Raw genomic sequence first — 70,356 nt, 5'->3', positions numbered from 1 at the left:
GGGTGGGGCCCAGAGCAGGGTGGAAGGTGGAGTCTCAAGTGGGGACACATACAGGTCACATAAATTCCATCAGGCAGAGTCAGGAGAATCTTCTGTGCTCGACTGGGCCAGTGATCCCAGATGCAAGGAGGGGTTTGGGGGGGGGGGGAAGGCTGAGTCAGGGACCCTGATGACAGCTGGGAGAGGGCAATGTTTGGAGACCCTGTTAAGGACGGATAGTGGTGACTTGGAGAAATAGGAAACCAGAAATAACCACGAGGTTGTGAAAACAGGGATGGGAATGGGGTTGGGGGTCGAGCACCAGTCTTATTGCTGAAGGAGCTAAGTGAACTTGAGCTGTGGTGAGGGTCAAGCGTCAAGGGTGGAGCTGAGGAAGGGTCTGGGGGAGACTGGGTCACTGGGGAAGACAGTGATGTTAGGCGCGGGGGGGGGGGGGGGGGGGGGATGGGGAGGACAAAGGCGAAGAGGGAAACCCTAGGTCCCTGCAGATGGACGTTCAGCAGGTGAGAGTGTCAGAGGCCGGAGAGTTCACGCCTATCCTCAAAACAGAAGTTTGGGGAGCAGAGGGTCATGGCAGAGGCGGGTGGGATGTGGTCATGCGGAGAGGTCAGGAACTCCTGACGTCCTCCGTGGGTGGGAGGCTGCCTGCTTGGCCTTGCCTGCAGGAGGGCTGGCTCTTGTCACTGCTGCATCACCAGCTGAGCACACTGACGCGGTGACCCTGTTTCACACAGGCCTGTCCCAATCCAAGCAACGTCGGGAGAGTAGTTTTAGATCTGCGGTGTAAAACGTTCTGTTCCGACCAGACAGAGCACAGGCCCCCGGGGAGGCACACGGCCGCGCTCTCCGCCCGCGGCGGTTATCCGGTTGGCGGCCCCCCTCCCTGCCGGCAGCCCGGGCCAAGAGGGCGCCCAGTCTCCGCCCCGTCGGCGGCGGCCGAACCGGCTGCGCGAGATCCACGCAGAGGCGGCCGGCACGTTCCCGCCGGCTCAGCGCCAGGGGGCGGTGCTGCGAGCGAAAGGAGCCGAGACCTTGACCCCAGCCCGGCCCGTGGGGAGAGAGCGGTGGGCCCTGCGGCGCGTCCTTTCGCACTCCCCCGGCTCGCTGGCTGCGGAGTCCGGGTGGCCGAGGGCCACAGTGAGGACAGCTCGAGGGGAACACAGGGTCCTGTCACCTGCCCGAGCTGTGGGCCTCTGTGGCCAGCTCCCGGGGAAGGCGTGGGCGAGATTCACAGCGGGGCGCGACAGCTGAGAGGCGGCTCGGGGCTCCCTGCGCGGCGCCGGTGACCGGCACGAAGCCAGAGTGGAGCGTGAGAGGGAATCATTGGCGCCCCAGACAGGGAGGTTTTGCTGGCCCACGGGTGAGGCCAACTGGAGCTCACCTCAGCCACGTCCCCACCCCACGCGCCCACTCCGGGGCGCAAAGACGCTGCTGTTGTCATAGAAACACTTGCTTCGGAGCTCAGACCTCAGCCCACCGTTTGCAGTGAGGCAGGTTCTTCAGCCAGTCCGGTCCACACGACGTTAAATGTCTGTCATTTATTAAGCCTGTACCCTGCACTCAGGACTGTGCCAGACACACAGATCCACCAGATTTGGGTGTTTGCAGCCTACCTTTCCTCCCTGTGCCACCCTTGACGCAGGATTTACCAACTCCCCTCACTCCTCCAAAAGGTCCACTTACACAAGAGCTTTATCTTGTAGACCGTTTTTGTTTTTTGTTTTTTTTTTTTTGGAGGCGTAGAGAGGAGACCAAAGAAGGGGAATTTTACGCATACAGCAGGGTGCAGTATTTCCTTCCATTAGACATCTCTTCCCTTATTCGCCTTTTAGGGTGTTCCTCATCCACCCTTCCTCTGAGAGGGCTCTGAATCTTGCCCAGTCCCAAGCACTCCCTCCAAGAGTTTCCTCTCAGCTTCGGCATCTCTCTCCCTTCCTCATGCAGAGAAGAGCAGCTAGGTCCTGCCTTCCTAGAAATGCTCTTGAAGAGGCATGCTCCCACCCACGCTGGACATGGTGCTAAACAAAGACCCTCACATCACCAGCGTTCCCCTTCTGCAGAGATCAGCAATAGTTTTTATTTCTGAAACGCAGTACTTTCTCTCATACAATTGTCCCCCAAATCCACATGGGGTAGGTATTATTCCCATTTTACAGATGAGGAAACTGAGGCTTGGAGAGGTTAAGTAACATCCTCAATATCACATGTAATAAGGACTGAACCAGCATTTAGACAGAAGCAGTCAAGCTCTTTCTCCTGTCCTAAGCAGTCTCATGGTAAGGCAGTTTAAATAGCTACATATGAAAAAATTTAAAAAAAAAAGGGGGGGGGGCGCCTGGGTGGCTCAGTGGGTTAAGCATCCCACTTCGGCTCAGGTCATGATCTCACAGCTTGTGAGTTTGAGCCCCACGTCAGGCTCTGTGCTGACAGCTCAGAGCCTGGAGCCTGCTTCGGATTCTGTGTCTCCCTCTTTTTCTTTTTCCCTTCCCCACTTACACTCTGTTTCTCTCTCTCAAAAATAAATAAACATTAAAAAAAAAAAAGATATAGAACATTTCCATCACTCCAGAAAGTTCCCTCTGCCCTTCTCAGTCTATACCATCCAACAATACCGTTTCTGATTTCTTATACCACAGATTAGCTTTTTTTTTTTTTACAGAACTTCATTTAAATGGAATCATAGTCCAGCTTATTTAGCATAACCCATTTGAGATTAGTCATGCTTAAGCATGTAGGTATCATCAGTAGTTTGTTCTTTTTGTTGCTGAGGAGTATCCTGTCGTATGAATACATCACAGTGTGTTTTCAGTTATTTGTTGATGGACATTTGAGTTGTTTCTAGTCTTTGGCTGTTGTGAATTAAGCTGCTATAAACATTTGTAGGCAAGTGTTTCCGTGGACAAAGATTTTCGTTTCTCTTGGTACTTACAAGTTGAATAGTGTCTATTTAACTTTATAGGACACTGTCAAATCACTTTCTAAAGGCTGTAAAGGTTGATATCATAAAAAGAGGAAACTGAGGCCCTGCCAGGTTCATTTATTGCCCCCAAAATAACTTGCCCAAGTATGTGTGTTCTGGAGTCTTTCTCTAGTTGGGGATAACGGAGAAGAGAAAGCTGGGGCCGGGAAGAGGACAGGCTGTAAGGTGTGAGGGAAGAGGATGCTACTATACCCAAGGGGAGCCAGCCTTGAGGGGCGCTCTCCCCGTCCTGGGGGAGGGCCGTGTGTAGTCCAGCTGGGCCCCTGGGATCCAGCCTGGGGTGTGGCCGACCACACCCCCTGGCCCGCCACAGCTCTCTCAGACTTCCGCACCAGGAAGCAAGGCAGTAAGCTGCCCTTTCCACCCCGGCTCCGGGTGAAACACCAGAGCTCATTGCCCGGGATAATTCTCTGCGGATTCTGCAGGGGGGATCCACTCCACCTCCAGAGGCTGGTGGAGGACGGGTTTCCACCTCTTGGAGGGGATCCGGGAGCCCCCTCCGGCCTTGGCCTTGGCCCGCGTCTTTCCGACTTGGCTGCCCCTGCTGCCGCCGACGCCAGCAGCCTGCACAGCACGCGCTGGCCTCTTGCGTCTTTTTGTCTCTTCTCCACTAAGTGATTTTTCAGGAGGCAGCTCACATGAAGAAGCGAGATCACATTTGTATCATAAAATCAAACATCTCAGCTGAATTATCCTTTGGCTGGAAAGACACCAATTCAAAGATTCTAACAATAGCGTTGTTGACATTGAAACAGGAGTGGAGGAAATAGATTTTTTATAGAGAGGAAATCGATTTTTAAATGTTGGCGTTTGATACAGACAGCCATTTGAACCAGAAAATACCATCCAACATACAATAGGTAATTGACTAAATAGAGAGCAAACACATTTTCATCAATGAGATGGAAACTGCCTTTTTTAAAAATCTGAAGATACACTCTCAGGAGGCCCAATTTACCTGGCAACTTTCTATCTTACTTGTCCTTTCGTGCTAATATTTTGATTTATTTGAAAGGAAGAAGGGAAAATGCATAAGAAGTGCTCATGATGAAAGAGATGAAAGTCTGAGAGGCCTAATCAATTAACAAGTTGTCCTCAGACCCCTGCTGGCTGCCTAGGTTAGCCTATGTGGAGGCTCCAGCAGAGGTGAGGGCTGGTGGTTTTGCTGAGAAGACAAGACTTGGGCAGAAGAAGCAATTACTGAGTCATACAAGATGATCTATACCATACAATAAAGTCACTGGCCATGAAAATTCACATTTCCCAAGACCATCATCATCCTACCAACACTGCATTCAAAGTTCTCTGAGATCTCATTACTTTTTAAAATTTAGCTTATTGATTAGGCAATACATTACCCAGTTCAAACATTAGGAGATTTTTTGAAACATTTTCACAAAAGTCTCCTTCCTATGGTAGGAAGTCTCTTTTCACATTTTCACAAAAGTCTCCTTCCTTAGCTACTGGTTTTCATCTGCCCCTCCTCCACTGTTATTTATCTGATCCCAGAATTTCTTTAGGTGCCAGTAAGCACACAGGAATAATCTCCCCTTTTTTTTTCACAAAATGTAGCATACTGTTCACACGGTTCTGCATCTTGCTTTTTCCCCTTAATGTATCTTGAAGATCTTTCCATGTCAGCATACAGAGAAGTTCCTCATAAAAAAAAATGTACTTTTCATAGTATAATAATGTTCCACTGTATGAATGAGCCATGAGTTAATTATCCAGTCCTCTTATCTATAGATATTTAGATTGTTTCCAGTGTTTCTGCTGTTAAAAACAGTAAGGCAAGGAGCCTGGGTGGCTCAGTCATTAAGCATCTGACTTTGGCTCCGGTCATGATCTCACGGTTTTGAGTTCCAGCCCTACATCTGGTGAGCTTGTGTCCTGCTTCGGGTGAGCCCCACTTCTCTCTCTCTCTCTCTCTCTCTCTGCCCCTCAGGGAATTCTTTCTCTGCCCCTTGCTCACTTGTGCCCTCTCTCTCTCTCAAAACAAAACAAAAACCGAAAAAACAATAAGGCAATGAATGACCCAGTATACATGTAATTTTGCACCTGTTATATTTTTGAGATACATTCCTTGAAGTGGATTTGCTGGGTGTAATGGTAAGTGCATTTTTGGTTTTGAGGGATATTATCAAATTGCTCTCCACAGAGATTGTCCCACATGACCCTCCCCTGTTTCCCCACACCTTCCCCTACACAGTGTCGTATCAAAAGTTTAGATTTTTGCCAAACTCTTAGTGAAGATGTTGTCTCAGTGTCGTTTTCACTTACACTTATGAATGAGGTTGACCATCTTGTCATATAAGTAAGGGTCTTTGTATTTCTTTTCCGTGTATAATCTTTTATATCCTTTGCTCATTTCTCTGCTAGAGTCTTAGTGGGTTTTGTTTATGGTTTTTGTTTCATTTTCAAGAGTCCTCTGTATAACAGGGAAATAAGATTTTCGTTATTCAAGTTGCAGATATTTCCCCAAATTTTACATTGTTTTTTGAAGCTTTGCTTACAGTATTTTTGCCATGCAGGAGTGTTTCCTTTTCAGTGTGGTTAAATATATCAATCATTTTGTGTGTGTGGCTGCTGGGACTTAGTCATAGATAAAATGACCTTCCCACTTTAAGGGAGGAGCTTATGAAAACAACAGAATATATTATATTTTTAAGAGACTATTTTTAAAAGTTTATTGATTTATTATTTATTTAAATAATCTCTACACCCACCATGGGGCTTAAACCCACAGCCCCCAAATCAAGAACTGAGGGCTCCACTGACTGAGCCGGCCAGGTGCCCCTTTATTAAGACTCTTTACAAGGCATTTATTGCATATCATTGATTCCCTGCCTGCCTCACATTAGTACATAAGATAAATAAGCAAGATATGATAGAAGTGACTGCTCTTTTAAACAGAAAAATGTCCATATTCAGATATTTTTAGATGGTTTTACTTATTATGTTTTCATCACATAAAGAACAGAGATTTAATTCCTTGACCAATTGCCAGATTCAGAGCTGGGAAATCTCAACTTAGGGTATATTTTTATAGAATGTATGCTTTCACATCAAAGGAAGAAGTATTCATGAAGGGAATTGATGCCTCTACTCTATATAAAACTATTACAATAAATATTTTTGAACAGAATACTCAGGTAAGGTACAATCATAACAAACTCTGGACCCACCTCAATCCATCAAAAATCAATACATATTTAGCAGATGCCTGCTGTGGCGAGGCACTGCTAAGCACTGTGGGGAATATAGAGAAATTGCAGGGTCATTGTTCATGTTTACCCTTTAATATTTTACATAATTTTGCACATATTTATATGACAATTTAGGTATTAAGTCATCTTTCTAAGACAAATCATCCAGAAACGTTGGCCAGGAGAGAGCAAATATGAATAACGATGTGGTTTTTGTTACTAAAATTAAAAAAGGAAAAGAGGTGATACTTCGCTTCTCTTTTACCAACTTCAGGGGTGATATAGAGGAGGCCAGACTGCAGTCTCCCTTGAATTGATGTATCTTGAGTTCTCTCTACATCTACCCTCCTAATGGAGTGAATGGAGGTGGATGGTAGTCATCTTGCCACGCCCTCCTTCACTCTCCAATGCCTAATTCATTCCAACTCGAGGGAACACTTTTATGACCATTGCTTTTGGGGCAATAATGAAGTATCCCTATAAAACATGAGTAATTACGCAATCTTTTATTATCCCTATTTCTTATGTAGTGCAGTGTGTTATCGAATGTGCTTGGGGGAAGCAGTGACAATAGGTATATTGAATGGTGAAATCTCCAAACACATTCAGACATTTTTGCATTCATCCTTTTTTTTTTTTTAATTTTTTTTTCAACGTTTTTAATTTATTTTTGGGACAGAGAGAGACAGAGCATGAATGGGGTAGGGGCAGAGAGAGAGGGAGACACAGAATCGGAAACAGGCTCCAGGCTCCGAGCCATCAGCCCAGAGCCCGACGCGGGGCTCAAACTCACGGACCGCGAGATCGTGACCTGGCTGAAGTCGGACGCTTAACCGACTGCGCCACCCAGGCGCCCCAATCCTTATGGATATAATTTCCATCCATTAGGTAGTAGAGATGGAGGGCAGTCTATGAGACTCCATGCTCCTTTTTCATCATACAGTGTTTTTCTAGAAAGGGGCTCCCCAACCAGGAACTGTATTTCTAGCTCCTCTTATGTCTAGGAGGGACCACGTGCTAAATTCACACTGATGGAATATGAACAGAAGTCACTGTGTACCACTTTCAAGCCAGGTTTAAGAAATGTAGGTTTCTTGCTTCAGATTCTCTGCCCCTCCCCCACTCGTACTCTATCTCCCCCAAATAAATAAAACATTAAAAAAAAAAAAAAAAAAAAGAAATGTAGGTTTCTTAAGTTGTCTCTTTGCTGACTGGCTGCAGAGGGTAACAAAGCCCTGGGAGATGGTATAATGCTGTGATGGTGATGGGGAGGGGCAGGGATGCCCCGAGCCTAAATCACTAGAGGAAGAATAAATACCAACTGAAACCATTAACATTGGACTGTTATGAGGGAGAAATATACCACTGTGGTGTTAAATCTCTGAAATGTGGGGGTTCAGACATTACAGCAGGTAGCATCACCCTAACTAAAACAAAAATCCTTTCATTATAGGGTGCTTTTTCCTGGGCTATCACTTCAATATGGAATGTAGATCAGTCATCTATCTCAGCTACATAAGTTTGGTCCCTCGGTCCTTATGAAGGTTATCATTAAGTTGACTGTTCTTTCTTTAGCCATGTTCTCATTTAGTGACCTGGATGAACAATACAAAGTCTAAAATGAAATTTGCAGACAAATACAAAGCTGAAAGGGATGGCATGATGCTCAGTGAGAGAATCAAGGTCCCACATTTTCTAGACTGGAATGATGGGTCAAAAGTAACAAGATGAAATTTAGGCATGTATTGAAATGATATGCTTTCAGGGGCACCTGGGTGGCTCAGTTGGTTAAGCGTCCAACTCTTGATTTCAGCCCAGGTCATGATCCCAGGGGCGTAGGACTGAGCCCTGCATCGGGATCCACACTCAGCACAGATTCTCTCATCTTAAGATTCTCTCTCTCTCTCCCTCTGCGCCTCCCTCCATCTCTCTCTCAAAATTAAAAAAAAAAGGGGGGGGCACCTGGGTGGCTCAGTCAGGTAAGCGTCTGACTTCCGCTCAGGTCATGATCTCACAGCTTGTGAGTTTGAGCCCTGCATCGGGCTCTATGCTCATAGCTCAGAGCCTAGAGCCTGCTTTGGTTTCTGTGTCTCCCTCTCTCTCTCTGCCCCTCCCCTACTCATGCTCTGACTCCCTCTGTCTCTCAAAAATAAAGAAGCATTAAAAAAATTTTTTTTGATTAAAAAAAATGAATGATATGCTTTCATAGACAGTGGTTTGAAACAATTGCAGTGATTCATACATTATGATGAATAGGGATGTGCAACATATGATACGCAATGAAAGAAAAAAAAAGGCATCATTTCTGCCAGGTGTAAGGAAAAGTGATTTTTGTGCTCCATGAGATGCAGCTTATGCTCCAGTCACCTGAATAAAGAATCTGGGTCAGAATGCTTTGAATTGTCACCTATATACTTTGAGTGGGTTCACTTCTCCAGACACGGAGACTTCCCTCCACCTGGAAGACCTTGTTTATTTGAAGGACGAGACACGCATCAGAAAGACCGGACTCAAAAAGATTAAAACCTACAGCTTGTTTCTAAGCATCGACTATATTCAAAGAAAATAAATAAATAAATAAAACCTTCATCTTTTAAAATTCATTAAAACTCACATTTATAGAAAAATGGGGACTCGTTCTATGTCAGACTGTCTAGGTGTTGACCTCAGTGGTGAAATGGAATATGGTTCTGTGTGAAATTACCATAACAATAATCACTTATCTTTACAGTGCTCTGGAGTTGAGCCGTCCAATAGAAATATAATGTAAGTCATATGTACAATTTTAATTTTCTAGTAGCCACATTAAGAAAAATAAAGAGGGGGAGCCTGGGTGGCTCAGTCGGTTAAGTGTCTGACTTCGGCTCAGGTCATGATCTTGCAGGTTGTGGGTTTGAGCCCCGCGTCAGGCTCTGTGCTGACAGCTCGGAGCCTGGAGCCTGCTTCGGATTGTGTGTCTCTCTCTCTCTCTGCCCCTCCCCACTCATGCCATGTCTCTCTCTGTCTCTCAAAAATAAATAAACATTAAAAAAAAAGAAACAGGTGAAAATTCTAGTAATATATCTTATTTAACCTGATATATTATCATTGTGACATATATTCCATAGGAAAAATTATTAATGAGATTCTTTGCATTTTTTTCATACTAAGTATTCAGAATCTGTGTATTTCACACTTGCAGGACATATCAATTCAGACTAGGCACTTTACAAGTGTTCAGGAGCCACATGTGGCTAGTGGCTCATGGATTGGCACAGTTTTTCTTTTTAATTTTTTTTTTAATATTTATTCATTTTTGAAAGACAGAGAGAGACAGAGCACAAGCAGGGGTGGGACAGAGAGAAAGGGGGGACACAGAATCTGAAGCAGGCTCCAGGTTCTGAGCTGTCAGCACCAGAGCCTGATGCAGGGCTCAAACTCATGAACCGCGAGATCATGACCTGAGCCGAAATTGGACGCTCAACCGACTGAGCCGCCCAGGCGCCCCGGATTGGCACAGTTTTAGTGAGGGACATTGTCTCATCTAATCCTCTGCTGTAGGTATTATTGTTCACATTGTACAGATAATAAAACTTCTGCAGAACTGAAGCGATTGCTTCAAGACACACAGCCCTAATGGAAGAATCAGGACTCAAAGCCAACTTTCCCAATGGGCAGTGTATCCGGGTATTAAGTGGGTTGACGTGGAGTCACATGGAACTGGCTTCAAATCCTGACTCTGACGGTTACTTAACTGCGTTACCTTTGGCACATTTTTTTACCCTGACACTCAGTTTTATTATCTGAAAAATAGTGATAATAAGAACCCTCATTGGCTACTGTGGGATTAAATGAGACAATGCATGCAAAGTACTCATCACAGCGTCCACCCACGGCAAGTAGCATGGTCATTACCTTGACAACATGCCTGGTCCTCTTTCCACCTTCCCCACACTGCTTCCCAGGAGCTTCTTGCGTTCAATGAGGGTTCATTTTTTTTTTTTTTTAATGTTTATTCACTTGAGAGAGAGAGAGAGAGGGAGGGAGAGAGAGAGAGAGAGAAGCAGAGAGAGAGGGAGACGCAGAATCCAAAGCAGGCTCCAGGCTCTGAGCTGTCAGCACAGAGCCTGATGCGGGGCTCGAACCCACGAACTGCAAGATCATGACCTAAGCCAAAGTCGGTCGCTTAACCTACTGAGCCACCCAGGTGCCCCAATGGGGGTTCGTTTTTGAGGGGTAACTCTTACTGCCCGTTCCGACTCCGAAGGGCCTCATCCTTCTACATCACAGCTGCTTTGCTGTCCATCTTGTTTAAATACATCGTTGCCACCTTCCAACAGCCCCAGGGTGCTGACAAACCACAAAGCAAACCCGGAAATGTTGTATGCTAACCACACAGTCCCATTCTGAGATCCCCCATCAAAGAGCCACCTCATGGCTGTGTGGGGTCATAGGAATACCTGGCACTTGGTTCTGGGACTGTCCCCTCCTTCTTTAAGCCCTCTGCGATCCGCACAGCGGACGGGAGGAGGTTGAATGTCCCCAGGCAGGACCTGGGTGTTCTAGCCTCCTCCCTGCCTGGCACTGATACGCTCACTTATCTGCAGTGTCGTAACATGACCCCTTCTCCTAGAGCCAGGTTTAACCACCCGCAAGCCAGTAACACAGTGTTTTTTACCGCCGCGAACGAAATACTTTAATAAAATATGGGGTCGGAGTATCGAGCCCACAAGTAGAAATATTGTGGCGCTCACACAAGGAACGAGTGTGAGAGACCGCCTCCAGAAGTGTTTTCTTTGCCGTTGTAGAGCAGGGAGTTTGCTGAAGACAGGCTCTCAAAACTTGGCATGTAATGAAGTGAAATCCTAGTTCAGCCACTCGTTCAACACATATTTATTGAGCCCCTACCACAGGCCAGGTGTGCAAGATGCTGGGGATGCAACAGTGGGCAAAAGACAAAATTGCTGCCTTGCATGGCCTTATCTTTTCAAGGGGGATGTAGATATAAATCAAATATAGGATTACAAACTCTCGTAAGAGCTACAGAGGGGAGGGAGCAAACCTCCGAGAGATCTGATCTGGTCTGTGGGTCAGAGGAGGCTGCCCTGAGAAGTAACAACTGAGCGGAGGAGGCACAGCCTATGTGAAGGAAGGCGTCTTGGCAGGGCGGAAAGTGTAGCAAGGATTAGGCTGGAGGCACCTCAGGGTCCAGAATAACAGAGCTGGCTCTCAAGAGCCTCTCTTACAGGAAGGCCCACTCTGTGCCCTGGGAAAATGGCAGAGCAGAGAGATTTGGGGATTCAGGTTAGACTCTGGGGGCTCCACAACCAGCACCCCTAAGTAAGAAAGGTAGAAAAATGCTGCCCCAGACTTCTAGCAGAAGCAAGCCCGGTGGGCAGGTTGGAGAGAGCTGGGCTACGTGACAGCATCCGGGGAAACTAGCCGATGGCCCATTCACAAGCCAGACTGTTCGGGATTTGGCTAGATGAGAGAGAGAGAGAGAGAGAGAGAGAGAGAGAGCTAGGTTGGTGATGGTGGAAGAACCTTCCCATCCCTTGAATTGAGAGGGGATGGCAGCTGCAGCCGAATGTCACAAGGCTGGGGTAGTGGCCCGGGTTTCTTTCAGCACTCAATGGGCAGAGCAGTAAGGAAATGGTGGCTACAGAGAGTGGCGGATGGGAAAGGCAGGAGCAGGGAGGGCAGCTTTAGCTGAGTGTAAGCGAGTGGCATTCACCCAGGGGAGAGGGCGGGCCCGGGGTGCTAGGGTCTCACCCAGTGACGTTAGCGTGTGGGGGGCTGGCCACTAGAAATCCTTGCTTTTTCCAATGCCCTTGACTGACCTCCAGATTGTCACGTTGCAGAAATAAGATGATAAAACCCCCAAAATGTCCACAGTTGCGGGGTATGTGTGGGGAGCGCAGCTCACGGTCCCATGAAGCAAGTGTCAGTCTCTCAGGGGACATTTTCAGCAGCACTGAGAAGCAGCAGGTGCAATAACCACCTGGCACATTCAGAGTTTAAATAAGATCTAGGACATGAGAAACAGCATTTAGTGTAGGCTCTGACTCTTGGGGTGCCCACTCTTCCCTCATTTTTGTAGATCTACCCACAGCTGAGATACATATCAAGAGAAAATAGGTAAGAGTAGGGAACTTTCACATTTATGGTCATTTAAGGAAATGTAAATAGAAACCCATTAAATACTTAAAAAAATTTTTTTAATGTTTATTTATTTTTGAGAGAGACAGAGACAGAACTGCAAGTGGGTTAAGGGCAGAAAGAGAGGGAGACACAGAATCCGAAGCAGGCTCCAGGCTCCAAGCTGTCAGCACAGAGCCTGACGCGGGGCTTGAACTCACGAGCTGTGAGATCATGACCTGAACCAAAGTCATTGGCTCAACTGACTGAGCCACCCAGGCATCCTGAAACCCATTAAATACTTTCTTAAAGCAAAGTTCAAAAGTCACTTTTATTGTTAAACTGTTTAACATTTTGAGTACTTGTAATAAGCTAAGTCTGCGAGGCTGAACCAAGGGTTGGACATAGTCCCTATCCTCATGAAGGTCACTGGCTAATGGGGGGGAGAGCTATCAATTCAATAATTGCACTAACAGATATGTAATCATGCAGTCAGGGGAGCCATAAAGATGAGAGATAGGTCTCACTGTGGGAGCTTATGACAGGCCACTTGATCTACTGCAGGGGGTCAGGGGAGCTGCTCCCCTGAGGAAGTGACAACTGAGAAGATCTGAATGATGAGGAGTTAACCAGACAAAATGGAGTGGACGCCGAAGAAGGAGAACATTTCAGACAGAGGGGACAGCATGTGCAGCAGCCCTGTGGCAGGCAGGGAAGCCGGGGTAACTAAGGAACTGGAGGTGTGTTCTAGGAAATGGAGGTCAGAGAGGAGGACAGGAGCTGGATGGACCATGCAGGGCTTATGGCTGTGTTGGGGATGTTGGGTCTTCACCTTAACAACAGAGGGAAGCTATGAGACACCTGGGTGGCTCAGTCGGTTGAGCACCCAACTCTTGATTTTGGCTCAGGTCATGATTTCGCAGTTGGTGAGTTCAAGCCCTGCATCGGGCTCTGTGCTGACAGCTCAGAGCCTGGAGCCTGCTTCGGATTCTGTGTCTCCCTCTGTCTCTCTGCTCCTCCCCTGCTCGCACTCTGTCTCTCAAAAATAAAATAAACATAAAAAATAAAAAGAACAGAGGGAAAGTATTGAAGGATATAAGCAGAGGTGAGTGGGAATGGCGCAACGGTGGTTTGGGGAGAGAGAAAGGAGGCTACTGCAATAGTCCAGGCACAAGATAATGTTAGTTGTCCCCTCAATTTTGGTACTAGGGAGATGGAATGGAGATAGAGAGAAGTGGAGATGTTCTGTAGGTAGAAGGGATGGGATTGGTGACTGACTAGAATCTGCACTTGGGGAGAAAAGATATTAAACAAGATTTTGAGGTATGTGGCCGTGGAACTGGATGAATCGTGGTCATGTTCATGGTGACAGGGACGGACCACAAAAAGCAAGCCTTGCTTTTTCACCATTCTCTCCTCTCCCTTTCCCTTCCCTTCTCCTCTTTCCCTTTTCTCTCGTCTCCTTTTTCTTGGGGGAAAACCGTGAGTTTTGGACTGAGTTGGTGATGTTAATTAGCAGTTGGACACAAGAGTCTGTAACTTAGAGGGGGAGGCTTGGGCTAGAGATCTGTGTGTGAGATGATTGGCACATATGGTGTTTGACATAGGGCTGGAGAAGAAAGCATACAGGAAGAGGGAAAGGGGCCCAGGAAAGATCTTGATGAGTTTCAACACTCAATGGCTGAATGGAGATAAGACCACAAGACAGCCAGAGCAGTAGGGGCTGAGAGTGAGAAGAACACCAGTAGAGGGGATGTCCAGAAATCTAAGGGAGAAGGGTGTTTCAGGAAGGAGACAGTAGGGCGCCTGGGTGGCTCAGTTGGGTAAATGTCCATCTTTGGTTCAGGTCATGATCTTACGGTTCATGAGTGTGAGTCCCACATCAGGCTCATTGCTGTCAGCACAGAGCCCACTTCAGATCCTCTGTCCCCCTCTCTCTGCCCTTCCCTCGTTTACTCTCTCTCTTTCTCAGAAATAAATAAACATTAAACATTTGTTAAAATAAAAAAAAATAATTAAAAAGAGGAAGGAGAAGTGGTTCACAGGACTGAATACTGCTGGGAGGTCAAGCTAGATGCCCACTGGATCTAGTGAGTCAGAAGTCACTAGATTTTGACCCTGGGGAAAGAGGTTTCTGTGGAGTGACATGGGCCAGGGTGAGGAATGAATAGGAAGTTAGGAAATGGAGACAGCGAGTATAAACAACTCTTTCTAGAGGCTTGATTATTCTGTTAGAACACGCAATTGTGATGTTGAAACCTGTGCATTAGCATTCACTGAAGCAAGTGCCATATTTCAATGGAAAGAGAGCCATCATTTGTCAATGGGAAATCCACATGCTAACAAAATTGGCACACCCCCTCCCCCCCCCCCCCCCCCCCCCCCCCCCGCTAATGAATCTGGGGAGCATTGATTCGGGTGAGATTGCTACATATATCAAGGCAGCAACAAGACAAATGCCCTTCATTTTGAGTCTGCGTCGGTAAACCTAAACAGCATGATCTGTATGTGCAGATCGTTTGGTAAACACTTACCGATACTGGGGCATTTTTAGCCCCTTGATCTGCTAGGAAACAGGAAGTGACAGGGAAAGAGACTCATCACAGTGATGGATACGTGCATCAGAATGCCTTGCTCATGGCATGTATCAGCACCCAGGTCTCCCCAGCATTGCCTGTGATGCTTCAAACAGCACTGAGGCCACCTCGAGACTGAGAGGAAGGGTCTGCTATGGAAACACAGGTATGTGACATTCATTCTACTCTGACAAATGAGAACCACAAGGGACCAGGATTCGGATACTGAAACACACACTAACACCCTCAGCTTTGATACCCAAAGTCAAAGGCAGAGGATTATTTCGGTCATTTTGGATCCCAATACTTCAGACATTTTGACCCATTTAAAGACATTGACAACACTCATTTGATACTGAATAGGAATAGCACATCTCTTTTTGATCTGTGTGCATATGCCCCAAATCTCCTAACATCTGACTCCCAAAGGCTCTGATTTAGAGGCTGGCACCCCTTTTTCTATTTTATTCTTTTTACCTGGCCAAGAAGCAGATCCTTGAAAAGTTGAAATACATGTCAGGAGAATAGAGAGTGTTTGAAACTTTCAAACTCGTGTTCATCAGGGCAAGTATCTGTGTGGCACATCATATTGGCCGCAGAGATGTTACACATTGGGAGTGCTGGTGCTTAGTTAAACATGGCTTGGGGCACCCTTGAAACATATTTACTCAGCCTGGGTGGCTCAGTCGGTTAAGCCGACTTTGGCTCAGGTCACGATCTCGCGGTCCGTGAGTTCAAGCCCCGCATCAGGCTCTGTGCTGACAGTTCAGAGCCTGGAGCCTGTTTCAGATTCTGTGTCTCCCTCTCTCTCTGACCCTCCCCCGTTCATGCTCTGTCTCTCTCTGTCTCAAAAATAAATAAAGTTAAAAAAATTCTTTAAAAAAAAAAGAAAAGAAACATATTTACTCATAGAGCGTGCATATATTAAAGGGAAGAGTTTTCAGAGACAGTTATTTGTCAGCGACAGTTATCTGTGCTCAGACATCTCGTGCTTGCTTCTCCTCATGCCTGAGCTCCTCGTTGGGTTTAAGAAAGATGACAGATCCGACTTCAGCCAGGTCACGATCTCGCGGTCCGTGAGTTCGAGCCCCGCGTCGGGCTCTGGGCTGATGGCTCAGAGCCTGGAGCCTGTTTCCGATTCTGTGTCTCCCTCTCTCTCTGCCCCTCCCCCGTTCATGCTCTGTCTCTCTCTGTCCCAAAAATAAATAAAAAACGTTGAAAAAAAAATTAAAAAAAGAAAGATGACAGAGTTGCCAAACTAGCCGTTTGGACTACAATTCACTCTAATAAATGTTGCCGTCTCCACGTCTTTGGAGGAGGAGAATGAGGTAGGTGAGCTCAGGCAGAATGCCCACGTGGACAGGACCAGAGGACCTCAGGGTCTCCTGGCGGAGCTCACCTGTTACCAGGGGAAGAAGACAACCTCCTTCCCAGGTGAATGTAGAGTGCCTGGAAAAGGCCCCCTGGGAGAAGGGTGGCAATGGTGACAAATTACAATCATCGAACTCCCCCAGTGTGCAAGTCAGGAATCCTCCAACAGGAGTTAGACATTAAAATGTAAATGCCTATGGCCCTGCAAGAGGTAATTCTGAGATTTAAATTCACCCTCTGGTGTAAGTGATGCTTCCAGAAAATTGGTCGGGCTTGAAGGAGAGTGGGAGAAGAGACCAGAGCAAAAAAGGCGAGGGGTGCTGCAGGTAGGGGTGGGGTGGGCTTTGTCCGTGCAAGGCAGACAGAATCCACAACTTGGTGTTAGTTCAGGGCTGGGTCAGACAGGGAGGGAGGGGAGAGAGAGGGAGAAACCATCAGAGACGGGAGCGGGTTCTTTCCACTCTTGGGCGCCCTGCTCTGGGTTGTCGGACAGTGGGCATGTCAAGGAGGCGCCACCCTTGGGCTACCCTCTCTGGGAGCATTAGGCACTCATTTGCACAAGGCTGCCTCCGACCGCCTTTTCATAAGTCTTGACAACTACCATGTCAACGCAGGACCTTAACATTTGTTGCAAGACATGTTTTTTTGGAGCCTATGCTCAGAAGAATCAACCCTGTCCACCACCGTCACTTTCTGAGACAATCAAGGTGATAGTTGGTGGGGACCAAACCAGATTCAGGCGAAGGACACCACTGAATTCTTCTATCCCTAGTTTAATATGATGGTTTTAGCATTTGCACATGCCCTTTAAATAACATTTAGAATCTTAAAAGTTTCCATGTGTCTGTGTATGGCTTGGACTTCTCACTATTACAACTTTTATTTGTTAGGAAAAAGAGTTTTTATAATGACAGGTAATATAACCTAGTGTTTAAGGGAGTAGGTCTTAGAGCCAGATGGCCAGTGTTCAAATTCCAGCTCGTGTTTGTGAGCTGTGTGACCTTGGGCAAATTACTAAACCTCTCTGTGCCTCACTTTCCTTCTCTATAAGTTAAGCATGATAATCACACCTGCTCCATGGGGTTGTTACAAAGATTAAGTGAGATCATACACAGAAAGCCAGGACAACACCTGGCATGTAGTAGCACCTAATAAAAGTAAACCATTTTTGTTGAGAGTTGAGGGGCTTTGCTTCCATATCCTCCCAGCTCCCTAAATCACAGTTCAAGATGTTCCTCTGTCCTTGTATTTCCTATAAATTGGCAGTTGGTCATCTCACATTTTGTGAGGTTAGCAGCTGTTGAGGCTCAGTGCCTAGAGATCTATATTCATTGGGGGTTGCAAAATGATGATATTCCATCATTGTATTTTTTTTTATTATTAATTGGGGTACTTTATTTTTAAAATGCTTCATTTCGTCTACTATTTGGTTTACCCAGTGGTAAAGTTCAATAGAAAGGCAAGATCAATGCTCGATTCTTTGCTTTTATTTACCAGTTTTGAAGATAATGACTATCATTGTCTGAAGATTACTGGTTTTTAAGTAGCAGTATGAAGTCATAAATGTGAACACAGCTAATGGTTTTTTTTTTTTTTAATTTTTTTTTTCCAACGTTTTTTATTTATTTTTGGGACAGAGAGAGACAGAGCATGAACGGGGGAGGGGCAGAGAGAGAGGAAGACACAGAATCGGAAACAGGCTCCAGGCTCCGAGCCATCAGCCCGGAGCCCGACGCGGGGCTCGAACTCATGGACCGCGAGATCGTGACCTGGCTGAAGTTGGACGCCTAACCGACTGCGCCACCCAGGCGCCCCACACAGCTAATGGTTTTAATCAGCTACAATCATCATCCTTTTTGAAGCGAAAACTTTTTTTTTTTTTTAATTTTTTTTTTCAACGTTTTTTATTTATTTTTGGGACAGAGAGAGACAGAGCATGAACGGGCGAGGGGCAGAGAGAGAGGGAGACACAGAATCGGAAACAGGCTCCAGGCTCTGAGCCATCAGCCCAGAGCCCGACGCGGGGCTCGAACTCACGGACCGCGAGATCGTGACCTGGCTGAAGTCGCACGCTTAACCGACTGCGCCACCCAGGCACCCCAGAAGCGAAAACTTTTTAAGTGGGCTCCTGCATCTTTTGACCTGACAGCAGTAGTCCTTGATCACTTCCTTGCTATCTAGTAAAACAAGATGTCCAGGCTGATCTTGTACATTTCCTAGCTCACAGCTGAAATCAGCAATTTCTCCAAGAAGCTCTGCTTTCTTCTTGTAGAAAATGGTATTTGAAGACTACGATCTAGATACTATGCTGGGGTGGGGGCGTGGGGGGCTCAGTTGGTGAAGTGTCTGACTCTTGACCTCAGGTCAGGTTTCAATCTCAAGGTCGTGAGTTCAAGCCCCATGTTGGTCTCCACACTGGCATGGAGCCTACTTAAAAAAATAAAAATAAATAAATAAATGGATACTACAAATACTCCTTGCTACTGGGTTAGTCATTGTTTCTAGTCCTCTTCAGGTGACAGATCAACCAAGAGATCAATCAAAAGATAAATATAAAATATCTCATGAGGGGTGCCTGGGTGGCTCAGTCGGTTAAGTGGCCGACTTTGGCTCAGGTCATGATCTTGCGGTCCGTGAGTTCGAGTCCCGCATTGGGCTCTGTGCTGATAGCTCGGAGCCTGGAGCCTGCTTCTGTTTCTGTGTCTCCCTCACTCTCTGCCTCTCCCCATTCGTGCTCTGTCTCTCTCTGCCTTTCAAAAGTGAATAAATGTTAAACAAACAAACAAAAATAAAATATCTCATGAATTCCTAATGATACTTCCAATTCAAATTCAGGACTAAAAGGGTTTTTTTTGTTCTTGTTTTTTTAATTAAAAATTGTTTACTGTTTTTATTTATTTTTGAGAGAGAGAGAGAGAGAGAGAGAGAGAGAGAGAGAGAACAAGCTAGGGAGGGGCAGAGAGAGAGGGAGACACAGAATTCGAAGCAGCTCCAGGTTCTGAGCTGTCAGCACAGAGCCTGACGCAGGGCTCAAACTTGTGAACTGTGAGATCATGACCCCAGGTGAAATCAGATACTCAACTGACTGAGCCACCCAGGTGCCCCAAAGGTTTTTTCCTTATAATCTTAGGGAGCTTTATTAGTCATGTATACTTCAGTAAGAATTAGCTAGATTCTTCCCAAATTGACAGGTGAGAACACGTTCTCAAGCATATGCAGAAAAGGGGAAATTATAAGGATACACAGAACCCAGCACAGAAATTCAGGCAGGTCTCAGGAAAGAAGTGGAACTGGGGACAAGAAAGCTGTCAGAGATCAGAGGTAGCCCTTCTCTGTGGGGCAGCTTCTTGCTTTTCTTTCTCCAGATCTGCCTTCTCCACTTCATCACCCACGTGGTTAAAAGGTGCCCAAACGCTTCCAGCCAGTGGGTGTTTTCGCGTGTTATGAACATGGGCTATTCGGAGTGAAGAGCAAGGAGGGCGAAGGAAGGGCCATTCCTGGGTGACAGGGAACCTCAGTAAGCTGGAGTCCATGTCATGCTGGGTGTGAGAACATGAAGGCTGTAGGCACAAGGGAGGGCGACTGTGGTTTCTGCAAAGAATACAAGACTACAGGGTTTTCATCTCACCTTTGCTATATTACTTCTGTATCTCTTTTCTGGCACTCTACGAAGCCTGGTTCTCCAAGACACAGGGCAGAGTATAATTAGAACACCCATTAATAATAATCAACTTTATCCCACCTCACACATACAGTAGCCTGAGAATAACGTGAATACTATCATCACTGATAGACTTACTGAGGACAGTTAAAATACTTTTTGCTTTTGCTATCCCCATTCTCCCCCCCATTTCTGTAACTGTGCTATAGCTACATTATATGAGCATGTGGCCCTTGCACTCTAGACTTTCTCCGTTTTAACTCTTAGAATCTTCAGTCTCAGTTCTATGAGGAATTGCATATTTGAACTTCACACCAGTCTTACGTTAATGTTTTCCAGTCATCTTGACTGTCTTAATTGTGAATTTTTAAGAATAGCTACCAAAAAATGGGGCGCCTAGATGGCTCAGTTGGGTGAGCGTCCGACTTCGGCTCAGCTCGTGTCTTGCAGTTTGTGAGTTTGAGCTCCATGTCGGGCTCTGTGCTGACAGGTCGGAGCCTGGAGCCTGCTTCGGATTCTGTGTCTCCCTCTCTCTCTCTGTTCCTCCCCTGCTTGTGTTCTGTCTCTCTCTCTCTCTCTCTCATAAATAAATAAATATTAAAAAAAAAAAAAGAACAGCTACCAAAATTATATCAGTCACAGTTCTCCAGAGAAATAGAACCAATGGGGCGTGTGTGTGTCTGTGCGTGTGCGTGCATGCGTGCGTGCATGTGCGTGTGTGTGTGTGTGTGTGTTAGAAGGAATTGGCTCAGGCAGTTATGGAAGCTGAGAAGCCCCAAGATGTGTGGCTGGCAAGCTGGAGACCCATGAGAGCAGATAGGTATAGTTTCAGTTCAAAGCTAGCAGGCTCTAGACTCAAGAAGGGCCAACAATTTACTTCAAGTCTAAAGGCAGGAAAAGACCAGTGCTCCAGCTCACGGTAGTCAGCTACCTGGAGGCGTTCCCCCTTACTCTCAGGAGAGGCAACCTTTTTTTTCTTTTTTTCCTATTCAGGGCTTCAGCTGACCTGACGAGGCCCTCCCACGTTAGGAAGTGCGCTTTACTAGCTCTACTGATTCAACTGTTAATCTCATCCCAGAACACTCAGTACAGTGTTTGTCCAAACATCTGGGTACCCAAGACCCAGGGAAGTTGACACATAAAATTAACCATCACAAAGGTAGTGTGCAGAAAGACTTTTTGCTGTCCCCCGCCCCCTCCTTCTGCCTGCTAGTTCACAAGGCCACACACCCAGTAAGGGTACTGGTTTGTACTTCATATTATGAATGGCTGCAATTTATAGAGCATTACATGCATTATCCCATCTAAATCTTCATGCAAATCCCATTCTATAGATCCAGAAATGGAAGCTTCTAGAAGTGACTCAGTTACCCAATGTCAAACAGATGAATAATGAAATGGGGATTTGAATATACATCTCTTTGATTTCCAACCCTGCGCTCAAAACCACTATGCTAGGTATTTGGGAAAGAACAGGGGCTTACAGAGTGAGCCTTAAAAGGTGACATTTTCTACTTTGTGGCACACAGTTCACCTGAGTGATTTTTACAGGCATTCCAAGTCTCACAAGCTCTTTATGTATGCCTTAAAGAAAACAGATGTCAAATAGTAGGTAAGTGAGAAAACAATAAACCTGCTCTGACCGATTTTTAGATTTGCTTACCCATTGCTAGAGTCAACAAATAATGGTAGATGGATTATAAAGACTATGGTACTTGGTAAGAAAGCAAGAAAAAAGCAAGCAAGAAAGAACTTTTGACAAAATAATTTACAAAAGAGTATACACAAAATATGTGTACAGTTCAAAGAGTAATAAAATACATACCTACCACTCACCTTTCTACTTAAATCATACCTACTAATTTCTGCCACTTCTAGAAATTAGAAGTAGATGGAAACATCTAGTACATGTATTTGTCTACAGCAAAGCTGATTTAGGAGCTGGTTTGAGTCTCTACAGATTCGTCTTTCCAAAGTGGACTCAGATCTGTGAAAAAGGGGATTATGTAGTCAAATAAGTTCGGAAGAATAGTTCCACTATCTTAGTCTTCCACTCAGATCTATAAGACACATTAAATATCAAGAAAAAAGTCCTACAGTGATCTTTTAAATTCTGCGTAACTCTCGATTTCCCCACCATATATGATCATCAAAACTTCGTGAGGCTTGTTATCATCTGAATGTGACTTATATTCTTCTGGGGAAATACCAGCATGGTCCTGGTCCAAGGTAGGCGCTTGCTCATGAGCAGGGCACAAATGGATGCTTTCCTGACCAGAGATGATGGTGACAGCACACTCTGACTGGCAAAATACCTCGGGCTCCGGAGTAAAGCGGAGGTTCAAAAGAGAGGGGGACTGCAGACAAAGTCATACCAACTCTAGCCAAAGGAAAAGGCAGAGGAGGGAGCCTACACAAGACGGGCAAATTTGCTCTGCTGGTCCAAGGAAACACAACCTTCAAGTTTGTAATCCGGGTGGCAGTTTCCAGGACAAAAAGGGTGCTTTGGATTATAAAAAATAAAGTATACGATCTTGTTATTTGACTTGTGTTTTTATCAGTCAAGAGTCTCTGTCTTTGTCAGTTGGGCTTCTAGAACAGAAAAGCATAGACTAGTGGCTTAAACAACATACTTCCATTTCTCACAGTCCTGGAGGCTGGGAAGTCTAAGGTCAAGGTACAGGGAGATCAAGTGTCTGCTGAGAGCTCTTTTCCTGGTTTGCAGATGGCTGCCTTCTCACTGTGTGCTCACATGGAGGAGAGAGCGAGCTCTGGTCTCTTCCTCGTCTTATAAGGACACTAAATACCATTACGGGGGATCCACGCTCATGATGTCATCTGAACCTAATTACCTCCTGAAGGCCCTGCCTTACTAATACTATTACATTGGGGATGAGAACTTCAACAAATGAATTTTGAGAGGATACAAACATTCAGCCCATAGCAGTGTCATCAACAATGATTACGTTAACAATTATTGTGAAAAGTGTGTTGTCCCATTATGCTTAAGTATACAAGCTGCTAGGGCACCTGGCTGACTCAGTCATCGGAGCATGTGACTCTTAATCTTGGGGTTGTGATTTTGAGCACCATGTTGGGTATAGAGGTTATTTAAAAAAAACCTTTTTTTAAAAAAAATTTTTTTAAGTTTATTTATTTTGAGAGAGAGAGAATGAGCAAGCACGAGGGGACGAGGGGCAGAAAGAGAGGGAGAGAGAGAATCCCAAGCAGACTTCATGCTGTCAGTGCAGAGCTCAACACAGGGCTCCATATCATGAACTGTGAGATCATGACTTGAGCTAAAACTGAGTCAGTCACTTAACCGACTGAGCCTCCCCAAAAAATCTTTAAAAAAAAAAAACAACAACACCAGGGGCTGAATAGAATGTGTCAACACATTGTGAAGGTTCTCCCAAGCTGGTTGGACACCAGCAGGAAACATGCACAGTAACAACTTCATTACCAAACTCCCATACCTAATACAATGAGGCAGGGACAATTAAACATGACACTTGTCCTTTAAGCCCTGTAGGGTTTACAGTCTGAGATGATAGGGCACCAGAGACCCAAATAGAAAAAAAGGACAGGTTTTGAAAAAAGGAGACATCCATTTTAGGGCAAAACACTCCTGCAGCCATAATCAGTTAATGGCATGTTGCTCTTTATAACAAAGCCTGCTTCAAGAGTATGGATTAGGACAACAATTATCTTTTCCAAAGTGTCAGTCATGGTAACTAAACCATCAGTAACAATGTCAAGTAACACTAAGGCCAGATGTGTATTCCCTGAGTTCCTTTGGATTTTATGCCTATGTGTGGTTTCTCCTTGTATTGTGACAAATCGACTGCCCATGGCGATCACTCTTGACCTTTGTGGACCTTTCAGGACCCAATCTGTAGGCTCCTGAAAACCCTCAGATGTCTGAGCCGAGACCAGATAAGAATGTTTGGACATAGACACACACAGTTCCAAGGGGCTCTTAGAACCCCCAATTCCATCCAGAGATTCTGAGACCACAGGTTAAGAATCTGCTCTACCAATGGCATTTTTTGCAGAAATAGAAAAAAAAAATCCTACAATTCATGTGGAATCTCAAAGGACCCTAAACACGTTTAAAAAAAAACAAAAAACAAAAAAACAAAAAACCAAAAAACCAGTGGGTTGAGTGTCTGACTTTGGCTCAGGTCATGACCTCACAGTCTGTGAGTTCAAGCCCCGTATTGGGCTCTGTGCTGAGAGCTCAGAGACTGGAGCCTGCTTCTGATTCTGTGTCTCCCCCTCTCTCTGCCCCTCCCCCGCTCATGCTCTGTCTCTGTCTCTCAAAAATGAATAAACGTTAAAAAAAAAAAACTTTCTTTTTTTTTACAAAAGGACCCTAAACAGCCAAAACAACCTTGAGAAAGAAGAACAAAGCTAGAGGCCTCACACCTCCTGATTTCCCAACATATTACAAAGCTATGGTAATCAAAACAGTATGGTACTGACATAAAGACAGACATATAGACCAATGGAACAGGATAGAAAGCCCAGAAATAAACCCTCACATCGATGCTCAAATGATTTTTTTAATGTTCTTTTCATTTATTTTGAGAGAAAGAGATAGAGAGCGAGTAGGGGAGGGGCAGAGAGAGAGGGAGACAGAGAATCCCAAGCAGGCTCTGCAGCTGTCATTGCAGAGTCCAATGCAGGCTCAAACCCATAAACCATGAGATCACAACCTGAGCTGAAATCAAGAGTCAAATGCTTAACTGAGTGAGCCACCTAGGCACCCCTATGCTCAAATGATTTTTTTTTTAAATTTTTTTTTTAACGTTTATTTATTTTTGAGACAGAGAGAGACAGAGCATGAACGGGGGAGGGTCAGAGAGAGGGAGACACAGAATCTGAAACAGGTTCCAGGTTCCGAGCTGTCAGCACAGAGCCCGATGCGGGGCTCGAACTCACGGACCGCGAGATCATGACCTGAGCCGAAGTCGGCCGCTCAACCGACTGAGCCACCCAGGCGCCCCTCAAATGATTTTTTTTTTTTTTAATTTTTTTTTTTCAACCTTTATTTATTTTTGGGACAGAGAGAGACAGAGCATGAACGGGGGAGGGTCAGAGAGAGAGGGAGACACAGAATCGGAGGGAAACAGGCTCCAGGCTCTGAGCCATCAGCCCAGAGCCTGACGCGGGGCTCGAACTCACAGACCGCGAGATCGTGACCTGGCTGAAGTCGGACGCTTAACCGACTGCGCCACCCAGGCGCCCCTCAAATGATTTTTAACAAGGGTGACAACACAAGGGAGAAAGGAAAAAGAATCAGGATGGACTCTTACCTTATACCACCTACAAAAAGGAACCCCAAATGGATTAAAGACCTAACTATAAGTCTTGCAGCTATAAATCTAGAAAGAAACAAAGGAGGAAATCTTTGTGATATTGGACAGGCCATGATTTCTTGGATACAATACTAAAAGTAGAGGCAAAGCAAAACAAAACAAAAAGCAAAAATAGACAAATGGGACTATATCAAACTTAAAACTTCTGTGTAACAAAGGAAATAATTGACAGAGTAAAAAAGGCAACCAATAGAAGGGGAGAAAATGTTTGCAAAGTATATATCTGATAAGGAGTTAATATTCAGAATACATAATGAATTCCTATAATTCAACAACAAAAAACCCAATGTATTTTTTTTAATTTTTAATGTTTATTTATTTTTGAGGGGGGAGGGGAGAGGGGCAGAGAGAGAGAGGGAGACACAGAATCCAAAGCAGTCTCCGGGCTCTGAGCTGTCAGCACAGAGCCAGACTCAGGGCTTGAACTCGTGAACCATGACATCATGACCTGAGCTGAAGTCGGACACTTAACCAACTGAGCCACCCAGGCACCCCACAAATAACCCAATTTTAAAATGAATACATGGGGGCGCCTGGGTGGCTCAGTCGGTTGAGCGGCCGACTTCGGCTCAGGTCGTGATCTTGCACTCCGTGAGTTCAAGCCCCGAGTCAGGCTCTGTGCTGACAGCTCAGAGCCTGGAGCCTGTTTCAGACTCTGTGTCTCCCTCTCTCTGACCCTCCCCCGTTCATGCTCTGTCTCTCTCTGTCTCAAAAATAAATAAAGGTTAAAAACAAAAATTTAAAAAAATAAAATAAAATAAAATAAAATGAATACATGGGGTGCGGGGTGGCTCTGTTGGTTAAGCGTCCGACTTCGGCTCAGGTCATGATCTCACAGTTTGTGAGTTCGAGCACCACACTGGGCTCCACACTGGCAATGGTGAGCCTATTTGGAATTCTCTCTCTGTCCCTCCTCTGCACTTGCTTGCACGTGCTCTCTCGCACTCTCTCTCGAAAGAAATACACTTAAAAAAAATAAAATGAATAAAGAACTTCAACAGACATTTCTCCAAAGACGATTTATAAATGGCCAACAAGAGCATGCAAATATGCTCAACATCATTAATCATCCGAGAAACGCAAATCAAAACCACAATGACATGTCACCTCATACCCATTAGGACAGCCACTATAAAAAACAAAGCAAAACCAAAACAGAAAATAACAAGTGTTGGTAAGGATGTGGAGACATTGGGACCCTTGCGCACTCTTGATGGGGTGGTAAAATAATGGAGCTGCTATAGGAAACAGTGTGGAGGTTCCTCAAAAAAATAAAACTAGGGGCCCCTGGGTGGCTCTGTCAGTTAAGTGTTGACTTTAGCTCAGGTCATGATCTTGCCGTTGGTGAGTTCAAGCTGCGCGCCGGGCTCTGTGCTGACAGCTCGGAGCCTGGAGCCTGCTTCAGATTTTGGGTCTCCCTCTCTCGCTGCTCCTTTCCCACTCGTGCTCTGTCTCTCTCTGTCTTTCAAAAATAAACATTAAAATAATTTTTTTTTAATAAATAAAAACAGAACTACCTTATTATTCAGCAATCCTACTTCTAGGTATATATCCAAAAGAATTTAAAACAGGGTCTTGAAGAGAGATTTGTACATCCATGTCCACGATAGCATTATTCACAATGGCCAACATGTGGAAGCAACCGTCACGTTCAGCAGATAAAAGGATTAACAAAATGTAGTATATACATACAGGGGACTATTACTCAGCTTAAAAAAAGAAGGCAATCCTGGCGTATACTACCGCAGGGGTGAAGCTTGAGGACATAATGCTGAGTAAATAAGCCGGCCACAAAAAGACAAATCACACACTATTCCACTTATATGAGGTATCTAAAGGCGTCAGGCTCATAGAAACAGAAAGTAGAATGGAGGTTGCCAGAAGCTGAGGGAAGGGAAGCAGGGAGTTCTATAGTCTAATGGGTTTGGTTTCAGTTGTGCAGGATGAAAAAGTCTCGAGATCTGTGGTACGGCAATGTGCATACAGTCAACGGCATTGAACTGTACCCTTAAAAAATTAAGAGGGGACATTCAGGTTATGTGCTTTTGACCACAGGGACACGTGAAAGAACTCCTTGTCTAGGAACGTTTTCTGATACCGCCCTGAGTGACGTTCCTCATGCAGTATCCTCCAGCCAGGCCCTGGGAGACTTCTTTTCCAAGTTCTTTCTAGAAAAGGAATGTAAAACCGAGCTCTCCAGCACTTCAGGAGCTGGCATGATAGAAGGAAAACTATCCCAAGCTCTAGGGGTCAGGTGTGGTGGCACGGGAGGCTGGTTTGCGGGTAAGGTCACAGGCAGCAGAGAGTATGTGCTAGCAGGGTGGTGGAGGGCAGGGCCGAGAGGAAGCTGCCCCAAGGAAGGGCACAGCCGAGGGCAAGGGCACTGTCCAGGGCTGGCTGCCACTCCCCAGGCAGTTGAGTAGCCTGCAAACAGAGAGCGAGGTCACCAGGACAGGTGGAAAAGCGCCCCCAGCAGCGCAGAGGCAATGTGAGTAGCTGGGACTCTGAGAGAAGGTAGCCTTTCGTCCCGGGAATGACATTGCCACATTGAGTGGGACTCTGAGGAGAGTTACCTGCTATTTTAAAACACCAGCACGGGTAAATTGCTTGATATGTGATCCTCAAGAGGGTCAAAGTTAATCACTACTTGTGACTTTTTGAGACTGACTTTAAAGCTGAACCCTCTGAAACTTCGTAGGTTTTCTTTAAAATTTTTTTCATGTTTATTTATTTTTGAGAGACAGAGAGAGACATTGCACAAGTGGGAGAGGGGCAGAGAGAGAGACACACACACACACAGAATCTGAAGCAGATTCCAGGCTCTGAGCTGTCAGCACAGAGCCTGACACAGGGCTTGAACTCACAAGCTGTGAGATCATGACCTGAGCCGAAGTCAGACACTCAGCCAACTGAGCCACCCAGATGTCCCAACTTTGTAGGTTTTCTAATGTTCAGGCTCTGCTACAGGAAGAAAAAGAAAAAAAAAAAATATATATATATATATATGGCATATTTAGAATAGCTATCGATAGATCAATTGATCAAACTGTAGGAAACATGACTTAAATACTTTCCGGAGTAGATTAGGAAAGGAAGACTATTTTATTCACCATATGTTCAGCCTGGCCTCTCCCCTTGACTTCATAAAGTATGGGTTCCCTCACTTCATGATTAGTGCTTATGTCTCAAGGAAGCCCTATCTTTTTTGTTTTTTAATTTTTTTAACGTTTATTTATTTTTGAGAGACAGAGAGAAATAGAGTGCAAGCTGGGGAGGGACAGAGAGAGAGGGAGACACAGAATCTGAAGCAGGCTCCAGGCTCTGAGCTGTCAAGCACAGAGCCCGATGCGGGACCCGAACCCACAAACTGTGAGATCATGACCCGAGCTGAAGTCAGAGGAGGAAGCCCTATCTTGAGAAAGTCAAACATAGTCCCAAATGCCCACAGAATAAAACTACCTATATGCTTCAGTCCTCACAGTGTGGGAGAGTGACTTTGGACAAATCAAGGAATCACACATATGCTTGCCATCTGCAGAAATTACTAGGTAATTTGCTATTTAACCCTGTATCTGGGAAGCCTCTGAAATGGAGTCATTCTCATGCTTGAGACCCTAACTCAGTCATTCTTCAAAATAAAACGAGTTAAACTAGAGAAGGAAACACGAAGAGCTATCAGTGGGTACCGCAACCTGGCATTTCTCACCCTTGAGGAACGTCCCCCCATTAAAGGAGAAGAAAAAATGCACAGATCTGGCGGTAACTTGCTAATCAAGCAAGTACAAAACATGAAGCTGAGGACACTTCCACTAATAGTTATCACACTAGTGGGAAAAACCAAAACAAAATTACAAGTTCAAACAAGCGTTCAACTACAAACGATCCAAACTTGAAAGCATCAATTTTATGGGATAAATGATACTGTGTACCACGTTCCTGCACCAGAATTCTACAGACCTAACTATGCTGCTGACTGATGGGGGCAGCTTCTTGGAGTTCAGCACACTTTGTCCTACCAACTTCCCAGCCACTTTTCTTGTTGGTACTTTCACATTACATGTCTCTCTCTCTTTTTTTTTTTTTTAACTTTTTTTTTAACTTTTTTTTTTTTAATGTTGATTCATTTTTGAGACAGGGAGAGACAGCATGAACGGGGGAGGGGCAGAGAGAGAGGGAGACACAGAATCCGAAACAGGCTCCAGGCTCTGAGCCGTCAGCCCAGAGCCCGATGCGGGGCTCGAACTCACGGACCGCGAGATCATGACCTGAGCCGAAGTTGGACACTTAACCGACTGAGCCACCCAGGCACCCCTTTTTTTAACTTTTTTTAAAAAAATATAAGCTCTACACCCAACGGGGGCTTGAACTCACGACCTCAAGATCAAAAGTCACATACTCTACCAACTGAGCCAGCCAGACCCCCCGTTTCTGTTCTTTTCTAATCTGAATGGAACAATTCGGGTGGAGCTGCTTGGCATCGCCACTGCTGTAAATGCAAACTCACAAGCTGATACGGCTGGTGTGTCAGTACTCGATTCTAAGGCAGTTGTTCAAACCCTCAGGAATAGTGTACAATAATTTGTTTATGTTACCATCCACAATGAACATTCAAAATGAGGCAACTCCCCAGAATATTTCCTTGGGTCTTAGTTTGACAAAACTTCCATAGGCTAAACCTGAGGCTTTTAACCGTTTTTGTTTTTTTTTTTTTTTTGGTACTGCAGCTCCGTGTGGCGGCCCGGTGAAGCCTCAGAATAATTGTATTAAAAAACAGAGGGGCGCCTGGGTGGCGCAGTCGGTTAAGCGTCCGACTTCAGCCAGGCCACGATCTCGCGGTCCGTGAGTTCGAGCCCCGGGTCGGGCTCTGGGCTGATGGCTCGGAGCCTGGAGCCTGTTTACGATTCTGTGTCTCCCTCTCTCTCTGCCCCTCCCCCGTTCATGCTCTGTCTCTCTCTGTCCCAAAAATAAAAAATAAAAAACGTTGAAAAAAAAAATTTTAAAAAACAGAAAGGATCGCAGAGGAAACCAATTATATCGACATTTAGTTATCAAAATATTAAAAAATGAAAGCGTGATCTGGATTTGTGCTTCTTCATGAACACATTAAGGATCTAATAATGGCTGGTCTAATACCTTATAATTTCTAAGTAGTGATGAGCATAACCGATGGCTGTAATATCTTCAACAACTGTAAAGTGATATGAAAATATCTGTGATTTCTATGACAAAGTCACCAATTTTACTCTTTCATAAAATTATGAATTTGTAACACCTCAAAATATTTCATACATTTCAGAAGAGGTTTGTGAAAACAAAGATGTAACTTTTCCCCCACAGACCCCAGGCAAGAACCCTTGGCCTAAATTTAATGCCCCCCCAAAATGGTTAAAGTTATACACACATTAAAAAAAAAGTTATACACACATATTCGAGATTAACTGTAGGCTTGGATGTTTAATGAGCTTCCCGGTACATAGATTATCCATCTCTGTCCTTTCAAAGAGGCAGATGGTCAGTACCCAAACCCAGTGCTCTCGGCCAGCGGGTCTCTGAACCTCTGACCACCAAACCACAAGAAGCTTAACTGTCTTGGCAATGGTGAGGCTCTTACCTGGATATTTTCCTTTTACTCTTTTCCCTTCAAAGATTCACTGCAAAGGGAGATATGTGCCCTCCTTTTTAGCTCCCTGGAACCCCTCCCTCAAGGAGCCCCACATTCTATAGTGGACCTATGTGGCCCTCCCAAGCCAAGAGGAAGCCCTAAAGAGGTTCTGCTCATCCCCTATGAGGAGGAGTGGAGCCCCCAGAGCACAAGGACCCCTTTGGTTGTTAGGCAACTAGACATAAGGAAGCAGGGGCAGGAGACCTCCAGAGCAAGAGGTGCCCAGCCAGTCACATGGTTGCCCTCTCTACCTACCCTATGGCTGGGAAGGGTTGAAATGCCCTAGGGTTGCTAGGCAACGGGACAGCATTCAGTGATGATGGTCTCCAGAAGATCGTTATATCCTTGGTAGTGTAAGGCACGTGGTGAGAGTGTGTGTGTGTGTGTGTGTGTGTGTGTGTGTGTGTGTGTGTGTGCATGCATGCATGCTGTGATGCATCATTTCCCCCGGAGGCCTAGGATGCAGAAAGTCAAATTTCTAAAACAGCCAAAAGGAAAAAAATCCAAAACATAAAACACCCTAAAGGAACTTTTGGGGGTTCCAGGCTGGGCTGACCTGGAGGCTAGGGCTTACTACAGGGTGTGTTGGAAGTGCCCCTCCCTTGGGGTGTACTTCTTCTCCCCTTACTGGCTCCTGTCAAAATCTGCTCTCTATCCATGGTCAAGGTGCTACAAGGGGCTGATAACAAATCTGTCATAAGAACCCAACTGGTAAGACTTCACGGCTGCTCCTGGCAGCTTGGAGCCTGAGCCCAGACTGAGAACCAAGCTCTCTGCTCCCAATTCTAGGTCAGCCTCTCGGTAGCTGTGTGGCAACCTCTGTTTCTGTAAAATGGGGTAGTAAAATCAATCAGGGAGCCACGAGGAAGGTCAAACATGCAGGTCAACCTGAATCTAACCACGAGGAAACAGTCAGAAAATCTGAATTGAGGGACATTCAGCAAACAACTGGTTTGGATGCTTCAAAATGTGGACGGCATGGATGACCAAAGGGAAAAAATGGTGGGAAACGCTTGTTGATGAAAGGAGACTAAGAACTAAGGGGTCGTGACAACTAAAGACAGTACATGATCCTTGATTGGGTTTAAAAATAAAAATAAAAATAAAAATAAAATCCCAAGACATTATCCGAACAACTGGACAATTTGAATGTGGACTTACACTGTTGTACTAATGTAAAATGTCTTAGGTTTGATTATATATTGGGTTATAGAGCAGAAAGTTCTTTTCCTTAGAAGACACATGATGAAATATTTTGGGGGTGAAGCACTGGGATGTCTGTGATCTATTCTGAAATGGTTTAGTAAAACATACATACACAGAGAAATAAAACCAACGTGGCAAAATGTAAACCGATGAACCCACATGTACGGGTTTTCAATGTACTACTGCATAACTTTTATGTAGGTTTGAACATTTTCAGAATAAAAAATAGGAGAAAAGGTATATAGGCATCTCTTTTCTGGTACAAAAAAGCAGTTAATGAATGCTAGCTTCTTATGATTATTTGACTTTTGCATCTACGTGGGAATGATTTCTTAAACCAAAGAGTGGCTGTAGCACAGCTGAACGACTCTGACACAGGATGGTGGCAGGACTCAGGGTGCTGGAGCCTTGCTGGAGCCTCCCCTCCTCTGCCTGGTCCCTCAAGGGCTGATGACAGTGTTCCCTGACAGAGAGGGAGCTCTGGGAGGAGGATGTCTGAGCCCACCCAGCCTGGGTCGGAGGCCATGTTCCGAACCTGGTCTGCAGACTGCTCGTCTGTGGAAGGGAAGACATTAGAGCCGGAAATGACACTTTTAATCCCAGGCTTGCTGGAGGCGGCCTTCCAGGTGCAGACCTTGAAGAGCAGATGGTACTTTTGTGAGAATGAACAAGAGGTGCTCCTTCCTCTGGGAGACCCCGGCTATGTTTGGGCCGTGCTGCCCAAGTGCACACAGCAGCCTGACGAATCCCTTCTATGTAATTTTCGCTTCCATTCATTGAGTGCCAGGCATGTCCTGTGGCTAATTTCCAAACCTCACCACGACTCTTCGGGATAGATGTTAGTTAGTTTGCTCATTTCACTTGAGGGGCAACAGGCTCAGAAAGGACTGTTCAATTGGCCCAGCTGGTTAAGTGAGCAAGAGAGCAAATTTCTCAGGACCTCCTGACTCCTAAGCTCTTATCCCTCTGCTGTCCTCCAGCCCTCTGTTCAAGTTTTATGCCATGGAAATCTCCTTTCTTCGTGGACCACAAGTCCTCATAGTAGTGAAGGTGCCATGTGAGGAAACTGAGGCTCAGAGAAGGGACTTAGGCAGATCATTAGACACTTGTGGCAGAGTCTGGACTGGAAGGCAGCAATCAGGTTATTCATTATCCTTAATACCTCAAGGGACTCCCTCCCTAATAACAACTGGAGATTGATACCCACTTCCTCTAGGCAGCCTGGACGGGTTAGGAACAAGTGAATGCAGCCCCCTTTTACCTCGGCTTTAGTGATGCCATTTCGATTGTTGGAGGTCTTCCTTCTGGAGAATTCCCATGGCTGCTCCTCACCTCCCGGGCTCCTCTCTCGGTTCCACCTTTCTTCTCTTTTTTTTTTTTCTTCAAGAATCTTGTACTTAAAAAAAATTGTTTATTTATTTAGAGAGAGAAGGGGGAGGGGCAGAGAGAGAGGAAAGAGAGAGAATCCCAAGCACTGATAGCGCAGAGCCCGATGCGGGGCTTGACCCACAAACTGTGAGATCATGACCTGAGCCGAAAACAAGAGCTGGACACTTAACCCACTGAACTACCCAGGAGCCCCTCTTGGTTCCACTTTTCTTTTCTTTTCTTTTTTTTATTTTTTTTTAACATTTATTTATTTTTGAGACAGGGAGAGACAGAATCTCTGTCTGGGGGAGGGTCAGAGAGAGAGGGAGACACAGAATCTGAAACAGGCTCCAGGCTCTGAGCTGTCAGCACAGAGCCTGACGCAGGGCTCAAACTCACGGACCATGAAATCATGACCTGAGCCGAAGTCGGATGCACAACTGACTGAGCCACCCAGGCGCCCCTTGGTTCCACTTTTCAAGACAGCTCTCTCTTACCTGGCTATGTTACTGCCAGTTCAGGCGAACACCCCTTCTCTCCTGCTCTGCCTGAGCTGACATTCCAGCTCTGTCTGGGCTGCTTCCTCCCTCCACCTCTCAAACCTTTGCTATTGTTTCCTTAGGGGAACATCTCTCCTTCCTTCCATTCTTCTCCTTTTAAGAAGCAATATACTAGGGGTGCCTGGGTGGCTCAGTTGTTTAAGTGTCCAACTCTTGCTTTTGGCTTGGGTCATGATCTCATGGTTTGTGAGATTGAGCCCCATGTGGAGCTCTGTGCTGACGGCACCGAGCCTGCTTAGGATTTTCTCTCTCTCTCCTTCTTTCTCCCTCTCTGCCCACCCCCCCCCCCCCAGCACTCTTGCGCGCTCTCTCTCTCTCAAAATAAATAAACTTAAAAAAAATAAGCAATATGCTAACTGCCAGATGTCCATTGTGATTCCTGATATCTTTTTCTGCAGAAGTTCCTTTTCCTCTATTCCCTTGCTGCCATTTACCCATCCATCCATCCATCCATCCATCCACTTACTCACCTAGTTATCCATCATTCCATTCACACACACACACACACCATCCATCCATGCACTCACTCATCCACTAATCCACCTATCTATGTCAGTCTGTTCATCCATCCATCCGTCTATATATCTCTGTCTACCTTTCCATTCACACACATCCATGTATTCATCCAGCCAATCATCTGACTTTCCATTTATTCAACCTTTATTGAGCACCTACTATGTACCAAATACAAAGCAAAACAAGGCCTGGCCTTTTCCTGTGGGAAACCCTCAGTCTATCGGGTAACACCATGGGTTGAAAACTTTTCTAGAAGTGTGTACTAGGGACCATGGGATTTCAGAAGAGGGAGGGGTTAAAGGTCAGTAGCTGAGAAAAGCCTCAGGGAGTTCCAGGTATCCAAGACGTGACTATGAGTCCCCTTCCTGTGGTTTTATTCCTCTGTGCCCATCGCTTCCCCAGCCCCCCATCTAATTCATTTTGTTATCTGTGGGTGTTTGGGCTGAGGCTAGGCTCAGAGACAAAAATCAAAAACTCCTCCCTTAAAGTTTCCCAGGGGCTGGCTCTTCCCCTGGCTTTCCTGCTATAGTTAGGCCAGCTCTCTCTTTCATCTCTCAGAACAGCTCCCTTTTTATTACTGGACACTTGTACCCACTAGCACAGCTTTCCCACTGGACGGCTGAGGAGCAGGGGACGACCTGGCCTGACCTTGGTCCTTCTTGTCCCCTCACAATGGCACAATCAGGACGGATGCTGTGATTCTCTTTGTCTCTATGCAGTTGGGTCCAGGACCAGGCAGTAACAGGCTGACGAGCTCAGTAGGGGGATGCTACAGAAGACGAGGTACTCCTGGGCATGCGGGTCCCTGGAAGCTCCCTTGAGGGCAACATCGCTTCCCTCTCAGCCTGCCCCCCCCCCCCCCCGCCCCAAGTTTAAGTCCAGCTGAATGATCACACTGGGAAGAAACATAGACTATATCCCCTGGGAGGTGCGGGTGACTCTGTTCTCAGCTGAACGGCTGCAAACCTAAGCGAGATGGAAACTAGGTGAAGGTAGCAATAGCCACCCAATTAAACGACAATGACACAAACCAAAGATAATCAAAACCTGCAGTGAGGTGGGTAAACTGCTGAGAAAACACCCTGAAAATTACAGTATGGGCATTTGGGCATGGTGATGCTATATGTCTTCCAATTTCCAAATGAAAGGCAGAGGCCGTGGTCTTGCTATAAAGCCAGGGAAAGGCCACGGGGCAGAGTTTTAGTTCAGGATCCTCCCCGATCTTTCCCCCCTCCCCCCCCCCATCTACAGGCTCTTACTAGGCCAACAGCTATTTTCTGGTTGTTGAAAAGGTCATCACAGACCCGAAGGGAAGCGATACCCATAAGTCAGAGTATCCAAGCTGGAGCTGTGTGGCAGCCGTGGAGGTACCCTGTTCACACCTCCCTTGGAGAGAACCAGCTGTGAGAAGCACCAAGCCCCCAGCTGCTGTACCTTCCAGCCTGCCTCAGTGCTCTAGGCCCCCACTCCCTCCCCTTTCTGCCTGATGGAGGGCTCCTCCAACAGGCAATCTGCCTGGTATTCCCCACTGGCCTTGCTGGGATCTTCCTAGAGCGGCACTGTAACATGAGACTCCGCTCACCCAATTCTCCCTTCCCTCTCTCCTTTCACAGGTGCCAGGCTCTTCCTCATGACTCCTGCTCCTTCCCCCTTTATCCTTCACAGCTGTTTTCTCCTATAAATCTCTTGCTTGTCTAATTCTCTCTTGACATTTGCTGCTCAGAGGACCCGAACTAAAATCTAGTGTATATGCCGTCTGAGTCCGGCACCACGAGTAAGTTGATTCTCGGGGCGGTGGGGGGGCAAACCTGGTGAGTTTTATAATAGCTGGACGGAGGCCCTGTGGACAGGATCACTTGTGGAACGTTGGGAAAGACGGTTGATGAAGGGTACAACATTCCGAGAAAATGAACACAGTGCTTATCAGCACTTGCGATGAGCTAGACAGCTGAAGATGCATGTTCCCTTTGGGGGGGCGCAAACATTACAGGGAGCTGGTTTTAATCCCAACTCCACCCTCTCTTCAGGAAAGTTTCCTCATCCATAAAATGGGAGTAATTTTACTTACCTTGCTGGGCTGTAAGAATGAAGAGAGTGTTGGCGCGCCTGGGTGGCTCGGTGGGTTAAGTGCCTGACTTCAGCTCAGGTCACGACCTCGTGGTTCCTGAGGTCGAGCCCTGCCCTGCGTCCTCGGGCTCTGTGCTGACAGCTGGGAGCCTGGAGCCTGCTTCGGAATCAGTGTCTCCCTCTCTGCCCCTCCCCCACTCACCCTCTGTCTCTCTCTCTCTCCCTCTCTCAAAAATAAATAGACATTAAAAAAAGATAATTTTTAAGAAGGAAGAGAGTGCCACACACAAAGGACTTAGCGGGGTCCTGGCACAGGTGCTCTCAATTCAGAGAAGCTTTGCTAATTATTCCTTTAGGAAGAGAAGGAATGCCCCCTCCTGTTGCTTGAAGCCAGGCAGGGACTGGTTCCGCTTAAAAAGCACCGGATCCACCCTGGGAGGGGCCTGCAGGCTTGCCCCCCAGGCCTTGGAAAAGGTGAGGGTTCTGTGTTGGGGGAGGGGTGTCAGCTCCCGCAGAGGGTCTGGGTGGCAGGACCCTCCCGAAAGTGGGGGGAGGAGGGAGAGGGGCCCCGGTGGGGGAGGGGAGGGAAGGGAAGGGAAAAGGGCCCCAGAAACTCAGGTAAGGTGGTTTCTGACAGGGAGTGGAGAGTGGAGTCAGGGCCCAGACGTGGCAGGCCAGCCCCCTCGGGCTCCTCCCCTTTCCTTTGTTCATTGCCCTCAGCTGGTGAGAAAAGTTCAACTGCCAGCCCCATCCCTGTGCCCAGGGGAACGAGGGCTGTAGGGTCGGAGCCAGTTTGAAAGGGGACCCTTGTCCTCCTAGGCGCCAGGCAGTGGCAGTAGCTCTGTGTGGGGATGAAGGCGGGCCCAGTGAAAAGGAGGGATTGCAAGAAGACACGGTCCAGGTGTCCGGTTCTGCCAATGCCCCTGCTCCCCCCCTGGTGGCCCAGAGCTTGCCATGTACACCTAGCTCTGGCCTGGGTACCCAGCACAAGGGAGGCCCTACTAGGGCCACCTCCCTTTCAGAATTCCATTTTCCTGACTAGAAGGGTGGGTAGATGACAAATTAAGTTCCTCAGGGTTGACTCTGGGGACAAACAGTGGTGGGTGACAATTTATTTGTCTTAGCAGGTCCTCTCCCTCTTACCTCAAATCCTCCTGCCCACACCACAGGTGTCTGTTCTGGCTGTCAGGTTGCTCTGTGGCCTGGCACCCTTTTCTACCTGGGAGGAGAGTAGCCAATAAGCTAACCACGTCAAGGACTTCATGGGTCCCCCACTCCTCCGGGGCAGGGACTGGTAAATGTCAGCTGGGCTGAATTGGATTCTCCAAAAATGAAGAAATGAAAGAACTGAGAAGGGAAGATGTGTGCAAATGCCCCCCAAATGCAACCCCATCCACCCTTCATCTTCCTACTCCTTTCTCTCTCTACCCTCCCCGTGCACGGTCTCTCTCTCCTGCAATTTGGGAGGCACACAGACCTGGGTTGGATATTGGGCAAGATACTTACTCTCTCTTACTCTCCTGTCTGTACAACAGGATAGCACCTCTGCTATTGGACCGCGGTGAGATTTAAACAAGGTAAGCACAACAGGGGGCCGGCATTCTTGGCCCTCTACCACCCCCAAGCTGCATGCCCTTCAGAGCTGGACTGAATGGTTGCCATAGGTCTGGAGCAGAGGTTCCAGCCAAGGGGAGAGTAGCTGGAGGGGGAGGGGGGGTTGGGTTGGGGGAGGGGGTTCCTGAGGGGCTGCAAGCTCAGAGGAGGCCTGACCGGTTGGCAGGGGAAGTGAACCCACGGGTCAAAGGGGCTCTGCCCAGGAGCGGCTCCAGTCTTCTAGTCTCCAGCGCTGGATGAACACCCTGTCCTGGCTCCTCACTTGTCTCCACAGGGCTCTCAGGGATTGGGTGTTTAACTAGCATTTCAAAGAACATCCATTGAGCCAAGTGCTGGGATGGGTGCTTTTCCTCATTTTGTCTTCATTCATCCTCACAGGACTCTGCATAAGATATTATTCCTAGGATTAGTGGAGCGGGTGGAGACTCAGAGGTGGTCCGGCAGCTGGGGGAGTGGGGCTGGCACTTGATCGGTCTGGATGACTCCAAGCACAGTGCTCTCTGTTCTGCAGCAAGATGCACACCTTGTTTTTGCCTGGCCATCTGCATGCCAGCCCCCTTGGCTAAGTTCTGGGAATGTCAAATGAATGAGACAGACATGGTCTCAAACTCACACAATCACATTCTCAATGGGGGAGACTGATAAGTAACTGGGCAGTTACAACACAGCAAGTAAGTGCTATCAGAGGTGAAGTCCCAGAGTCAAGGGGACCTTGAAGAGGGGCATCTGACCCAGACCAGGAATCAAGTGAAGGCCTCCCGGTGGGTCATGGCAGAGAACCATGGGTGCCCCTAGAATTACCCTCCCCTGATTGCTCTTCTGAAGTCAGAGGATAAGTGCTGTCTGCAGGGGGCCCTTCCCACCTCCCTCTTTTCCTCCCTCCCTCTGGCACCACCTCTCACCACTGCCTCAGGTCCCTGAAGTACAGTGATTCCAGCTGGGGGTATAGGAAATAGGACTAACAAGGAAGGGCCAGCTCTGACCTTGCATCTCTCCCATGGTCATGGGGGGCCCAGCCTCCTATTCTCCATCGCCTGATGGTCCTGGGATCTCTGGACAGCATTGGGGAACACACTGAGGGCTGTCCTCCACTGCTCAGATTGTAGTCCTCCTACATTGCCCACAACTTCCTCTGGACCTAAGTTAGCAAGACCCTGCCCCTCACTCAACCTCTTTGCCCTCTTGGGAATTCTCAACACCAAGAATAACTTCCCCTGGCTCACACCACAATCCCCTTTTTCATCTGGGGCCTCCTCAGTCAAGATGTATTGCTGGAGCACCTGGGTGGCTCGGTCAGTTAAGCGATTGACTTTGGCTCAGGTCACGATCTCACAGTTCGTGGGCTTAAGCCCGGCGTCCGGCTCTGTGTTGGCAGCTAGGAGCCTGGAGCCTGCCTCGGATTCTGTGTCTTCTTCTCGCTCTGCCCCTCCCCTGCTTGCAGTCTGCCTCTCCCACTCTCTCAAAAATAAATAAACATTAAAAAAAAAAAAAAGTATTCCTGCCTAAGAGGAGGAGGAGCCAATGTCTCATACCCACCTCTTCTTCAGGGAATATTCCGGGTAGCTGTGCTCTAGACACGGGGCCATTCCTAATGGGGCCTGTCCTTTAGTACCATCCCAGAAGCTGAGTTTGTGATCTGCTATGGCCAATGGGAAGCTGCCAAAGGCTCCCTGGTACGTAAATGGCTCACTGGACTGGCCCAAGCAGCTTACACTGGTCTCACTCTCTCTACCTGCAAGCTCCCTCTTCTGACCTGGGAAGACAGGCATTATGGAGAAATTTTGGATACACAGGGGCTCAGAGGGAGAATTACAGATGCTGGCTTTGTATACAAAACAGCTTTATTAGAAATTCAGCAGTTTGGAAAACAAAGCCTTTACAAGGGTTCTATCAAAAAGTACAAATTTTAAATAAATGAATCAGAAAACTGGCAGCCAGATTACACCAGCCACAGTTGCAACCTTGGGAGAAGGCAGGAGGTGCCCAGAGCCCCCCCTCAAAGGCTGGGCACAGGGGTCTTTGGACTTGTGCAGGGACAGGCAAGGGCCCTGACTCAGTTTCCCTTTCCTTGGAAAAAACGGAAAGAACCTGGAAAGTGTAGGAAAGTGAGTGAAGCAGAAAGGCACAAAAGTCATTTAAAAGGCACGGCTGACGACCCCAGCCCTGAGGCGCCTGGAGTGGGTGAATGGGTGATCAAAGCCACAGGGCTCCTGGCTCTGGTCATTTTCCCGATCAGTGTCACCTCTAGGTTTTGGCCACAGGTTAAGGTGGACCAAGTGGACGGCACAATTCCTGCAGCCCGGGGCCTGGAGCCAGTCTTTGGAAGGATCTGTTGTTACTCATTGGCAAGCTGGTGTCTAGCCCTGCCAGGGCAAGCAGGGTTGCATGGCCCCTAAGAAATTCCCTCAGTGCAGAGCACCAGGCCTCTTGTCTAACCCTGTCCTCTGAGCCTCGGTGGGCACCCACCCTGGACAAGGAACTTCTGCAGGCAGTCCTTGCCATCCAGGCATCTGGAGAAGCCTCAAGTCCCCCGAGCTAGGGTTTCTCTGAATGGCAGGGAGCTGGCATCGTCAAAACCAGTCCCCAACATACCCGGAGTCACTGGTGACAGGCCTCCCTGGTGACATTAGGCAGTGGGTAGGCAAAGAGGGAGAAGTCTAGGATATACTTAGGAAGCACATCCTGCAGGAGGGCCCGTGGGGCACTGCACAGGTGGTAGTGCAGGCTCTCAGGGCTGGCTGGCCGGTACCAGGCCTGGCGAGCCGGGAATCGGACATGGGGTGGTGCCCGCACCCACTCCAGCACCTGGTTGGCATCAGCCTCCAGCCTCTCATAGGAGCCTACAAAGTCGTAGTGCACGGCACAAGGCTGGCACAGGTGGTACACGGGCATCCAATGCTCATTCATCCGCTCAGGGTCCTCGTCCACCAGGTATCTTAGGAACTCCGGGAAGGTGACGTCGTCCCCTGCAGGGCTGGGTCCCGCTCCGGCCCTGTACCGCCTCACAATCTCCGCCCCATAGCGCTGCTGGTACTCTCGGATTTCGCCAAACTTGTTGCGGTAGGCAGAGAGAAGGCGTTCCAAGGGGTCCCGCACAAACAGAAACTTGAAGTAGTGTTGTAGGCGGTAGCGAATCTCCTCAGGCCGCAGGTCTGCCAGGAACACCAGGTCATTGCGGTGGTCCATCTTGAGGCGGACATCCACGCTGTCCAGGACGCCTGCCAGCACCTTCAGCACCCGCTTCCAGTTAGAGCAGGCCACCTTGGGGACGTAGCAGTAGAGGAAGCGGTAGCGGTCACTCACGAGGATGTGGCGCAGTAGGGTGCGCCGCTGCCCCACAGGCAAGTCCCAAGGGTCCCGGGGCATGCCTGGCTGTCCGCACACTGCCCGCAAAGTGCGGTTCCGGACGTCCTGCCTCACCTGCAAGTCCGAGTCCCCGGCCTCCAGGGACAGCCCCCCAGGCCTGGGGAGGGCCCGGCGCCAGGCCGCGCCCTCGCGATTGGGAGGGTGCGGGGGAAGGGGCTTCATCTCGGCCAGGATGCCCCGCTCGATCATGAGCAGCAGCCCGCTGGAGGCCACGATCACCGCGAACATCAGCATGGACGGCAGCAGCAGGGGCGGCCCCCCCAGCCCGGCCCGGGCCCTGCCCAGTGGGGCCCGCCTCAGCGCCCGGCCCAGGGATTCGGCGCCATTTGGGGCCGCCAGCGGGGTCAGCGGGCGGGGGAACATGGTGCTCCCGGGGTGGGGGCCTGCGCCGGCCCGGCCGATCCGAGGGCCGCCTGGGAGGCGGGCTCGGGCCGGGGGCGGGAGCCGAGGGCTTGGGCCCGCAGCGCGGGGAGGGCCCCCAGGAGGGGAGCGCCCGCGGGAGGCCCGGGCGCGCGAGAGGGGTGGCCGGCTCCCGGGCTGCGGCGGGGGAGCGGGCGGCGAGCGGCAGGCGGGCGCGGCGAGGGACCGAGGCCGGATGTCCCGCCCGGCAGCTCCCCGCCCCCGGCCCAGCCGTGACACAGGCGCGGGGGCGGGCCCAGGCCGGGGGCGGGGAGAGAGGAGGGCGCCCCAGCATGGAGCGGGCCAGGAGGGCTCGTGCAGACCCCCACCCGGGAGAGGGCGCCGGAGCCAGGGCAGCCCTGGTGCTCCCGGCTTCGGAGACAAAAGCTGCTGACGCCCAAAAGGCAGAAGAGACCCAGGCCAGGGCTCCCTCTCGCGCAGCGCGTGCCCTCGGGGAGCTGCACGGAGAGGACCGGCACCCAATGCCCTGCCGCACACTCTGGCCTGGCTGAGACCTTCCTCCAACAGCGTGTCTGGAGGCAGAGGGCACCCTCAACGCTGTGCGCGAGTCCAAACTTTCGGGAAATCCTTCTTTCCCGCTGGAAGCGGAGTCCCCAGTGTGCTCCTCCTACTCACCCTGCCCTAGCCACTCCAGTAAAGAGAAGCAAGACTGTCAGGCACTGGCCAGTGGCTCATCTCCATGGTGACCATTAGATTTAACAGTACCTGCTGGATTACAGTGTTCATCCGCTGGGTAATGCTGAAATGTCTGGAAATGGAGTCTTCTCCCTGCCTGTCTGCCTTTCCCCAGACCTGAAGAAGTGGGAGGACTGGGACAATCTCTGATGAGGGGCCAGTTTGTGCATGGTGGTCACTAGTGTGACCAGACACATTTTGAAGGGTTAGGAGCTGGAGGCACAGAGCAGCAGCCTCCCTCACTGGAGCCAAACATGCCTCAGTGGCACCGGGCCGACCATGTGGGCTAGAAGCAGATATGGGAATGACTAGGATAGCAGTGGCCAGCCTTTACCCACCAAACTGGGCACCTAGCTCAGGGCCCAGACTTCGTCCTGTTATGGACGTGTGGGGAGCCTGTGAAGCCCCAAAGGGGAGTAGTGATGTGATCAGAATCCACATTTACCAAGGCAGGTGCCTGCTCAGTGTATGGTATGCTCTCTTCCAGTTGTCACAATGGCCCCTGGAGGCAGGGACTACAGGCATTCCCACAGCACAGCTGAGGAAACAGGCTCAGGGGAGCTGAGACTCTATCAATCAGTCTGATTCTAAAACCTACACTCCTAATCGAGATTAATGAACCGCTGACATGGAATGGTTTGGAGGAAGCAGCTGACCCTAGGTCACAGTACTGAAGGGGTGAACGGAACAGGGGTAGAAGATGCCAGAGGCGTTGAGTTTAGTGGGAGAATGGAGGTACCACTGATCAGATGAATTCATAAGCATGAGGGGTTCTGGAGGATGAGACGAAGCTAAAGGGTTCATGGAAGGCTCTCAATCCCTAGCAACATAACACAGGGGGAGGAATTGAAGTGTGGTGGCTTTTCAGCTCCTCAGGGTTAGGCTCCCAACATCTCACTGCGTGAGTGCTGAGTGCATCTCCGGGATGCACCATCCACTGACTTATAACTTTGTATCAAGTTCAGCCTTCACCGAACTCCTTGCTTCCAATAGCAGTGAATGCAGATTTCTGATGTTGGGATTATTTTCTACTGGTTCGTTTATTTATTTTTGAACAATAAGCATCTTTCATACTTGAAGGAAAAAAAAAACCTTTGGAAAAGTTTTGATAATACGGCCACATATGCTCATTCCTCTGAAGAGTTTTCTGTGTTAGCAGTCACAGCAAAGCAGTCTGAGTACAGGAACAGCCACTTACTCTGGGGGAGTCCTTGGGTAAGGTACTTGTCTCCACACCAGTTTCCTATCTGTTAAATGATGGGACATTGTTCACCTCCTGAGACTCTTGTGAGAGAGCACACTGATGGCAGTGTCTGTGCCACTAATACCCTCTATCAAAATGCACCTGCCCAGATGTCCTCATCAAAATGAAGAGAGTAGGGCAGCTATGCTCTGTCCTATGGAACCCCCATGCCTCTGTTCCCATGCCTCGTAGGAACTCCCACGGTCACAGAGCTTGCCCCACACTAAGCAAGGACAACACTAAGGCTTTCGGGCTGGGGTGAACCAAGGTCCAGGCAGTCACAAACCCATGGCCTGTGATGTGATCTTCATTCCCTCAGCAAGGAGTGCCAGCTGCTAGATACTGAGGCCCTAGCGCAGTTTCTGTTGGCCAGTTCCTTAAGCATATGACCCAAGGTGATGAGGTGGAATCTTCATCATGTACCAGTTCCCAGGTCACTGGCTAGGTGAAGGCTGGCAATCCAAGGACTTCACCTTGTCCAGTTGGTAGCTCTGGCCACCATGATGTCAAGAAGTCAACCCCAAGTTCTCACTGCCTCTGTCTCCTTTCCTCGGTCTGCTTTCCTTCTACTTCCCTGCCCTTTTTGTTTATTGGCCTTAGTTAGCCCCTACACTGCAAGGATTAAGAGGGACCCCCAACATAAAAAGTAGTGAGCCCGTCTGTATGCACACCCTCCCACCCCCACACAAAGATGACAGGACACACAGGAAACAATCCTTTTCTAAATCAATACAATTTTTCAAATTTATTTTTTTCTTAAAGAAGTACTTCTAATCTCTGTCAAAAGGGAGGTGAGGAAAGGTCCTCCCTCCCTTGTAAACACTGAAATACAGATCTGAGAAACCAGGGTCGACACACACAAAAAGTGCATTTTACAAAATATCAACTAAAATATATTTTACATGAATTATGCTTCCATTGAAATTCTACCAGCTGCATTTTCAGGTTCGAAAAAATATTTCGACATCTAAGAGATTTCAAAAGCATTTAAGTTCTGGGCAGCAGACCCTGCCTCCTGGGAGGAGGGGCCTTGATCTCCTTTCCTGCTAGGTGAGGCTGGGCTCCTCAGCAGCAAGGGCCAAGCACCCTGGGGATGAGCAGGCTCCAAGGCTGGCTCTCCAAAGGCCCCATGGCCACTCTGCCAACCTCTCTTACTGCCCCACGCCTTCCTCCTGACAGCTTATTCAGTACAAGGGCACCCTAGCCCCTTCCCTTCAGGTTTGGGATTGGGCTTTCTGTATGGAAATTCACCTCCGAAGCCTCCAGGGCCCCCCTAAGCCCAGGGACCAACTGGGAGCAGCCTATAGCACAAGGCTGGGAGCGCCCACAGGATTTGCTTCCACCTCCCTCTCTAGACCCAGCTTGACTGTCCTCACCCAGTGTCACCTCCTTACATGCCGGGTCTGTGCCTGCCCCTCCCTAGGGGAGAAGAGGGAGTGCTGCCCTCCTTGGCTCCTACCCCCAGGGGTGTGCCCTGTGTAAGTGCTCATAAGCAGGGCCCAAGCCACACTGTGCTCCCCTCCCCACCATGCTCCTCTTTGGTACAAACAGGAAAGAACCAGGCTGCTTCAGCCCCCTCACAGACAGCCCCAGGGCCAGGGCCTAGTCCTGACTAGGACAAGAGGGGGCTCAGCCTCTAATCTACTCTGGGGAGCAGCATGAGGTGAGAACGGGGCCCCTGGGCAACAGGAACAAACTGAAAATGCAGGTCCTTAGCTCCTAGAGTGAGTGGCTGCAGCTCAGCAGGTCTGTGGACTGATACAGTGTTGATTCTCGCAGGGATGTAAATTAGTGCAATCTACAAAAGACTAGGGTAAGGGGTGGCAGGGCAAGGGGAGCCACAGCACTCCTTTGGTTTGATTTCAGGTGGGTGTGGCTTGAAGAGTCATGTATGAAGTTCTGCAAGAGGTTTCCTAGAACCTCCAAGTGTAAGGCAAGAGGAAAAGTCTTCAATAAATCAGGTAGCAATTTTCCTTGCCCCCTGCCCCCCACCCCCTCCCAGCTCCCTTCTGCCCTCCCAGACATGATAAACCTCATGTTGACCAGTTAGCTTCTGGGAAGCCAGACCTGCTGGGTGGCCCTCACCAGGAGGCAGACAGGAAGCTGATTCCCACAAGTGGGCCACACCCATGACTATGTGCACTGGGTAACTTGTCCCAGCACCAGGGGCTACTGCAGGGGCAAAGGAGGAAGCCAGGGAAAGGCCCCAAGTCTAGAAAAAGCAAGTCCATGCTCTGGAAGCCAGACTCTGGCTCTCTATGCCTCAAAGGAAGGAACTCGGAGCTGTGCTAAAATCTGGGAGAGCCTGGTCCCAGGCTGATGGGGAAGCAGCGGGTCACAGTGGGTGAGGTAAAGCTGGCTCCCACTCCCTCTTGAAGGGCCCAGGGGAGGCTAAAGAGCCTAGTGGGCCTTGTTCCTGAAAGACTCTCCCCTCCCCCAGGGCCCCATGCCCCTCAGGCTTGGCCCAGTCTCAGGGAAGACTGCTTCTTCAAGTCTCCACCCAGGCAACCATAGAGAGGTACCCTGGGCCAAGCTGAGGGCTGTGATGCTTTCCCTATACCCTGGCCTCCCCTTCCCTCCCAAGGGCCCAGTACCCATAGGGATCCCTGCCCTCCCCCCCAAGAGAACCACAGGCCAGCAACTTCAGGTCCCTGTGGCCCCTTAACCAAGTGCTGTGCTTCAAGCAGTACCCCCTGCCCCGAGCCCCACTTGCCCGTGGGCAGCCTCAGTGTGAGCCTGAGGAGGCTACTGAGGGTTCTTGAGGATGCGGCCATGGCGGAAGTCATAGACATGGCGGCAAAGAAACACCAGCTCAGGGTCCGTGTCCTCGGGCACTGTGCGGTGTGGCGGGGTGGAGTAGTCCGCAGAGGGGGGCACCAGTGCTGTCTTTCGGCTGGGGAGGCCCTCGCCTCGACGCTTGGCCATGGCACAGAATCTGCAGTGACACACCACCATTTGCTGTCTTTACCACAGCCACCTTTGCAGGAAGATCAATTCCTTCCCCACCCTGCCCAGAGAGCTGGGGCATCCCTTCCCACCCCCACAAGGGCTGGTGCTGCCTCCATCCCTGTCCTGGGGGCTATGCCCTCTCTGCCAACCGCCAGTCCATCTTCTCTGTCACTGGGGAAGCACATCTGCTGGGGCCTCCCTCCCAACACCTGCCAATTCTCCTCGATGGTTCTCTGAGAGCAGTACTGTAACCATCCTCAACTCTGCCCCAACCACTCTGTCTTAGAGGAAGAACAATTTTTCTTTCTTCTACAAACATCAGATGGTGGAAGGCTGTAAAGAAGAACATTCTGGGAGGTCAGGCCCAGTGAATGAGATCCCCTTGGGAATTTCAGCCCCCGAAACAGCCCTGGGGAGTCTGAGGGGAGAGGCTAGACAGAGGTGCAGGGTACCACCCACCTGCAGTACTCAGCAAAGGTCAGCACGTAGCACTTCTCCTCGATGCAGGCCACACTGTTCTGGTCCTGATGTCTCGATGCAAAGACTTCATTCTGCAAAGGCTCAAGGAGAGAGAGGAGGTTGTTGGTACCAGGACTGGAAGCACCTACCTCCAGGAGCAAGGTGGACATTAACTCTTCTCCTGGGACTTGTGACCTAAGATAACTCCAGCTAGTGCCCGGGAAGCCAGGGAGCATCTCTGGAATTCTGGCCTAATTGCTCCGCACCTAGTGCCCACCCCAAGGCACTCTTCCCTCCCTAGGTCCCTCCTACTCAGGAATAGCCAGGGGCCTGTTCCAGCACCGCCCCCCAGCCCATGTCATCAGCCTCCTGACCCCCAGCTCAAGGGAGGAGAGGGGAACTGGTGCCCATCTCCCCATGAGATGAAAAGTCCCAGCAAGGGAAACAAAGAGAAAGGGAGCTCAGACTGCGGGCGGAGTGACCACACCGATGGCACTATCTCTCCTGGCACACAGCTGGGTAAAGTGCCCAAGAGTGTCTGGAGTCTCTCCTCCCTCTCATGCCACAGACGGTATCAAAGGGGGCCAAGTGTGCAGTTCCACCTCCCCTTTCCTGCTGCCAGGAGGACACATCTACTTGCTCCCATTCTGGCATGCCCTTGGGGGCTTCCCTTCCTGTTCCCCTTTGAAGACAAAAGTTACTGTTCCCTTTAAAACATGAATTGGATCAGTGTTGGGAAAAGAGGCTAAAACCCAGGCCCTTCCATGGCGTCCAAGGCGACGATCACTCGACTGCCCATGGCTGCCTCCCCAGCCATGTTCTTGGTGCCGCAGTTTCTCCCTCTGCCACCCCTGCCCTCCCCAACACACCGGCCAGGCGGCTCACCTCGTGCATGCTGGGACTGCGGCCTCCCTGTAAGTGCTCTGGTCTGTAATACCACAAGAGGCTCATCATCAGCTCTCCTAGGGGGACAAGAGAAGCAGTCATGGCTCGAGCTGGCAACCCCAGAGTTACTTAGACAGGCAGGAAGGCTGGCCACCTGCCCTGCAGTCTCATCCAACTTCAACGCCTGGGCCAATACTGCAGGCTCCAGCCACCCATATCCCCTGCCTCAGGCCAAGCCTGGCAGCTCAGTGGCCTGGAATGCTGTCAGGCATGGAGGAAGAAGGAGGAAAAGGCACTGACAGGTGAAGGGGGGGGGGGGGGGGGGGACAGGTGCCTAGCCCTCAGTGGCGGGAAAGGTTAAAGAGCTGATCCAACCCAAACCACAAGGCCATCTGCAACCCTCAGCAGCAGACAGATGCCGGCTGAGTGGAAGGCAGACTCTGTGCCAAGAACATGAGGAGACTAGTAGCAGATCAGACTCCAGGCAGGGGGTACCTGATTCAGGGTTCTCCCAGAGGGCAGAGATCTTGGCCACATAAGGTGTGGATGTCTTTCGTGGGCCTGACTTGAGGAGGACAGTGTCCCGGACCCGGATGGTCTCTCCGTGCCGCTCCACTGCCTGGTAGCTCTTTCGGATGGCTGGTTCTGGTTCATCCTAAGCAAGAAATCAATGACACAAACAGGCTCGTGGGGGCCACATTCAGAGTGAGGAGGGGGAAGGGAGGGAGCGAAAGACATTCTCTTTGTGCTTTCCTCAGGGCAGTCAAACCACTGAGGATGGGAAGCTGTAAAAGCAGCTTGCACAGTGGCCTCTTCTCCCTAAGCCTGGCTCTCAGGAGCAGGATGCAGATGGGAGATCCCTATGGCTGGAGAAAGAAAGAAAAATAGGAATAGGGCTGGGAAAGTGGCCTAAAGCTTCTGACGCTGCGCTATGAACCACACCCCAAGAGCTGGCTCTCTTGCTCCAAGCCCACACCACTGGCAAAGTTCTCAAACTTCCTATCGGGGCAGTATGGGTTTGACCCGTAAGCCCTTAAGTGGGGTAGCCCTGGGCAAATTAGTCTGCTGCCATGCCTCAGTTTCCTCATCTGTGAGATGGGGATAATTACAGGAACACGGGATATGTACCTCCCAGAGTAGTAGTGAGGAATAATGCGGTATTTACTTTCTGCCACCCAGAAAGTACTCAGTAAAGTTTAGTCAAGCATTTTCATCATCTGCATCTCCAACGTTCCTGGCATCACACTCATTTTCTCTGCCTATCCCAACGATCCCTATGCATACTCATCCAAGAAGCCTCCATGAAAGTCCTCCATTTTATAATCCAGGATAGAAGGGACAGTATGATCAAGGATGAGCTGTGAAGCCACTTCAGATGGGTTCCCTGAGAGTCGGCGACAGAAATGGAGGCCAACAGCTCTGACTGTATGTCCCCGGAGCTCCTCAAGGCACATGGTACAGGATCGGAGGGGCTAGGGAAGGAGGCCGGGCCAGCATGACTGGTTCCCAGGGTATAAGCCTGGGAACCAGGCTCGAGTCCAGGATTCCTGGAACCCACCTCAGAGCGGGTCCTGTCCCCACTGGCCCCTTCCCTCCTCCCCATCGGCTAACAGCTGGCACTCACCAAGACATAGACCGCCTTCTCACAGGCAGCCCCAACGGGAACCCAGCCGTTAGTGCGGCGGCGGCGGCGGCGGCGTGGGCGTGGGCGCTGGACGCGCGGTTGCTTGGGGTGGCTGGGCCTGCAGGCAGCCTTGCTTCTCGCAGTGTGCCTACAGCTGGAGCCCGTGCGCAGACCTGACTTGGAGCCGCTAGGAGGCTTGGCACTCTGAGGGCACGCACGGGCTACCGTCTGGGGCTCCGAGGTGGGTGTCTGAAGATGAGGGACGGGCTCCGCTGCAGGTGGCACACTGGGCACAGGGCATCCCAGGAGGGGGTGGGCAGGTGAGGCAGGGTGGCCGGCTTCCGGGAGAGGAAATTCCAGCTGGCCTAGGGACCTGCAGCCTTCTGGGGAAAAGAAGAGAGGGGTTAGGACAGGTAAGGACAAGCAGTAACAATCCCTCTGGCCCCCCTGCTTTCAGAGCCTACTGTCTTAATTCGGAGTGTGTACCCAAGGGTCCCTGAGGTGCAAGTGGAGTCAGGGGCCTCTGAGGTAGACTGTCAGAGTGACTGGCCAAGGGTGCTTCTTGACCTTGGAGACCGGCCCACAGCTATCTCCCCCTTCTAGCCTGCAAGAAGGGCAGGTAATGGGAACAGAGTCTCTAGCTCTGACTTATTCTCCTCCGGGGCTTCCACAGTGCTAAGGAGCAGGGGAGTGGGTGTCAGCCCAGGATGTCAACCCCAGACCTGCCACTCACCGACTGTATGACCGCAGGCAAGTCATGCTACCTCTCAGTGCCTTGCAATAGAAGCAGGAATGGCAAATATCATATAGAGTGTCCCAGGCGTTTTTCTTATCAACGTATTAACTCATCTCATCCTTACATCCTTACATCAACCCTAGGAGGTAAGTACCACTGCCACCATTCTAAATTAAGGAAACCGAGACACAAGCAGTTACTGGCTTGTCCCACGGTCACGTGTCTAAGGAAGTGGGGGAGAACATTTCACTCTAGGCAGTCTGGCTCCAGAATCTGTACTCAATTACATGCCATGTGGCCTCCTGTATGTAAAGTGCTTGGAACAATACCTGGCACGTGGTGCTTACTGGTGTTCCAGGGTAAGGGGGTAGGGTCTTGGGTCCCATGGTTTAGGGGTCTAGATATGGGAGAATGGTACAAAAAAGAAGGAAAAGCCCAAGAAGCAGCCTGATCTCATTTCTTAGTGCTCCAACTCACACCAAAACCTGAAACAACCAGTCGGGCCAGAGTCAACTGGTCTATAAAGTTGTTTTATAGACCCCCTACAAGATGGGGTGTGGGGTAGTAGCAACGAGAGCCCTGGTAAGGCCCAGCCTCTCATTTCATCAGCAGCAGGGTAGACTCGCTAGACAGGATGGCTCTGGTCACCTCATTTCCACCTAGGAGCCAGGGACAGAGCCTGGAGAAGCATGTGAGGACACGCCTGCCAGTCTGGGGTAAGAGTGATCACCGTGGGGGTGTCTCATTGGCTACAGCGCAAGCCTCCCTGGTGTCTGGGCCTTGCTAGGAAGGCAGACACCAAAGCCACGGACCCTGTCAGCACTCTGTCTGTGCCAGGGAACTCTGCTGGTCTATTCTCGGAGTGTGCCCCCTGTTAGCCCCCAGCAAGGCGATGCCAAGTCTGGGCACTACCTCTCTCTCAAGGCCTGTATGGCCAGGGCAAAGCAATCCAGCTGCGTCTGGCACCACCTATTGGGCCTGGTTACCCACCCTCCTTCCCATGAATGCTGAACTAGGCCAGCATGCAGATGGAATGGGCTCCTGGAAAGTAGAATTCTAGCTCTCCTCGAGGAAGGCAAAGGGACATAGGAACAACTTGGCAAAAGCACTAATTTCAATACCTAATTTGCTATTCAAGAGTCTGAGAATGGGTATCCTAATGGGGAGGAAGGGATGGCTCTCCCTGCCCCCTCCACCACCATGGTGCTACCTAACTACCTGGCCAAGAGATCTCCATACACAGGGGAGCCAGAGCAAAGAGCTAGACACAGGCCCCTTTTCTGGGAATACTCCTTGGCTTGGGGCATGAAACTAGGGGAGTCTTCCTTTTCCAAAGCCCCCTACCACCCATGTTGTAACTAGACCTCAAGGAACCCCACCCAATCCTTGGCCCACCCTCCCAGGACACTATCTGACTCCCTGGGACATCCCACACCTAAGAAGGCTTACCTGCTGCAAAAGGCATTTTGTAGGGGCAGCCGCCACAGGTGGTGCCAATATGGGTAAGAGACGGGGGCAACATTTCACAGATGCTGTAGCCATTCACTCCAGTATCCTCGCTAAAGCAGTAGCGAGAGCCCCAGGGAGGGTGTTGGAAAGGGGTGCCTGCGGGCACTGAGCTCGGTGCCAAGAGGAGCCCCTCGTTAGGTGCAGCCACTGGGGACAACTTGCCCTCAGGAAGCATGGGGCAGGGGGAGTAGCCTCCATACTGCAGCCCATCTTGGCGGCAGTACAGGTAGAAGCTGCCTAGTGCAGGGAGCTCAGGCCTACCACACAGGCCACTGTAGTGGGCAGGGTTGCCAGGCATCGGCAGGGGGGACAGCTGGGGTGCAGGGAAAGAAGGCTGGTGCAGTTCCTGCTTGGGGGCAGGTGACTCCTCGCCTGGGCGCCCAGGCTCCGGCTTCAAGGCTGCCTGCCCACCCATCAGCAGGGGCAGGTGGGGGCGCAGCCCCAAGGGGCTCTCCAGAGCCTTGCTCAGGGGCTGGTAAGGTGGCTGGCTGGCTGGCCCACGAGGGGTGGCAGATGGCCATGGCTCCTCGGGGTGCTTTTGCCAGCCGGGTGGACCTACGGCCTCCCCAGAGCCAAGCCCCTGCCGGGCCTTGGGATAGTTCTTGCCATTGACTTTAGCCCACTTTGGCCTCGGAACCCTCAGTGCTGGTGGCTCTGTGGAGCGCCCATCTGCTTCTGGGTGGGCACGAGGCGGCCTCAAGGGTAGCTCCCGCTCCTGGCTCAGCTTTAGGAAGGCAGCTGCATTCAGGCTGGCCAATCTCTTGGGAGCTGGGTCACCATCTCGACGAGCACCCTCCTCAGGTGCTGGCTCTGGGGACAGGTCCCGACTTCCCCCTCCGAGGTCCTCTAGCCGGGGCCGCTTCTTGGAAGAGGACCAGCCCCCACTGGCCCGGTCACGGTCCCGACTGCGGTGAGGGTCTCCCCCTCGACTGCGACGAGTGCCGGCCAGGCTGCTGGCATCCTCCCGCTCCAGCAGCAGGTTATTGAGGGCCTCCGCATTGAGGGAGGCTAGGCGCCTCTTGCGGGGCTGGGCAAGGGCAGTGTCCTCACTGGATGGGGCTGGGCTGGGGGGCTTGGGCAGGTCAGGGGGCAGCTCATCAGCCTCATCTGCACTCCGTGGACCAGCCACATTCTCCAGGCGGGTCAACAGCACTTTGCAGGCCTTAGGCTTCTCAGGAACTAATGGGCGCTTACGAAGTGGGTAGTTCTTGCGGCGCCCTGTGAGGTGCCCTGGGCTCTCGGGCATGCCTGCTTCCACACTCTCCGCCCCCTGCTCCATATTGCTGCCTTCCATCTGCAGGGGCTCCCGGCGGCCAGTGGGGCCCGAACTCAGCATGGGAAGGGACTTCCTCCGCGTGTGTGTCATGGAGTACTTTCGATCTGCAGGGCAGAAGGCAGGCAATGAGAGAAGCCCACCTCGCCCTGCCCTGTCTGCCTCTCCTCTGCTGCAGCCCATCCAGCGCCACCCCCCGCCCCCAACCTTCCGTCATTCTGGCCTACACTCATCCCATCTACAGCCTGGCTTTTCCCAAGACCCCTCTTCCGGGGTGGGGGGGGGGTCCAGTGGGATCAGGCTACCAACAGCTGTGCAAGGACTGGCTGCCCCACTCTTCTCTTAACCTAGGGTCCTTCTTTGAACTAAGCCCCTATGGAAGGATGCAGACCCTGGGATGAGAAGACAGAAAGTGCTGGGGGCAAAGTTCTCAGTCTATCTATTCTTCTTCCACTAGATACTCACTGCAGGTCAAGAAGAGGCTGTGAAGATGCCAAGCCAGGATGGGGGCTTGGATGGTGGGAGCCCATCTGTTCCTTTAAAAACATCACCAACCCTTCCCCCATCCTGGGGCTTCTGCGATTGGCCACAGGAGGATAAGGACATGGACAGTGGGGAGCTAAGGTGAGGAAGCTGCCTGCTGGACTGTGGAGGTAGCAAAATCCAGCCTGTGGGGACACCCTGCCGGGCACATACAGCAGGAAAGCCATAACCTGCATTTTGCTGGAAAAGCCCCCTGAAGGGGAAGGCCTGGCCTTGAGGAGTCCAGGGGAGGTCTGGGCCAGCCCTAGAAGCCAGACCCACCATGGTTCAGATTCTAGGGAAGGGCAGCCCAAACAGTGCCTGTGCCCAGAGAAGGGATGTCCATAAGGCAAGGGCCAGAATCCCTGGGTAGGAAACTCACGGAACACAAACTAGGCCTGTGGTATAGCTTTAAACCCTCACCAGCCACTAAGAGGGAAATGAAGTATCAAAGGAAAGAACTAACTCAGGGGATAAAACGGGCTGCCTTGCTAGTCCTGCCCTATTTCTCAGGTCTCCTTCCTGGTAGGCAAGAAGCTGGGCAGAGAAGAGGACTGGGGGTGCGGTGGAGTGGAGTGGGGGTAGCGGCAGAAAGCCCAAAGCCCCAGAGAGAAGATGCCCACTTGACCAGGCATCATCCCCTAACTTTACTTGGCAAATACTCCCCTTGCCCCCAACATACCTGGGGCAGCCTGGGCCCCCTCCTGAATGAGAGGCCAGAGCTGGGCTGTATCCTGGAAGCTGGCATGGCCAAGGCAATGGAGAACTGGCGGGTGGGGGGTGGGGGTGTCAGAGTCAGTGGTCAGAGACTAGTGAGCTGTTCACTCCTTACCTACTCCCCAAAGCAAAGCAAGGTGCTGCCAAATAAGGTGTCAGACAAGGCTCTGCCCTCTCTGGCACCCTGCAACCCCCTCCCCACCCAGCAAGCCCAGGCTTTCCAGCTTAATTTCCCCACTGCTATTGTTATTCATACTCACTCTCCCCAGAAGCTGGGAGCAGTCCCTGCTGGGCCAGGATTTAACCCTGAAAGTCCCAAGCCTGACAGCTCCCAGGAATTCCTGAGCCCTTCCCAGCCAGCTCCTTTGGCCTTGGGTCAGCGGCTGGGGTCACTGGGTACCTTTTCTCCTGACACATACTGCACTAGTTGAGAAAGGGTGCTCAGAAAACGAGGCTGAGGGCACCGTGGGTGTCCCTCGCCCTCAAGAAAGGACTCGGAAAACTGGAAAAGGGAGGCACTGTGCCAGGCATTGCTCTGGCCACGTGCGGGGACCTGCCACTGCCCAGAGACCAGGCCGGGACAAGGCAGAGTCACAGGAGACAAATCCATTCCTTCCTGAAGCACAGACAGGAGAGCTCCTTAAAAAATCCCAGGCATCTGCTAGGCTGCCTAAGACTTTTTCCTGCTTCTAATCAGGGTGACCACCCATCCCTGTTTGCTCAGCAGGCTTATTAGCAATGCCTCCTTTTACTCTCAAAAGCATCCCAATTGCTTAAGATCCACAGGCCCTTTTCTCAAATGCAGGGCACCCCTGTGCTGGAGGAGGCGCAGCAACAAGAAGCACATCTGTATTTCCTACGAAAGCCTAGGCCCAGCCCTTCCCCACCCCCAAAGGGCCTGGAGACAGGATTTGTGAACAGACCGCATAGCTGAGCAAGAACCGAAGCCCCTCAACAGGCCCCAAGTTACCAGAGGAGTCCGGCCTGGGAATGGCTGGGGGCCAAGGCTGAGGTCACCTGGGCTTGTGGCCTTTAAGGACATGGACACCAAGTACAAAGCAAGTACAGGGCCAGATGGAAAAGAGAGGGTGCTCAGGGAGGTGCTTTCAAGCCTGGCAAACAAAAGAGCTCTTAGCTGAGAGGTGACTGGCCTGTCCCTTATTCCCCCCCATCCGCCCCCAGTTTGCTGGTGGACCAGCTGCAAGAGTGGACTCTGGGATACTTGCCTCCCTTCTCAACACGCAAAAGGTCCCAGCAGGTGAAGGTTGGGAGGGAGCCTTCCACTGTAGGGAGACTGGCCCCAGAACTTGGGGTTGCATTCCCTGTAGTATCGTACCCACTGTCCCCTGATCCCAGGAAGCCTCTAAATCACAGGATGCAAGTCACGTTTCCAAATCAAACATAAGAGCCTACTGCTAGCTTCCCTTGAATCCACCAAATCCCTCATCACCAGCAAAAGAACTCCTAGCTTTCGTGTGGTGCCTAAGGCAGCAATGTCACTCACTGTTCCAGGAGAGGCTGGGGTCTCTGCTGCCTCCCTCGCTGCCCTCCAGTCTGAGGAGAATGAGAGAATGAGTCATGCTTTGAAGCCCGACTTGTGAGAACTTCGGCTGCAGCTCTTCCCTGGGGTGGGGCTGGGTGGAGGGGGCTCCCAGCCTGCCAGGCCCCTCTAACCTGCAGGGGTGGCCCAGCTCAAAGGGGGAAGAAAATCCTGGGAAAGCAGGAGGTGTGGCTCCCATTCCAGCTCTGCCAATGCTCCTGCTGTCCTGTCCTTACACACTAGCTCAACCAGAAACTTCCTACCACTGCAAAGAGACAAGGGTGCCTGGGTTGTCTCAGCACCACCCTTCTCTTTGGGAAGCCTTGTCCTCCCAGGCATACATGGTCTGGGCCCCCTTGAGAGAAGGTTCTTAGGAGGGACTCCCCAGGACACATTACTGCTCACCTAGACTGTGTCAAGCTAGCTCACACTGAAGAAGACCAGTCTGATCGTCCCTAGCCTGATCGGCCAACAGCCAGCTGCCATGAAGGACAGTGGCTGGCCGGTGTCCTCCATACCAAAGATCCAGCAAACCACAGGTTGAATCTAAAATCACAAGTGTATTCTAAAGACAGCAAACAGGCCATCACAGCCCCAGGCACTTTGGGTCACAAAACTAAGCTGAAGTGTCCATATCCTGTACCCCATGTCTGCTCAGGACTAGAAGTCAACTCTACAAAAGTAAAAAGGGAAGGAAGACTTGAGTCTTGCCCGCAAACTGCAGAAGCATCATGCACCACCCTCCGCTCTCACACAGGCAGAGCACACCCAAAGTGCCGTGTGCAAGGGAGGGTCAGAGGCCTGGAGGAATGTGGGCTGTGGGCACTGCTGAAGGGAAAACCAGTGTGTCAAGTCCAGATCACTCCTGCAAACGGAGGCTGCCCTTGGGCTCTCAGCTTTGGCTGCAGCTCTCCCCCCACCCTTACTTACCCAGCTTCTAGAGTATACACCCACCCCCATTCTTAGAGGTTCAGGACCCAGGACTCTGCCCCACTACCCTTCCTGAAATCTCTGCATTTTAAATTCTACTTTTCAGGCTTTTTGCTTTATTTTTAATAGGAGGAAAGTATGCAGGGGGGTCTTAGGCAAAGGCAGACTAGCTGGTCACCTGGGTGAGGGTTCCTGACCCAAGCCACCTCCCAATTCCGATTACACCTAAAGCTACACGGTTGGCACTGAATTAAGCACTTCCTTCCTTTGCACTCTCTCGGAATAATTTCCACACTCCCCCAAAGGAATAACAGTTTTTCATGAGCACTGACTTTCCTGAATCTTCTATCAGAGAAGAAAAGCAGCAAGAGCACAAAGGCACGCTCCTGTTGATTGAAATTTAGTTGGTGTTACTTCACGGGAAAACAGGTGAAGCTGCTGAAATTCTTATGATGAAGCCAGGTTAAGTCGAGTCTGGGGTCCCTCCAATCCCCCATGGCTGGTAAACTGGAAAGAACCAAACCTTCAAGCGAGGTGGACCTGGATTCGAATGTCAGCTCTGTCCCTGGTTAGCAACTTATTTAACTTCTCTGAACCTGATTTGTTCATCTAAAATGGATAAATCAAAAGGAATTTTAAGAATGGTGGTGAGGATGACACTAGTCTCTGTGCAGAAGCCTAGTAGGGTAGGAAGCAGGCAGACCAACTTCTCCCCCACCCTCCAGACCCACAGAGGAAGGCAGTGGCTCTTGGCTTGGGGGGCAGGTTCCCCACATCAGGAGCCCAGAGCTGTTGGGGCTGAGAGAGATCTGAAAACCTAGCCTACACCTGAACTCTGCTCTGCTTCTATTCTGCCAAAGACACCCAAGTGTCAACCCCAGGTAAAGATGGAGAGGCTATGGCGGGACTTCTGTGTGTGGGGTTCCATCTACCACACAGGGAGAGGACAGGGGCAGAAACTGTATCCCAACAAACCCTAAACAACAGCTCCGTGCCTCTGGGAAACACTCAACTGGATGGTGAAAAGCCCAGGGGATGGGGTCAGGGGGGCGTGCGTTTGCCAGCTTCCGCCATCTGACTGCTGCTTCAGCATGGACACCCACAGACAGCAGAAGTGCCCGAGTCCCCGGGATGCTGCCCTGGAAGAGGAACCAGTGGCCTCGGCCACCACCGGCTCCAACTCTCCAGTGCCTGTTTAGCTTCACCTGCTGTGGGCACCCAATTCACTCTGCAGTCAAGCTGATATCCTACAACCCTGGGCAGGAAGCACCCACCCCACCAGAGGGAATTGGCCTGACCCATCTGGCCATAGCTTGTTTTATAGACTGCCTTCAGGTCTAGTGGTCTAGTGGCCAGACCACCTGCTCCTCATACTTCACTGTGGAGGCTCCCAGGAACTCAGAAAGGTGGGAGCAGCTGTACGGTGAAGGTTCACACCCATCACGCATTGGGTCTGGTATCTCAGCCAACCCAGCCTGGCATCCGGGTCCCATCTTTGGCTACTTCTGTCTACCCGGACCATCCCAGCAAGAGGGCCCAGGCATACAGGCCCAGAGCAGCACCCAAGTGTCCAAAACCCCCACTTACTTCTGGCTCCAGACGCAAAGCTGGACACCAGCCTCTTGTAACTGTAAAGGAACACAAATCTCAGTGGGGAGTTTTGACTCAAACTATAAAGTGGACTCTTCGATTTTATATGAGAATTACAATTACATTCATGAATATAGTTAGCAGTACAGATGGTGGAATCTCCTCCGTAGAAAATGCCAGGGCCCTCATTGTGGGACAAGGCCCTTCTTTTAGTGGGGGCTGAGAGTGAGAGAGACAGTGTATCCCTAGAGTCCAGAAATCAACATACACACATGGACAACTGCACTACGACAGTGGGCAAAGAGCACTGTATTTTAGTCACACCATGGTGCTCTGCTTTAAGAAACTCTAACCTGACAAATTAGAAGGCAATCACATGCAATACAAAACTGGTCTTTAGAGGGTTTCCTTAAAGGCACACACACCTACTTCGGGTGATCTGCTCTCTCTAGCTTCTTCCTAGTGCACAGCTTCTCTGTGCACAAAGTAGACCTGTAGCTGCAGGGGCCATTCCCGCTAAGCCAGAGCACCTGCTACTCATTCCCAGGCACATGGCATCTCTTGTCACCTTTGCTCATTCAGCCAACATCTGCTGACCTCCCATCACGGCTCAACACAGCAAATGTGACACCTGCAGGGGCTAGAAGCCACTTCATACTGCTGCTAATCCTAAGTGGGCTTGGTCCACAGCCTGAACTCTGAGCTTTGGTTTCCTTGTCTACACAGCAAAGTTGTTATGAGGATCAAGTTGAAGGAGCACGTGTGTCAAGTGCCTAGCAGAATACCTGGTGTAAGTCAGGTGCGCAACACAAGCTCGTTCTTTTTCCCTGCGTGTCAAGTATTAGGCTAAATGCTGAAGAAAAATGCAAAAAAGACTACGAAACTGGAGCGTGGGCTGGTAGGAAGAAAGAGGACAAGCGAGTGTGACAAGGATTGTAACACGGTGCTTAGAGTTTGATGTGGAGAGCTATGGCTCCACGGTAGCCTCACTAAGTGAAATATGCACCAGGTCTTCGTTTACAGACACTGACCGAGGGCCTGTTTCATGCGCGGTGTACTGAGGGAAAAACAACCTGAGAAATGTGCTTCATCAATGCTTGGATGTAGGAAGGAGCGACGGACAAAAACTGAAGTCTTGAGGCAGGAGAGAGATGAAACTATTCCCAGACTCACCCTTATTAGCTCCATGTAGGATTACTCCAGCCTGGGGGACAAGAGAGTTCCAGGCTAAGGCTCCCTCAGACTCTCCCAACCAGACCCCACAGTGCCCAGGCTGGGCCAGCAGCAGATCTATTCCTGCAGCAGGACCCATTCACTCTGGGCAGTTAAAAGTGTGGGAGAAATAAAACAGAAAGATACAGGGCGCCCCAAACCTCAGCAACAGGTCCTCAGCAGAACTGAGAGGAAATGTCATGCTACTGACACACAATTCTTCAAAAAACACGACAATATCTCACGAGTCTGCTCTGGGAACCTGCCCAGAAGGGCAAAGGATATGTGTCGGTTCAACCACCAGGACACTCCAGGAACCAACAACTTAGATTTCTAAAGCGGCTTGCCAAGACTGGAGGTGCTATCTCTTGTCCTGAACAGAAGAAGCTGGCTGGCCAGGCCAAGCTGGGAGCTCTGCCCTCAGCCTCCCCAGCAGAGTGCTAACCTTCTGAATGAGCCAGCCATGAGGAACGAGACCCAAGACCAGGCCTTCCCAACACTCCACCAGCACAAGCAGAACCACAAGTCCAACCCTACCAGAGTTACAGGCACCCCACACAAATACCTCAGACATGGCTAATTAACTAAGTGATTAGGGCCACCCTCATTAGGATGCAAGCTCTATGGGGACAGGTGGGCTCTGCCTGCCTTACCACTAAATCTCACCCACAGGGCTTAATAAAAGCTTGTTGAGTGAACAAAGATCTGGCCACCTACCTGCTCCACCACATTTAAAACATTTCTACCCTAGACTGATGGCATCACTTGGAGCCCAGGACAGGAAACTCTGACCCCCTAATTCTCTCCCATCCCCAGGACTGTGCCTCTTCAACGTAATCAACAGTTCAACAGGGCTACTTTAGGAAATCTCTCGTATTTACACAGCACAATGCTCTTTCACTACTATCCTTTTCCTTCTCTCTCCCAAATAGCCCAGCTATACCTCAGGAATATATTCCGCTCACTCCACTTCTTACCATAAACCGTTAAGCAAGCAAGGGTGGCACACTCTAGTATAGAGGCACACTTGTATTAAGACAAAGAATGCCACAGGTATTAAGGTGAACTCAGCAGCGAAGAACCAGAGTTAGCATTATCAGTCCCCAAATCACCGAAGTGTGCAGTGTAGGGAATTCTCAATTCAGCACAGAGGCTTCTAGTCTAACAGGATGGCTGATGTTTGTCAAGCACTCACTACCCACCCTCCACTCTCCGCAGGTACCATTCACTCTCATTTATCCTCACAACTGCCTCATGAGGTGGTTGCTATCATCTCGTCCTAACAAGGAGAGAACAGGTAGAGAGGGTAAAAGAACTCGCCCACACTCCTATGCTGTCAGTGCTAGAGGCAGGGCATCTAGGGTCAGTCCCCCAAAGCCCACGGCCCCACTGCAATACAGTACAACTGTGGGCTCACAGACCAACATTCAAGATCAACTTGTACATTCAATTTTGTTTTTCTGTGTTGTTTTAAATTATTAGTAATAGCGTCTTATTTATTTTTCCTAATTTTTCACCACAAAGGAACTAAAGATGTACTCCAATTAAATGGCATTGGTGGGCTGGCCAGAGAACATAAACATAATTTTACAAATTGTTTCTACAGCAAAGTCTGCTCAAAATCCCCAGTTAACTCTTATATGCACTTTGGAAAGAAATCCATTTTATATCCCAGAAAGGGGTGAGGGCTTCAAAGATACGTTGTCTTGATTTTACAATAAATCCAGAAATGAAGGCTACAGACTTCCCCCACGGATCTCACCACATCGCTTGAACCAGATGGAATCTTCCTCCAGTCTGAACTGCAATCAAGACTGCAATTTGGTCATCACACTCCAAACAGCAAGCTTAATATTCAAAGATGTGTCAGCTACCCCTTGGCTACCTCCCTGTGGGCTGAGTAAATCTAAGTCCTTTCAATGTTCTCTGGAGATCATCTCTTACAGTCGTTTCACCCACTTTATTTTTTTTTTTTTTTTAATTTTTTTTTTTTTCAACGTTTATTTATTTTTGGGACAGAGAGAGACAGAGCATGAACGGGCGAGGGGCAGAGAGAGAGGGAGACACAGAATCGGAAACAGGCTCCAGGCTCTGAGCCATCAGCCCAGAGCCCGACGCGGGGCTCGAACTCACGGACTGTGAGATCGTGACCTGGTTGAAGTCGGACGCTCAACCGACTGCGCCACCCAGGCGCCCCCGTTTCACCCACTTTATAATTCTTTTCTACGTTGTCTGATCTGTGTGAACCCCTCCAGGCACATGGCAGGGGACGCCCCTCACTTCTTGATGAGGGCCTGCCGACTTTGACTATAGTAGGAATGTGACTCCATCTTCCCTCCTGGCATACCTGTCAGGGTATCCTGGCATCAAAATGGACCCTAATTTCTTTCCCATGATTTCTTCCAAGATCTTCTAAACCCTAACGATTCACCTCTATTCAACCACCTGGCCAAATGAGAATGTGATTAACAATCTCCTCTCCACTCCCATTTTAGACAGGTAGGCTACAGCCGGAGACGGGCCTAAGTGTGGGCCACCCCTCTCCTCTGCAGGAAACTGAAGGAGCTCCATGGGGGTTCCAGATTGAAGTGAAGTAGGAGCAGCCATCACCACTCCAGGTGAGATCTTGGGGTCACAAAAGGCGGAAAGCATACCAGGTCCCTCCTCCTTAACCAAGGATGGAGGGGAGGTGGACAAAGCTCCCACCCCAACCCCCACCCCCTGTTCCACCACAAGCCACTGGAAAAGGAAACTAATGAGAAAAAAGACATAGACACCAAGTTCCTGCCTGGCATCGATCCTGTTAACTAAGAGTCACTTATTTTTCGTTCAGGTAACTCGGTCACGGTGCCTTGGAAAAAAAATTCCCATTTCAAATCTCAGAAAGGCTCAGAGACAAACCCATTCTTTTACTCCTGGTGGATCAGGCCTGCGGGATCTCAAGGACAACATTTTTGTTTTTGTTTTTTGTAGGATGCTGAGTCAGGTGAATAACCAACCAACCTCTGCAGGTGTTTCCCGCTGGGAAAAATGGAATCTGGTTGAAAATCCTACCCAGGACACAATACAAAGTCTCGAGCAGGACTCTGCCCTGAGGCCTGCTCACCAAACCCACAGTCCTCTGGTTGTGAGCTTCTACACCACCCCGCCTAGGGCACCGATCCCCCCACTGGAATCCCAGGGCCTGCTGCTGCTACTCAGCTCTGCAAAGCCAAGGGGGAGAGGGAGCTCAGTGGAGCTGAGGGGGCTTGTCCGGCCATCTGGACAGGCCCCTGCAGCCTCGACTGCTGCTGTTCCTCCTCCTCCTCCTCCTCCTCCTCCTCCCTGTTAGCCGGGTTACTGCTCATTAGTGGTAGTACCAGGAGGTGGGCAAGGGACACGTAAAGGAGCTGAAATTCAAACCAGCCCATTTCATTCCAGTTAGGTGCCTCCCATAAAACCAGGCAGGATTTCATCATCCAAGTTCTCCCCGTCCCCTGTCTTGAGGAGGTCGAAAGAGCCCAAACTTTGAGGAGCTGCAGAATCTCAGGACCCCAGGCGTCAGGAGCCTAGGTTTCTAATCTTCGTGAGCTGTTGACTATTCTCTGTATTTTCTGTCTTGTCACGGTTAACAGACCCTCTAGCCGTGAGCTGACCCACAGAGTCAAGGCCCTGGACCTACAGAGCAGGAGTGCATGCTGGGGCTGCCCTTAGTACCGAAGCACTCTCCTTGTCCCTCCAAAGTCCCCGGCATAATGGCAAGTTCACAAAGGAAGTGAGTCTTGCCAGACTGTGCTAGCGAATTCCCATAAATACTTGGGCCAGGGTAGTACTGCTTATGTAAAATGCTTCCCCATTGAGAGATGCTGCTTTATTTACATTCTTCACAACCCATTCATAAAAAGGAGGCCCTTTAATGTTGGGGCTGTTCGTATAATGCTCCATAAACCCGGCAGCTTCGGCTGGCAGCCTTAGTTCAACACAGGCTACTTCTCAACTCCAGAGACTTTTTTCCCTTAAGATTTTTTTTTTCTTTAATGACTCACCTTGCGACAGGGCGCTGAGGCCAGATGTTGCCGGAATAAGGCCAAGAGGAATAAGGACAGATAAAATGAAAACACACAAGTCCTCCTGAATGCTAGGACAGAGAGGTGGGGAGAGATGAAAATCAATAAATTGAAAATCCCCATACAACTTCAATGTGAAGTATGTATTTTGGGAAGTTGAATTCCTTCCAGGTTTACTGAAACTGCCTTTAAGGATGTCAAAAGGGTCCCCGACTTATACCTCTACATACCAGACGTGGTGTGGAGGAATTTTTTTTTTAACCCCGAAACAAAAGAAAGATGAAGGCTCATTCTGGCCTTTAACTTGCATTACGGATGAATAAAAAACAGTAATTTTCTCTGCTTCTTCACAGACATGTTCCTGGGGCTGCTGGATCCAAGAGGGGCACAACTGGCTCAAGGTAATGAAACTCAGACAAACCCCAGAAAGAGAAGAAGGACTGTGCTCTAGGATGCACAGCAAAACAGCCTGAGCAGCTGAGGAGAGAGCCCAGGAAATGCATTCTGAGGTAGCTTGTCTTCCGCTATAGTAGAAGCAAGGAAGAGAGAAGTAGTAGGGATTTTTTTTAATTGACGGGGAGCGGTCTGCATTGCCATGGCAACTGTGAGGGGTGGCCTTCCCGCTTGGAAGGGAAATGCTGGTCCATTAATCATCAAACTGGGGCACAAAAGGGAGGTTTGGGGGAAAGGGGATGGATGCACAATTTATTTTTTCACTGTCTAGACTCAAACCAGTCACCAGCCCTCTTTCACATTTCCCCCATGGTCCAAGGTTTGATGGTAAACAAAATCGGAAGTTCCAAGAGAGCTGGGTTCCTAGCTTTCCCTTCTGATGGGTCCAGTGTGGGGCTGATCACGCCTCCATGTCAGTGATAATCACCTCTTCCAATGCCAGTCCCCAAAGTCCCATCCACGGGCCAGACCAGGAATCTTTTTCTTTTCTGTTCTCAAAACCATGTTTTCTCCCTCATTTACACCCAGGATTGAGAAGAGATAAAACATATGGATTCATTTAGCATGGACAACAAGGAAAATTGCATAAGAGCAGCAAAGCCGGGTGGAGAGAATGGCCTGGTGGGGTAAGAGGAAAACAGGATTCCAGCCCTTTTCCAATCATGTCTATATGGTGTCATGTGAGCAATCCACAGGACAGACTCTCCACCAGCTGGAATATCAGAAACAACAGCTAAGTTTCGTTTGTTCCCCACGCTAAAGCAACCCCAACCCCAGTGTGCCCTATGTGTGTGCTTTTGACAGAAAATATTGGAAACCACCAAGGACTCCATACTGAGCATTTCTTAGGAAGAAGGGAAGGTTTCCCCTGTTCCCAATCAACTAAGCAGCCAATTGCATTTATTTATTTATTCAACAAAAACAACACACACTGCACTATACTAGAAATCCTGAAACATTCTCTCTCTCTCTCTCTCTCTCTCTCTCTCACACACACACACACACACATACAGATTTAACACTCATACTGTCCCTTGTCTTAATAAACTTCCAACTTACAAAACCACTCAAGAAGACACCATGTTATAAAATTCAGGGTCACAATCCCAGAGGCAAGCAATGTTGGCCTGGAGTGGCCTGACAGCAAAACAAAGATGAGTAGGGTTCAGGTGGGAAGAGAGGAAGGCAAAAGGCTCCTCGCTAGGGACTACTGGAGAGAGCAGCAGACCGAAAGATGCAGGGAGATAGCTGTGTCCAGCATGGCCAGGGGAGAGCCGTAGAGGACATGTCTAGGGTCAGACTGCAGGAAAAGGAGAGCTACTCAAAGTGTGTGAACAGGGGAGTGACATGGGGGAAGGAGTGCTTTAGGAAGAAGGCTCTAGCAGCTGTGTACAGACTGGATCAGAAGGGCCAGAGGAAGCAGGAGGGAAAAGGGGGCCATGACAACATAGGCCTGACATGGGGACAGCAGAACAACAGGAAGAAAAGGGAGATACAAAAAACAAAGAAAGTCTTAACTGGAGTAAACTCTCCAGAGCAAACCCTCCTAAACACCTGAGCTGTCTGACTTGAGTCTGCTGCCAGGCAAGAAGAGCCTGTCAAAGAGGGAAACACTGTTTTGGTAATTTCCCTTTACGTCCCAGTGGCCAGACCAGCTCACCCCCTTCTGACTGCTACCAAAAGAAATCACATACCATGTGGCCCTAGGGGAGGCAAGAAGGCCTTGAAATTCTTCACCATTCTCTGAATCTTAGACGTACAATTACATCCTCTCAGAATAAACTTTAGTCTCTTGCATGAGGTAATACCTCCCTTTCCCACAAGCCTCAACTCCACTCAGGCTGGGGTTTAGACCCTTCTGAGGAGGGGGCCAGAGGGCGACCATGAATTAACTCCATGCCCATACTAAGCAAGGCTGACATGCAGCCTTCCCAGGATTATAGCCAACCACAGCTAGGAGCAGCTCCTAATCAACAGCCACCTGAGGTGGGACTTGAACCCAGAAACTCAGCAAAAGCAGACATTCAAAACAGTCTCAGCCTCCCTGTCTTTGTGATCACAACTCTTCAAAGAGGTACAGGGTCCCATGGGGAGCCCAGGAGTTCTGAGTGGGTTTTCAGAAATGGAAAACAGCATCGAGCTTAGAGCAGATCACTGGTGGGGACAGATGCACTCAGTAGCTTAAGCCACTGGTTCCCAAGTGTCCTCTAGCTAGCCAAGGACAGTGGTGTCCCTCCAGGACATGTGCTCCCTCTAGGGTCCTTTTCTCCGTTTTTCAAAAGACATGGGAGTGGAGATGGTGCTGGGAAAGTCTCTCAGGTGGCATAAAGGAAAAAGACTGGAAACCTTTTCATTTAATCATTAAATTCCTGCCTGGATTTATAAACTCCAGCTACTCCTTTCCCTTTGTGGGTACCTTCCTAGCTAAAGAAAAGTGCTGAAAACAATTGTGGATGGGTTGCTGGAGAACACTGGGGGGGGGGGGGGGGGGGGCATCTCCTAGTCTCCAATCCAATTGGTCTTCTGCCCTAAGACTGTCGACAATAGACGACTAGAAGATATCCCAGGTGGGACTAAACCTCTGTCCATGGAGCAGACACTGCTTGCTGAAACCCCTCGTTCCTGGCAGGGTCTAGAGTGGCTCACCAGACTATCGCCTTGGAGTCTACCAACCCGGTCGCCACCAGCCAAGGCCCACCTTGTGCACCCCACCTCTGCCCCTCTGCTCCGGCCGGGTCGACCCCACTCTTCCCAGAACCAGGAGGCGATCGGCGGCTGGAGTGGTGAGCCACTGCCGCAGCTTCTCCCGGCGGGCACCCCGGCCCCCGCAATCCCTGGGGCAGAGTCCGGCCCGGTCGCCCGCCTCTGGGGGTGGGTGGCTCGGACCTGTTCCCCTCCCCGACGCCACCACCTGCGCCCGCTCAGGCGCCGCCTTTGTCCGGCGCTTCACCGCGGAGCGGGCCCCTCGGGCCCGACCTGACCTGGCCCCCGGCTCCAGAGAAGAGGCGGCGAGGCGGGCAGGGCCAGACCAGGCCCGGCCGCGAGCACGGGGTCCCGCTGTCACTTGGAGGCGGTCTGACAACTTCGATCCCCCCGCCCCACCTCGGACTCGGCCGCCGCTCCGCACGGTCTCCGCCGGGCCTCCCGCGGCCCACACTCGCTCCTCGAACCGGTTCCCTTCCGTCTTCGGCGCCTCCCTTCCTCTCGGCACGATAGGGTCGGGTCTACACTACCCCCCGCCCCGGTGTGGCCCCCATCCCCAGCCCCCCATCCAGCAACAACCGGTCACCTCCCAGCGCGGGAGGGCGCCCCCCACCCTGAGCGGGCGATCCCGCGGCGCCGCCCCCGGCCGCGGCCCCTTGCCTCGGGGACCGCGATGGGGGAGGGGGCGCGGCGGGAGGGGGTGCCGGGGGCCTTGCCGCCCGCGCACTCGGAGGCGAGCCCGCTCCACCGCGGCGAGGAAACGACCGGCGTCCTCCCGCCCTCCGCGGCCCGGGACGCCCGCGCCGCCGCCGCCCGGCCGAGCTGCCACCCTGCGGCCGCCACCCACCCCGCCCCCAGCCTGAGTGGCGGGCGGCCCCCGGGGGCTGTCACCTCGAGGCGCGCTGCGCTCCCCGATGGCGGGACCGTGGCGCCGGACCCGGGGGAGGGAGGCGGCGCGAGCAAGCGGGCGGCCGCACCTGCTTCGCGTCGTCCGTCCGTCCGTCCCTTCCCGGGCTGGCGGGGGCGGCGGCGCGCTCGGTGGGGCGCGCTGACGGGCGGCCGGTCCTCTCCCCTTCACTCGCTGCCTCCCTAGCTCGCTCCCTCTCGCCCGCTCGTCCCTTTTCCCTCCCTCCTCGACCCCGGCCCCTAGCTCACCCGGACAGCGGCGCGGACGGCGCGGCTCTGGGCGCCCGCAGGCCCCAGCCGGGCTGGAATCCGGCGGCTGGAACCCCCCGGGGGCGCTCAATTCCCGGGCTCCACGCTGCTGCGTCAGCGCCTCCTCCTGGGGGCCGGGGCCGGGCGGGCGGAGCGGGGGCCGCGGCCGGGCGGGGCCGTCGGGGGGGCGGGAGCGCCTGGCCGGGGCGGGCGGACGGCGGGGGCCGGACGGGCGGGGCAGGCAGCCGGACGGGCGAGCGGCGGGGGCCGGGCTCCGGGATCCGCTACGCCGCTCGCGGTTCCCCCACAAACTCCCCGAGAGCGGAGCCTCCGCCGCCCTCCTTCCTGCTTCCTCGTCCCCAGCCAATCAGCGGCGCGCCCCTCGGCCAGCTCCGCCAATCAGCCGCCCCGCCCTGCGCTGGCCCCGCCAGCCAATCCGGCCCTCGGCTCCCCCTCCCTGTCTCCGACCAATCAGAACCGTGGGTCGGTCGTCCCAACGCAGGGGGCAGCACGAGGCGGCCGGGGGAGGCGGTGCGGGGAGTGGTGGGGCCTGGGGGGAGGGGTACGGTGCCAAGGGTGGTGGCGGGGGGTGGTTTTCTTTGCCGGCTTCTTGGATTTTTTCTTCGGCTGCAGAGCCTGAACCGGTATCCCATGGTGACCCGACCCAGGAGCCCCAGTCCCCCAGCTGCTACCCCATCCCCCGAGAAATCTTATCTCGCCCCCGCCCTGGCCGTCACCCCTCTACATCCCCTTTCCCCCTTCTCCTCCCTAGCACACACTGTAGAAAACTGCGGACCGAGAAGCACCCCACCCTCGCCAGCGGCTGCTGCCCCCCGGGCAAAGCCTCGGGAAGACCAGCCGAAAAATCAAGCGAGGACAACCCCCCTTTCCTGCAGAAAGGGCCCCAGACTCCAGCGAAAGGGCCCCGACTGCTGAGAAGCCCCTCCCGCCCTTGCCTCATCTTTCCGACTTCCCTGCCTGCCACGTCTCCTTTCCTTTCAAGCAAGGTCGGTCCTAGCTCGGTAACCCCTCACCCGCATCTCTTTTTCCTCTTTCTCCCCTTCACCTACCGCCCCCCACTCCAGCTCCTAATTCACCTTTCTCAGAAGCCGAGTGTGGAACCCTCATCCATTCCCAGCTGACAGCAGAGCCTGGTCTGTGAGTCCTTGACACCCACACACCCTCTTCCACCACCGCGGGCAACATCTGAGCTCTCCGGGGGAGGAGGGAGGGGGGCGGGCAGCCTGACAGCCCTGACTGGACTCCCTCCCTGGCGTCCCCAAGCCAGGATGGGACCAAGCGTGGGCACTTACCTGCCTTCCCCCTAGTCACTGAATGCTGTGGCTCCGTCTCACACCCACAGACGTGCCTTTCCAAGCCCGAGCACGCTCGCGGGGTCAGCGGGGTGGGTGGGCACAGCAGGCTGAGGTCACACGGAGGTGTGGGAGGTCCCTGGGAGGTGCGGGAAGGGGCCGTGTCTTGGACAGCTTGTGTCGCCTGAGTCGGCATAGGGCTTCGCTTCAATAAGCACTGGCTGTGCACATAGTAGGTTCTTGAGAAATGCTGAGTCCACCCCAGAACAAAGCCTCATTCCCGATTCAGGCGGGGGAGGGGAGCTTTGGGAGGTAAAAGGAGCAGCAGCAAAAAGGGTAGTGTCAAGTCACCAGAGCGCTGGGAGCAGCCCGGGGAGGGGCTGGGCCGAGGACTGCCTCTGGCAGAGAGAAGCACCCTGAGTGCTGGGGCTGCCTGAGCGTGAGGAGAAAGCCAGCCTTGGAGTGTGGCTGAGGGGCTCCTCCTGCACCACACATGCTGCCTAGTGTTTCCTAGCCCTTGAGACTCCGGCACTCACCCAGGCAGCCTTTAAGACCATCAGGGCTGTTAGCCCCTATGGCGGGGAAATAGAACTCTAAAAGATGGTTTCCCCATCTGCCTCCAGAGCTGTCAAGGGGGCCCAGACAGTCTAAGCTGTGTTGGGAAACACGTTTAAAGGACATGGTCACCCAGCAGGGGAGGTGTGTGAATGAAAGCTGAAAGCTAAGACCATGGCATGGAAACTTCTCAAAG

At 50.5% G+C, this 70,356-nt stretch overlaps 2 protein-coding genes across 12 annotated transcripts; both read right to left on the bottom strand.

The window, feature by feature from the left end:
• Positions 1 to 40,108: 40,108 nt before the first annotated feature.
• On the bottom strand, positions 40,109 to 42,262 carry CHST14 (carbohydrate sulfotransferase 14). The gene has a single exon (XM_086710379.1). It carries the CDS (start codon positions 42,012 to 42,014, stop codon positions 40,884 to 40,886), a length of 1,131 nt encoding a protein of 376 aa, XP_086566505.1. The 5' UTR covers positions 42,015 to 42,262; the 3' UTR covers positions 40,109 to 40,883.
• Positions 42,263 to 44,703: 2,441 nt separating this feature from the next.
• On the bottom strand, positions 44,704 to 69,709 carry BAHD1 (bromo adjacent homology domain containing 1). 11 transcript variants are annotated; one of them, XM_086710375.1, is made up of 9 exons: positions 68,293 to 68,477; positions 63,961 to 64,052; positions 54,629 to 54,712; positions 52,092 to 53,531; positions 49,907 to 50,289; positions 48,778 to 48,937; positions 48,283 to 48,359; positions 47,398 to 47,498; positions 44,704 to 46,924 (listed from the first exon to the last, which is right to left on the bottom strand). In XM_086710375.1, exons 4-9 carry the CDS (start codon positions 53,515 to 53,517, stop codon positions 46,735 to 46,737), a joined length of 2,337 nt encoding a protein of 778 aa, XP_086566501.1. In that variant the 5' UTR covers positions 53,518 to 53,531; positions 54,629 to 54,712; positions 63,961 to 64,052; positions 68,293 to 68,477; the 3' UTR covers positions 44,704 to 46,734. The 11 variants fall into 11 exon arrangements, with proteins under 11 accessions (XP_086566501.1, XP_086566494.1, XP_086566502.1 ...); XM_086710368.1 differs by lacking the exons at positions 63,961 to 64,052; positions 68,293 to 68,477 and adding an exon at positions 69,390 to 69,521; XM_086710376.1 differs by lacking the exon at positions 63,961 to 64,052 and having other exon boundaries at positions 68,293 to 68,622.
• Positions 69,710 to 70,356: the final 647 nt, after the last annotated feature.

Source organism: Puma concolor, chromosome B3 (assembly GCF_028749965.1).
Source record: "Puma concolor isolate L17-30 chromosome B3, mPumCon1.1.hap2, whole genome shotgun sequence".
Lineage (NCBI taxonomy): Eukaryota > Metazoa > Chordata > Mammalia > Carnivora > Felidae > Puma > Puma concolor.
This window is presented reverse-complemented; position numbering and strand designations above follow the sequence as displayed.

Excerpts from the sequence above, each read along its gene's own strand:
- CHST14 (XM_086710379.1), bottom strand. The coding sequence starts at position 42,014 with ATGTTCCCCCGCCCGCTGACCCCGCTGGCGGCCCCAAATGGCGCCGAA.
- BAHD1 (XM_086710368.1), bottom strand. The coding sequence starts at position 69,498 with ATGTTGCCCGCGGTGGTGGAAGAGGGTGTGTGGGTGTCAAGGACTCAC. Across the intron at positions 48,360-48,777 it reads CTGGGAGAACCCTGAATCAG|GAGAGCTGATGATGAGCCTC; the intron begins GTACCCCCTGCC and ends TTGTCCCCCTAG. Across the intron at positions 47,499-48,282 it reads GCAGTCCCAGCATGCACGAG|CCTTTGCAGAATGAAGTCTT; the intron begins GTGAGCCGCCTG and ends TCTCTCCTTGAG.